The 71,175-nt window shown below is 38.4% G+C and overlaps 7 protein-coding genes and 1 long non-coding RNA gene across 9 annotated transcripts in view; 1 reads left to right on the top strand and 7 right to left on the bottom strand.

Annotated features, from left to right (window-relative positions):
- The window catches only part of LOC132784598 (phosphatidylinositide phosphatase SAC2), a 7,778-nt gene extending 6,630 nt beyond the window's left edge, over window positions 1–1,148 (top strand). The window contains exons 11-12 of one of the 2 annotated variants that reach the window (XM_060790301.1): window positions 1–151; window positions 219–1,148. In XM_060790301.1, the coding sequence (XP_060646284.1) occupies window positions 1–151; window positions 219–347 (280 nt within the window). In that variant the 3' untranslated portion in view covers window positions 348–1,148. The remainder of the gene's footprint in view (window positions 152–218) is intronic. The other variant, XM_060790302.1, reaches the window with a different exon arrangement.
- A 4,284-nt stretch (window positions 1,149–5,432) lies between these two features.
- LOC132786449 (C-type lectin 37Db-like) lies at window positions 5,433–6,116 on the bottom strand. Its single transcript, XM_060792981.1, has 2 exons — window positions 5,985–6,116; window positions 5,433–5,922 (listed from the first exon to the last, which is right to left on the bottom strand). Exons 1-2 carry the CDS (start codon window positions 6,070–6,072, stop codon window positions 5,489–5,491), a joined length of 522 nt encoding a protein of 173 aa, XP_060648964.1. The 5' UTR covers window positions 6,073–6,116; the 3' UTR covers window positions 5,433–5,488.
- Window positions 6,117–7,821: 1,705 nt separating this feature from the next.
- Window positions 7,822–8,523, bottom strand: LOC132785700 (C-type lectin 37Db-like). Its single transcript, XM_060791914.1, has 2 exons — window positions 8,408–8,523; window positions 7,822–8,352 (listed from the first exon to the last, which is right to left on the bottom strand). The coding sequence occupies exons 1-2, from the start codon at window positions 8,496–8,498 to the stop codon at window positions 8,132–8,134; spliced, it is 312 nt and encodes a 103-aa protein (XP_060647897.1). The 5' UTR covers window positions 8,499–8,523; the 3' UTR covers window positions 7,822–8,131.
- Window positions 8,524–10,259: 1,736 nt separating this feature from the next.
- Window positions 10,260–10,941, bottom strand: LOC132786651 (C-type lectin 37Db-like). Its single transcript, XM_060793236.1, has 2 exons — window positions 10,838–10,941; window positions 10,260–10,763 (listed from the first exon to the last, which is right to left on the bottom strand). Exons 1-2 carry the CDS (start codon window positions 10,926–10,928, stop codon window positions 10,327–10,329), a joined length of 528 nt encoding a protein of 175 aa, XP_060649219.1. The 5' UTR covers window positions 10,929–10,941; the 3' UTR covers window positions 10,260–10,326.
- A 660-nt stretch (window positions 10,942–11,601) lies between these two features.
- Window positions 11,602–12,318, bottom strand: LOC132785925 (C-type lectin 37Db-like). Its single transcript, XM_060792253.1, has 2 exons — window positions 12,197–12,318; window positions 11,602–12,118 (listed from the first exon to the last, which is right to left on the bottom strand). Exons 1-2 carry the CDS (start codon window positions 12,288–12,290, stop codon window positions 11,685–11,687), a joined length of 528 nt encoding a protein of 175 aa, XP_060648236.1. The 5' UTR covers window positions 12,291–12,318; the 3' UTR covers window positions 11,602–11,684.
- An 18,751-nt stretch (window positions 12,319–31,069) lies between these two features.
- LOC132786922 (homeobox protein slou) lies at window positions 31,070–42,145 on the bottom strand. Its single transcript, XM_060793655.1, has 4 exons — window positions 39,557–42,145; window positions 39,193–39,457; window positions 31,631–31,908; window positions 31,070–31,568 (listed from the first exon to the last, which is right to left on the bottom strand). The coding sequence occupies exons 1-4, from the start codon at window positions 40,859–40,861 to the stop codon at window positions 31,353–31,355; spliced, it is 2,064 nt and encodes a 687-aa protein (XP_060649638.1). The 5' UTR covers window positions 40,862–42,145; the 3' UTR covers window positions 31,070–31,352.
- An 11,041-nt stretch (window positions 42,146–53,186) lies between these two features.
- On the bottom strand, window positions 53,187–56,558 carry LOC132784159 (fatty acyl-CoA reductase wat-like). Its single transcript, XM_060789578.1, has 5 exons — window positions 56,483–56,558; window positions 56,128–56,240; window positions 55,557–56,067; window positions 54,961–55,500; window positions 53,187–53,299 (listed from the first exon to the last, which is right to left on the bottom strand). The coding sequence occupies exons 1-5, from the start codon at window positions 56,556–56,558 to the stop codon at window positions 53,187–53,189; spliced, it is 1,353 nt and encodes a 450-aa protein (XP_060645561.1).
- A 13,306-nt stretch (window positions 56,559–69,864) lies between these two features.
- Window positions 69,865–70,341, bottom strand: LOC132785944 (uncharacterized). Its single transcript, XR_009632376.1, has 2 exons — window positions 70,007–70,341; window positions 69,865–69,943 (listed from the first exon to the last, which is right to left on the bottom strand). It is a non-coding gene; the product is annotated as an uncharacterized LOC132785944 (long non-coding RNA).
- Between the last annotated feature and the right edge of the window lie 834 nt (window positions 70,342–71,175).

The raw sequence follows: 71,175 nt of genomic DNA, 5'->3' as shown, positions 1-71,175 counted from the left end.
CGTTGCTGCCAAGGAATTGAGTTTGCCATTGGGTCAGCCGGCTAACTTTGAGGCTAACAAGCTAAAGCATCTGACCAGTCCGCTCTCCAAGCTGGCCAAAGGCATGCAAAATATAGGTCTTAATCTGGATCCACGCAAAATTGCCACCAAGGTGAGTAAGCCAAACTGTACTATATTAAATCAATTTAATAATTAATTCCTTTTTTGTTTGTTTAAAGACTGGCGTGCTTTCTCCCACAAATACTTCGGCGGATAATTCTCCTACAGAGCGTGGTCCCGGCAATCGTGATCTGCTGCAAGAGATGTGGACAACGGAGCAGTGCAAGTCCAAGCTGATTGCGCTCTAATACAGTGATAATCATATTTATTCTTTATTTATTATACAAGCTTAAGCGCAGCAAAGTTAATTCTAGGTGTTTTACGTAGCACTTCCATCTTTAGGGAAACTTATATATTTATTATATTTATGATACTCGAACGTATTTGCACGCGATATTTTGCAATGTTTGTGATTGTTACTAGGATTTTACTGTAGTCCGTTGAGAGATTGATTTGTGCGTGAAGAGAATATTCGCTATACTTCCGGCAAGTTTGAAATGCTTTACACAATTAATCACCAAAGAGCAATTGCTTAAATTATGTAGATTCAACGAATATTAATTATTATTCAATTAAAGCGAATTAATACAATGCTTATGAAGTTATATATACAAAAAAAAAACATACGTACATCGGATTTGTAACATTATAACACTGAACAAACCAAAAGACAAGCAAGACAAACAAAAGACTTGGCCTTAGCTACATTTTTTCTACACGAAACACAATTTTTTGGCTAGCTATATACACACACTGCGGACAGAGAAACGAATACGATTTAGAGCCGAGTTCCCAGTCTTAGATTAAGGACAACACCAAACAATAATATTTGTGAAAAGACATAAACGTTAAACACACACCTTTTATTGTAGCGCGATGTGATGATGAGTAGTAGATGAGCAATTGATTAGTAATTCTTATGCAAAGAAGTATTTTACTAACCGTAGTCATGTTTTCTGTAGATGTAATATGATGTAGTAATACTATATGTACATATATGTGCCACCGATTACTTAGAAATATACTCATGTATGTGTTAAACAGCTTAAAATATGCAATAGAGTTTTTCTTACTTTATGAGTTCTTTCTGACTTCCGTTGCGAAACGTGTCAGTCGCAAGTGTTGCCCCGCTGCTTGATGGCCCTTGTTTACATAAGTGATAAAAGAGGAAACAAAAAATAGGAATTGCAGCTAACCGGGAGAAAGTCACCCTCAAAGTTGGCCAGCAAATCAAAAATCCATTAAAACACCACGAATCCGGACCGGACGAAATAACGCTGCCAATCATCAGCTTATGTATGTGTACATAAGTGTGTGCCACTGCTGCTGCTTGACTCTGTCTCTCTGTCTGTATTGATATTGGAGTTTTATTTATGCGAACTTTGGCCCGGGCATTGCGAGGACCAGCGATAACGAAGCGAACCCATATTGAACTTTTCGTCCGACAGCTGATAACAGCCCACAACTGTTGTGTCTCCTTGATTTCTTTCTTTTTGTTCTGTGTTGTTGTGTGTTGGCCAATATCATGCTAATGTTGCCACACAGTTGCATCAATTGTTTTTCAATCAAAGTGCCATCAATCTTTTCGGAATGTTTGTTTAATTAACGCACACGCTGCATTGTCTACCTTGGCCAGCAGCAGCAACCCAACAACCAACTGGGCATAAATAAGTATAGATTTTTCATGCCAACCCATTTGACCCCCAGTCACGCTTGATTGCCACGCATCCTGGCCCGCCTCGAATGCAGTTGCCTGCCCCCGCCCCAACCCTTGTCTTTACCCTCAGCATCGCCATCGACGTCGTCTGCTTTACTTTGCCATTTTTCTTTCGCATTTCACTTCTTAACTTTGTCCATGTCTTTTGCGTCCATTAAGTGTGTCTGTGCTAAGACTTGGAAATTGTCTTTTGAATGTTTCAATTACACGCCTTCTTAAGCACAGCTTCTCTTTCAAATTGAACCCAATGCCGAAGCACAGTGTCACAGTTCCCAGTTCCAGTTTTGCAGTGTTTCTCTCTGTGCTCAGCTCTCAGCTCTTGGGTTGACAGGGCTGACTGGCTTGTCGTGCCTTCAGTATTTTTTGGCTTTTATGCGCCAATAAAGTGAAATACACAGATAGTCGAAGAATTTACTGCCTTCCATCTATCCTCTGTACTATGTGTTCTGCTCTCCTCCTCCTTCGTCTCCTCCTCCTCTGGGTTGTTCTCGTCATCGTCCTCGCCTTGGCACCCGCCTGCCACTTTCGTTAAACACTTTTGCCTTAAACCATTAATTTCCTATACGTTCGACTTGTACGTGTTGGTTTCCCCATTTTGCCCCGAAAAACTGAATCGGGGTCTATAGAAAAGTTAATTTTATTGCTAAAAGCGGGTTAAGTGCTTGACGCACAGCTGAGTGCCTCTATTATGTAGCACACTGGATTGCATCTCTCTCTCTGTTTGATAGGAATCGAATTTGCTTTATGGCATGTATGCTAATTTTATGTCTACTAAACATTTGCCCATCGAGTGAAAGCCTCTTCTCCCGCTGTCCCCGTTTGTCGTTGGCCATTGAGTACATTTACTCTGATTGACTTTTAATTTACATTTGAGCCTGATGAACGATAAAATTGCAGTAGTTGCTACTGGGGATATTACATTAATAGCATAATTTATCAATGTTTATCAAAAGGAATCGTTTTTCTACAAATGTTTGAACTACATTTTTAAAATATATCATAAATTTCTTTTTATAAATTAATGATTTTAATTTGAATATTTAGAATTCAATAAGCAGATTTATTTATTTACTATCATAAAATAAGTATTTATGAATAGCATATTTTCAAATTTTTTCAATTTTTTAGTTGCTCAACATAACAAATATGCATTCTAAATTCTTTGGGAATATACTAAATTCAAGAAAATCCTTTTCATCCTTTGTATACAATTGTCTTTATGACTAAATGAATATTTTCGAAAACCATATTTTATTTTTTTGTTAATTTATTCAGTTTTATTGAGTTGCATAAAAGGTGTATGTTTACTGAATATCTTTGAGTCGAAACTTGAGATACAATAACTATTCATATTTTATTATGTATAATAATAATTATAATAAAATTCATAATTTAAAAGAAACATTTTTCCTCCAATATTTATAATTGGTGAATATATTGAGTAAAATAAATATATGTACATATTTATTTATATAAAGTGGGTAGATAAAATACTAAATTTTATCAATTCAATTGATCAAAAGCAAAGTCAATTTATGAAAAAAGATTTTATAAATCTGCTTAGCAGATTCTGCTATCTACAATAAAGATATTCTCCCTCACACCTCCTTCCATTTCCTTTCCTCATTCAATCTGCTTTAATGTGCTAGTGATAATATCTCTCCCCTTTTATTTGTAGTTTTCCATATGAATTGACTTTGTCGCTTAGCTCGATAAATGATTAAATGCATTTGCGTGAAACTATAAAATGCGAGCAATCGCACAATGTGAATGAAATCAATCGCAAAAAACCTTAAACTCAAATGATGCATAAATGGAATGAAAGCTATAGAGCGTTAGGCCAAACAATATTTGCTATGCCAGCTAACCTTAAAGGTCAAAGTGCAGAATATAGACATGTGTGTGTGTGTGTGTGTGTTTGTGCGTGATATACGAGCAGAGGATTTTATGGCCACAGGCAACCAGATTGACACTTGAAAGCAAATTAAATAGAAAATTGCGTTTTTGGGCAAAAGTGAGCCAAAAATGTTGTGAAATTTTATACATAATTGAATTTATGGTCAAGAGACAGACAATATGTGCATACCATTAGCCAAACACATAGACAGCTGAGGTCAGATCAGCGCTGGATGTGGATGCCTCAGTTGCCCATTGGCCTGTGGCTATTGCACCACACGCCAAACAATCGGAAACCGAATGTCATCTTCAATTTCAAATTCAATTATAAAACAAATTGGTTTGAGCGCAAATAAATATGTACAAGGATACAGTTGGGAAGGGAGGGAGGGGAGGATGGATTGATTCACACACACACACACACTTGAGACAACATCAAACGACAACGTCGATGGCAAATCCATTCATCCACTTTGCAATTGTGTCCAGTCGGAGCGAGGAGTGAAATAAATGTAATGAAATGTTAACAAATGACAACAGGCTGGCAAACAAGCAGCAGCAAAGCAGTGGCAAAAACCGCAAGGGTGACTCGCAGTCTCCTGCAGTCCAGTAAACCACACACACACACACTCACACACTCATACACACATGGCCCACACGTATCGAATTAGTTTGATGAGATTTATTGGCTCAAGTCCCACTTGACCAACAGCCAAGCAGCGCGTGGGCAGACAATTATGGATTAGTGCCATTTGTTTTTGGTTCGCTAAGTGACTGCTTTTGGACTTTGATAGAATCACATTCGCATTCACAGTCACAGTCACTCTTACAATCCCACTCTCAATCCCTTACCCAATCACATGGTCATGGTCACATCATGCTAATGATGATTCTATGGCATTATATGGCACAGATTTTGCCATTCCTTTCGCCACGGTCTCGTGTCTATTACCTAAACGTATCGGATTACCATGCGGACAAGTCAAACCCGAATCTGAATCTGAATCCGAACATGAACCCCAGAGCTCCTCCTCTGGCCAGTTGAGGCCACGCACGACGCATGTCACCAGCTCCCTTTGCAGCTGAGGTCCTTTGGGGAAATTTGTCAGAGCATCAGCAGCGTTAAGGTGCCAATTAAGGGCTTTTTAGTATCAATTACAAAATCGCACGTTTCCACACCTTTATCAACGATGTGTTGTTGCTCGGAGGAAGTGTCTCTCATCCACTTTCTCCCACTCCTCCTCCTCCTTCTCTTTTATCGTCCTGGGAATGTGTATGTGAGGTGTTTTGGGGTTCGATTATATTACGTGGTCGCTGTGACATGCTGGTCAGTCAGTGGCTTGGGGTTGCTGCTGCTCTTGCCAAATTGTTTTGTGTCATTGTTTTTATTTTGGCTGTTTCTTCGTTTTTTTTTGGTTGGCATTGTTTTGGTTTATTCCTTTCTGTCACTCTGCATTTGACAGCTTCATTTTGCCAGTGATTTATTGTCTCGAAGTGGGCAAATTGGGTTAGTCATTAGAGCAGTTAGATGCTTGAAAACATAATCGATAGATTACGAACACTTTATGCTACTCTTCAACTATTATAATGCGATTTGGATGCCACAGATACAATTATTAGTTTTAATATTTGATTTATAAATCAAATGTTCAATCTAACTTACATTTATTTTTAATAATGAAGCGATTAATTGAAAATGTCTAGTTAAAAATTATTCTTTATTAGTGTTAATATTTTGATAAATTCTATATTTTATACATTTTATTATTAATATTCTTAGTATCCATCCCAGCAGCGAGTATAATCCTCTCTCTGGCAAATGTAATGAGCCAGGTTAGTACAGACCCAGTTGTTCATGGTAAAGCCTCCTTCTTTATTCCACAAATGGATACAGTGCTCGATTCCAGGATTGTTTGGTTCTCCAGAGGACCAAGCAGTAAAATTCAATGACAAACCGTTTGTTAATGAGACATAATCAAAAACATTAACAAAATCGTCACCAGAGATCCAAAAGAAATCATTTGAACGATTTAGTGTTAAGTAATCCGAAATATTTTGCCATTCCTCGGCTGTTTCGATAAGTGCCAAATTTCCACCAAGTCGTCGACATATGTGAGCTGCTTCATACCAATTGACACTTGTTTCACCTAGGAAGTAGTATTTCTCTCCAATCCGAATGTATTCTTGGGACTGTCCATTGCCACAAGTAACTGTTGCGAAAGAAAACACATAAATTATTTTAAATCTTAGCTTTTCACTTGTTAGTATTTACCTTGAGTTGTTGCTCCACTAGGAGAGTTCAAATTGTAAGCCACTGTAAGGCAGAAGGAAAGTGAAAATATTACAATGCGAGAAAACATGATTTTGAAACTGTTCTTGGAACACGACTATGCATCTCTCTGGTCTGTCTGGCATTATATACTTGTGGCTACTGACAATTAGTACTCATAGATAATCATACACGTGATGATTGTTCTATTGACCCCTTCTACTTCAGACACTCATTCAATGCGAAATTAATCAACTCAAGAGAATAGTGCTACACTTGTTTTAATGAAGTGGTTCTCAAGAATAATTAAATTACTAATTGAAGCACATATTATATATAACAAAGCAGATAGCACAATATAAAAGCTTTGCTATCTAAAATAAATATATAAATCAACTTTGTCACATTAATTATTTTGTAAACTACGCATGATTTTTTAATTACCTCTTTATTATTGGTTTAGAAGGGCACTCAAAATGTTAGAAAATTTTTATATGAAATATACTAAAGATTTCTTGGAAAGTTTTAGACATTAAGAATTCATTTAAATTAAAAAAAAAAACAATACTAATGTTATTATCTATCTTTTGTAAAATCTAAATACAATAATAAAAGTTAATCGCACATTTTTTGAGTTTCGGTTCATTTTCAATATTCTTCATAAAATATTAAAGAATGCAAAGTTGAAGAGGGCGCTTATCGAAAAGATTAGATTAGATTATTGAAGATATTATTTATATAATTATACCCGCTACCCATAGGGTAGAAGGGTATTATAACTATGTGCCGGCAGGAAATGTATGTAACAGGCAGAAGGAGGCATCTCCGACCCTATAAAGTATATATATTCTTGATCAGCGTCAACAGCCGAGACGATCTAGCCATGTCCGTCTGTCCGTCTGTGTGTCTGTCCGTCTGTGTGTCTGTCCGTCTGTGTGTCCGTCCGTCTGTCCGTATGAACACCTAGATCTCAGAGACTATAAGAGATAGAGCTATAATTTTTTTTCGACAGCATTTGTTATGTTTGCACGCAGATCAAGTTTGTTTCAAATTTTTGCTACGCCCACTTCTGCCCCCGCAAATCAAAATCGAATAACAAGCGTAAGTTTAAAGCTAGAGCTGTGAATTTTGGTATATACTATAATTACTTTAGTAGTTATGATTCCTGAAAATTTGGTTGCGATCAGATAAAAATTGTGGAAGTTATTAAATAAATACTTTTGTATGGGCAAAAACGCCTACTTACTAGGGGTCTGAGTTGCTTTGGCCGACAATCTGGCACATTGTGCCGTTTATGGTATATTTTGAATGCGGTACTATACTGATATACCAAACATACCATTTGGTATATTTTTTGTATTTTTTAGTATTTTCGGTATATTTTGAAAATAATACAGCAATATTTTGCCCTTATTAAAAATGGGTAGCGGGTATGTCACAGTCGAGCACACTCGACTGTAACTTTCTTACTTGTTTTTATTGTAATATTACAACAATTTAATTGGAATTTTTAAGTCTTATCTTAAGTCCTTTTTAAGAATTTTAATCTGGATTTTAGAAAGTCAATTTTTTCTCTGTATGTAAAATATATGTGTTTACTTATTTCAACTAAAGATGTCTTTTTTACAAATTCGCAAACACATATATGTATAGTAGATATTTCAACAAATAAGCTTAAGATGAACTTGAATGTTTATAAAGGCAAGGTTATTCATTTATTCTGCTATAACTTGAGTACACATTTATATCGAATAGCTTTTTATGAGTATTTTAATTTATAAAGGAAGAAGACTTGCAAATAAGTTTAAAATGACAAACCAAGTCTTACTGGTAATTTTAATTATTAAAAGGTATTTGTAGAAATGCGTTTTTATTTTTAACGAACGAGTCTCGTTTTCGTTGTAAGTATTGAGTATTAAGAGTATTGAAACACTTAACAGCCATCCCAGCAGCGAGTATAGTTCTGTCTCTGACAAAGATAATAAGCCTTTTGAGTGCAGACCCAGTTGTTCATACGGAAGGCGCCATCCCTGAGCCACAAGTGCATGCATTGCTCTGTGCCTGGAAAATCTGGTTGTCCAACTGACCAAGAGGTGAAAGTTAGAGGCAATCCAGTTGCTAATGAGGCAAACTTGTGGACAGTGACAAGATCATTTCCCCGCTATCCAAAACCAATCATTCTCATTGTGTTCTTTTTTGAGATAAGTAGAAATTGCATCCATTTCTTCGGCTGATTCGATATCGGCCAAGTCGCCGCCATATTGTCGACATATATGAGCTGCTTCGAACCAAGTAATTTTAGTCTTTCCCAAGAAGTAATATTTCTCTCCGATTCGGCTATACAATTGGGATTCGCCCTTATCGCAAGTGACTGTAAATTTGGATGTCAGGATTATTTATTAAACTCTGTCAGTTCCAAATATTACCTTGAGTTGTTGGTCCATTGGGATAATTAAAGTTATATGCCAAGGCAAGACTCAAGCAGAGTAAGAATACTGCAAACTGAGAACAACTCATTCTGAAGCGCAGATTGATCAACTACTAAAAAACAGCAAAACACAGCTGTCTTTATATACCTGGGATTTGGCATGCTTGGCATGTTGACCCAAGAATAAACTAATATTTATTTGCCTCCGCTAATTAACATACAGTATGCATTATCAGTCTCTCTTTCGAAGAAGCAGTATAAGTTATTATTTGCACGTTTTAGCAACGAGTCAAAATTATTTGTGAACTACCAGATAGAAAACCTAGCTTATATTCAAGGGGATTTTTTAAATGCATAACTTTACTTTAATTGTCATAGGTCGTAATCTAATGAATATACTGTAAATGTGTTAAGCTTATAATTGATTTAAATAATAATGTAATCATACAAATACATATTTAATATGTTTTGCTTGATTTTACGCGCTTTCTCGGATATCTCCGATTTATTTATTTAAAATTGTTTAAAGTTAATAAATGTAAATCATTTTAAATTCACAATTTCGCTTAATAAAATTTAAGTTTAAAGTTAAAATTTGAACTGAAAAGTTAAATTTAAAATTTGAGTTTAAAGTAACATTTTTAAACTAATAAAGATCTACATAATAATTAATTATATAGGGTATTCGATCTTCAGAATATTCGTATTTACGTTCAAAGATTTGCTTATTTTGACTTGTGAATAAGCCGGCTTATCAGCAAATATGCAAATGCATGTATAACAAATAAGTACGCAAAGAAAGTCTTGGTTGATTAGTAATTTAAATGGAGTATTTGTTTAAGAGTCTTAAATTGCTCTCTAGAAGACAGATAATGATAATCAAGAATAAAGTAGATAAAACAGGTTATGATAAAGAAACAAGGCGATAAATATATTAAAAGTTTTTAAATTAATATTTGTCTATGACAGCTGATCAATCAAAAACCATTTTGAGGAATTGATATTTGACAAAAATAAAATCGTATCAAAAGTGTGATAAACAAACAGGTAAGAGAGATAAATAAGGTGAGCTCAAATATTTTGAGCAATTATTAACAAATATTCTTAAAATGAAAGTCCATTAAAGATATTTAATTTTTTTAAAACACTACTTGACTGCGCGGACTTTCCTCTATTTGGCAAACGCTTTCAAAGTTGTTCATGCGGCAAGTTTCATCTCTCAGCCAGATTTGCTGATATTGATACGATACTATGTACTATGTTCATGCATTTTCCATCTAAATTATTTGTCAAGGCGCAGCAGATGAACAAATTATAAATATAACATTGTAGAACGTTATTTAATTGACAAACAACAGCTAGCAAATGTCCCTGAGTGATGAGGTAAGTTTATTCATAAAATCCACAAATTGACATTTGCATTTAAGCTTTTAAGTACCTACTACACATTGTAATCCATTCAAAATATGCAATAGAGTTCAAAATATTCCCGATTGTCAGCCAAAGCAACTAATACTAGAATGCAGTAGGCGTTTTTTTTTTACCATACAAAAGATATTTTTTTTTTTTAATTTCTATGATTTTTATTCGATAGCTACCAAGTGTTTAGATGTAATAAGTAATGTAGTCATTTGCGATTCAAGCTTAAAAATTACGCTTAGAAATTACGGTTTCTTTTCGAATTTTTTCGATGTTCAGGTTGGAAGTGTTTGTGATAGACAGACTAAATAGTTTAACTAAAAAGCTCAAGATAAGCTTGTTTGTTTAATTTATTTATTAATTTTATTATTTATTATTCGTTGCAAAGTTTAATTATCAAAATAAATTTTAAAAAAATGCACATTCATAATGTTAGAATTACTCTGTATTAAAAATTAAACATCGTGGGAGTAATAAGTATGAAGAGTTTTGAGACACTTAACAACCATCCCAGCAGCGAGTATAGTTCTGTCTCTGACAAAGATAAAAAGCCCTTTGAGTGCAGAACCAGTTGTTCATACTGAAGACTCCACCGATGAGCCACAGGTGCATGCATTGCTCCAAGCCAGGATAGTCTGGCTGTCCAGGTGACCAAGATGTGAAAGTCAAAGGCAGTCCAGTTGTTAATGAGGCAAACTTATGAACAGTAACAAGATCATTTCCCGCTATCCAAAACCAATCATTCTGATCGTGTTCTTTTTTGAGATAAGTAGAAATAGCATCCATTTCTTCGGCTGATTCGATATCGGCCAAGTCGCCGCCATATTGTCGACATAAATGAGCTGCTTCGAACCAAGTGACTTTGGTTTTTCCTAAAAAGTAATATTTCTCTCCGATTCGGCTATATAAATGAGTTTCGCCCTTGTCACAAGTGACTGCAAATTATTATTATATTATTATTATTATTAATTATGATTATTGATAAATCTCTATGAGTTTCTCAAATTACCTTGAGTTGTTAATCCGTTGGGATAGTTAAAGTTGTATGCCAAGGCAAGGCTCACGCAGAGTAAGAACTCTATTAGCTGGGAATAAACCATTCTGATGTGAAGATCGTTCGACGACTAACATCAACCTGGCGCAACTGACTTTATATACCCAGGATTTGACATAATGTGAATGTTGAACCAAGAAAAGTAAATGTTTATTTTCTTCACCTAATGACTTGCATTAGGCATTATCAGTCTCTATTTCTCAAATATATAATTAAGAAAGTTTTCGCACGTTTAGAAATAAGTGTCTGCACGTGACCACGAGAAAGCTTAGCTAGCTTATAATTAAGCTTGCTCATTTAAATAAAATAAAATTGAAATATATTTTATATGATCAGTATCCATTAAATTAATAATTTCGTCTTTACATACACTTTCTCACGGAATTCCAAATGTACACTTATTACATTTTTAAAGCTATTAAATGGAAAAAAAACTGATCGCATTTAAAAATATTTCGTCATATTTAAATTTTAAAATAATGTAGATCTACAAAAGAATATAATCTTCAGAAAGAAGAAAACCTTTGCTTATTTGCACTTTCTAGTAACCATGATAATGTGATTACTTATGAATACTAGATGTTTAAAGAATGTTCTTGTATATTTAATGGGGTAGCTACACCTTTGCTCGAAACTCTTAAATTGTTTTCCAAATAAATAGTAAAGGTAAAGAGAAAACAAATGATTATAAAGAAATAAAAGGATAGATGAAACTGGAATTTCTTAAATCAACCTTCTTTATAACAACGATCAAATCAAAGTACATTAATCAAGATTAGACAACCGCCTATTTAATTTTTATTTAATATACAACTCGACAGCGTGGACTTTCCTGTATTTGGCAAATATAAAACGCTTTCTGGGTGCAGACCCAGTTGTTCATGCGGAAGGTTCCATCTCTCAGCCAGATGTGCACACAGTGCTCCTGGCCAGGAAAATCTGGTTGTCCAGCTGACCATAAGGTGAATGGCAATGGTAATCCACTTGTCAGCGAGATGAACTGATGATTGGCGACGAGATCGTTTCCTGATATCCAAAACCAAGCGTTGCCATCGTATCCTTTGCCCTTCAGATATCTTGAAATCGTGCTCATTTCTTCGGCAGATTCAAATAATGCCAAATCTCCGCCAAAGCGACGACACAAGTGTGCGGCTTCAAACCAAGTGACTTTGGTGTCTCCAAGAAAGTAATACTTGCCACCAACTTTTGAGTATTGTTTAGTGTCGACACAGGAGACTAGATTATTGAAAAAGGGTTTCAATAATTTAATTAATTATAATATAACACATTAATAATATGATATAATACATTTACCATCTAGAGTTGGCTTTAGCGTTGCGTAAACATCAGTATTTGCGAAAACGCAGCAGATGGAGATGGCGAAGAGAAAACACAAAATGTATTTCATTGTAGAACCTTCTTTAATTGACGATCGACAGATAGCAAATGTCCCCGAGGGTATTTCACATATTGACGAGGTAAGTTTATTCATAAAATTCACTAATTGACATTAATACATTTGCATTTAAACCTCGAATTGAGCAAGGGTCAAAAACACTTTGTTTGGTTTTTTGAATTCTAAAGAATAAAGTAAGTCTTAAATTTTTTTGATTTGCTATTTTTATAGCTTTAAATAGAAATAAAAAAAGATTTGTGGAGCTAGTTTTAAAATTTTAGGATTATAAGTACTTAGAACATACATATATGTATTAAATATGTTTTCGTGTTTGTGTGCTTTCAAATATCAATTTATAGGGTATTTCACAGCTGTGTATGTTCGATTTTCGTAGTTGTTAATTAGCTATTTGAATTATTCCATCAACCGCAACCTTTTTAATTCATTCGCGTGAATTTATTAAGATTCTGATTTACGATGGCAACAGTTTAGTATCGATTGCTGCTTTGTAAGTACTAGATCAGGGTAACCTTTTTAGTTGTCTCTAGATTCACTTACTTGGAACTTGCAAAGGTTTTGCACCCTCTGCTTTAGTCACACTTTAACACATGTGTGTCTGCGGTTTTGTGCCTTTATTTTTGGGAACTGTCGCAGTTTCAACATGCAACATTCAACATCTAGCATCTAACACCTAACACCCAATCCGAAGCCGAAAACTCCAACATCACATCATCCCGCTGGCAGTTAGTTTTGTGTAATCCACACCTAAAATCCATGACAGCGTGTCTAAAGTTACACCCAATTTCGACTCGTATTACAAATTAAAATGTGCCGCAACCCAACGCACAAAACAGACAAACACATGGACCTCCATTCCGGTGGCAAAGACAGCATTTTAAACTGATTAGCTGACACCTAACAGTAGCTCCCTCTCCATTCGTGTCTTTGCCTTTCACTTTTGTGCTGCTGTGAATGCCACGGGTCAATGAGATGCTAAGCATATGACAACCCATTGAAAGGATGCCGTGCAACCTTCAAAATAGATTCTTCAATTTTTAAACAAGTCGAGCAACACAAATGGAAAAGGATTTACACAACTTTGTTAGCTGTTTCGCTTTGTGGCTTTGACATTTCCAAGGGATTGATAGATTTGATTTTTAAAAAAAGGGAGCAGACTCACACAGTTCACTGCACAACAGCATCGCAGGATATGCCCATTCCCTGCTGTCGATGCTGATGCCCATTGATTTATTTCCACTCATTTGTAATTTACGCATAGTTTTTTTTTTTTTGGTTTGCTGTAAGTTTCTTAAAAAACGCCCAAAACTGTCAACAGTTTGTGTCTCAATATATCATACGCCGCATATGATTAATCGCTGGTAATTATCTTGATTAATTGCCTTATTAGAGGCGTTAGTTGCTGCCCGCGTTGCGCGTGAGAAGTGCAACTTAAGTCTGTTGAGCTGTGGCGGCTGCAGTAGATCATGTTTTCATTTTTGGGAAGCGTGCTCTGATTTGTACCTTCTTAAAATAGCTCGATTCCTGTGCAGCATCTCAGAGAGTCGCTCTTTAATTACCAGAAAGCCATTTGGCACAAATGTTTTCCTTTGTTCGCTTGTCCGCACGGCAAACAGCAAGTGAGAGAGTGAGAGAGAGAGAGAGAGAAACGAGTCCTGGTCAAAAACCATAATATTTCATTACAAGCTGCGCTTTGCTTTCGTTTTTTTTTTTGTGCTGTGCCATTTGGACGGGCACTTAAAATTAAGCGTGCCCAAATCCCCAAAGACCGCAAGCCCAACATAAACAAACTAACCGAATGAATGCAGCTCTGAATGCTCAGCTTTATCCTTCGGGAATTCGCCGTCTCACTGCGAGGGTGCGACTCTCTCTCTCTCTCTCTCTCTCTCTCTTTCTTTCTCGCTTTGGGTGTGTGTTGAGCAACCGCAATCAAAAAAATAATAACCACATTATTGTGTTTAATAATGAAAAATATCATTTTCGGCATAACTTTTGGCTTTTGTTTGTGCAGCGTCCAACTCTCCAAACTCCCCCCAAGAAGAAATACTGCAAACGCCCGCATTTTGGTTGGCTGCCCTGGAGGGCGAAGCAACCCTTAAATACGCTTAAATATTAACCGTTGGAACATATTTTCTAAATTATGTTCATTTACTTGCTGGTTGCTGTTCCCGCAATCTTCAGATTGAGTGCCTTTTGCTTAATTTGCGGGCGCCGTCGCCCCCGCCCCCGCCGCCGCCGGCAGCCATCAAAAAAAGGGGTGTGTTTTTAGCCGGCATCTTGAGTACCTGCCAAGCCACCCCCTCAATAACTGGCTGAGTGAATGAATGAATGACTGACTGCCATGGCAGTCTGAGAGAAGACTTTGTTGTTTTTATTGGCATGTTGACTTTTGAAATTAGTTTTTAATATGCGCAAATACTTTGCATATTTGGCTCAACTTCACCCCCTCCCTCACTTCTGTTCCTTCCTCGACAACAAACTTGAGCTGACTCCTCGACAACTTCAACACAATTGCGCCATGTGTCCTTATCGCTCAGAGATAAAAACGCAAATATTTGTAAACAACCAAAATGAGATCTACCAAAATTCCCTCCCTCCACCTCTCAGCTTGTACATAAAAATCTCTGCATATTGACATCAATTAAAGTGCATCAAGTCGACACTCAAACAAACAACGTAATTCACAATAAATGTGTTTTGAGTGTTCCCGTTTTACTTCCGTATGCCGACTACAACTATTCATTAGCTACCACCGCGGGCTGCAAAACCAAACCCGACAAAAAAACAGAAAAATAGAAAAGGTTCGAAATGCGACAAAACAGCAGCCGCAGCATCCTCTCAGCCCGCACCCCTCAGCCGGGGGTCCATGTTGTTACCCTTGTTAGTTGCTGGAGGCGACAGGCGAGTTTTGAGTGCGTTTGATTTTGCTTTGGGCTGTTTTTTGGGCGGACCATGGAGGTCAACTGGAATAGTTCTATAATGAACAAAAACACATTGTAAATTGTCCTGCTTGCATTCTAAATGGGCACAAGTGTGCCGACGAAGACCTTTTCAAGTGAGTATACACTGAGCGAAAATCCAACTGGAGAAAACTCTCCATATAAATTGTAGTAAATTATATATGCTATCGCCTCCCCATTTGCCGCAGTGTATGCAAACAAAATGTAGCCGAAAGTTGTTCGGTATGCAGCTAAGTGTATCCTTTGCCTAATGTAAGGGGCAAATTAGCAACAACCAGCCCGGCAATTTAAAACAAAATGAGCCTGGCAAATGTCCTTAACGGCGTCTGCCTTTTACTCTATTACAAAACTTGTCCCCAGACAATTCAATTTTGACTAACCCGACAGAAAGCGACTGAAAAGGACTCTTCGCAATTGCAGGCAAATGCAGAACAAAAGCCAGCACAAATCAGAGCTCGTCTCTCCCCCTTTTTCTCCTTTCGTCCTGGCCACCACCCGAATTGAATTGAAGAACATGCAAAACTGCCGCCACAGCTAATTTAATAATTTATCATTCTCGCTGCAGGGCAACAACAAAAGATTATTTAAATTCGCAGCTCAGATCGCATCGCATCGCATCGCATCGGATCGTGTCAGGGTTGAGTTTAGGTATTGGGATTGTTCGGGCAATAAATGACGTGTTTGCCCGCTGGCAATGCAGGGCAATAATTTAAAAATTTCCACACCCCAGAAGTGGCATGAGTTCAATTATTTCAAAATTAAATGATCTGGCAGAATTCAAATTTTTCACAAAATCTTCACATTTCTAATTGCCGCAACAAATTGCAAAATGCAACGAATTGTAAAGTTCGTCGAGAGAGTTGAGAGAGAGAAAGAGAGAGAGAGAGAGAGAGAGAGAATAACCCTTTTTGGAGAAACAAACACTCGAAACAAATTTGTTTACGCACAGTTGTGAAATATTTTGATTTATATATAAAGGCACTCGAAGAAGGAGCTCTCACTCCTTTGCTCTCATTCTCTCTCTCTCACACACTTGCATATGTATGTTTGTAATCCCTTCGTGCCCAATTCAATTGTTCGATTTGACAAATTGATTTTCACTTTAACCGATTCGCACTGATTGCTTTGGATTCGGCTTGTTTGCTTTGGAAATTGACAATTTTTTTTCTTCTTTCTTTCATTCTTGTCAATCGTTGTTCGTGTTGTTCTCATTGTTGTTGTTGTTGCTGACTGATTGCTGCCGTTGTTGTTTCTGTTGTTGTTGGTGTCTCTATTTTGCATTCTGAGCCACATGCGCGTAAATATTTATTTAGTTCTGGACACTGAAATCTAGTTACGCTCTTGGGTCGCCTCTCTCCCCTCGCCCCTCGTCTCGCCCACCATTTAAATGCACGTGAAATTGCTGCTTGCTTTTCGACTTGGCCAATTGCGGCAGCTCTAAAGCCAGACCCAGACTCGATTACCCGATTCAGATTCAGATTCAGATGCGGTGACACCACAACTTCTTGTTGAAATTTATGTGCCATTGGGCGGACTCTAACCGAAAAAAATTAATTGCTTTTGCAAATAGAGTCAGTGCGCCGCAGTTTGTGGCGACACCGAAATGGCTGTCCCATATAGCTGCTAACTTGGCCTTTTGTAACGGGCAAAAGAGATGCTTTTTTTCTATCTTTGTACTACATATAAATACACTGTGATATGGAGAAAGGAAAATCCTTATTAAAAATTTCTGTATCACTAATGAATAATTTTAAATAGTTCAGATGGATTGAAGACATTAATATGAATTTATGACTTAATTAGATCGCTTAATCTTTTAAAATTTATTATTGGTATATTTTTAATCAAATTTTTATATTCGGTCAGTGAATAAGATTTGAAGAATATATTTTAAATAGTTGAGCGCAGTTGACTAATATTATAGCATAAATATGAATTAACTTGTATTCCATTCTTTAGTAAACTATTTATAATGCTATTCATTAACGAGTAAGGGATAATACTTTTGAATCAATATCGCACTTAACTATATCACATTTTTATATTATACAAAAATAATTTTTCCAATTCTTTCAATTATTGTGCACTGAGATTTAAAAGAAAATCTTTAAAATAGTTTTAAATTTATTTATCAACTATAGTTAAGCACAGTTACCTATAATAATTTCATTAATATAAATTCTTTTTACCCAATTTTGGAATTTTTAAGTCAAAAATATAATTGAATATAGGAGTAAGAATAATTATTTTTAATATATGTATGTCTCTATGAGAAGACAAAGTATTATAAATTTCAATAATTAATTTAATTCTTCCTATTCTTTTAGTTCAGATACACTGCGATTCAAAGAGCAGACGATCCCTTGGTTTATTTTAAATATCCAAATAAAGCTGACTTTAACTTAGTCATGTATATGTATCTAGTTTTCCAACTGAATAGGTAAACTATTTATATAGAAAATATATATTAATGAGAATATTCTTTTAATATTATTTTTGCATTAAAGAAAATCAGATTAAAGTTTAAATAATTTTAAAACTGTTTTATAAGTAATTATTTAATTTTTTTTATTTAATGTATATTTAAGTTTGAGTTTTCTCGCAGTGTCGTTATTTTACACTCCATATTGTCATATTTTTTACATCATGGCACTCTAAGCCCGCCATTGTTTTGCAACTAAACGAGGCAATTGCAGGTTGTGTGTCTATGGCCCACATCTCCTCAGTTCCTGCCACAGTTTGCCTGCTTCTTTTAGCTCTTGTTACCACTTCTGGCTCTCCCGCTTCCACCTTTTGCAGGGGGCAGCGAATATAAATTGCGGCTTTATCAAAGCGCACGTCAAATCTCGTTTAAATTAATGAGTTTAAGCGTTGTTTTTTAGCGCTTTGCAGTCGCAGTCGCTGTCGCTGTTGCTGCTGTTGTCGTTGTCGTTGTCTTTGTCGCTACATAGTTTCAAATTCAGTTTATTTATGCTTCATAAATTGCCAGAAAAAATGATGGCAGTGCAACAGCCAGTTGTTGGGAACTGGCTGCAGGGCAGGAAGCTGAAGGAAGCAGGAAGCAATTCCGCCAGCTAGCGGCACTAAAATTATGAAACATTGTTTGCCACTTTGTGCTGAAGGCTGAAATCGATTAGAGGCGGGGTGAGAGAGACACTCGAAGGAGTGTCGAGTACTGAGTGTGAAATGAGCAGGCGTTAAGTAGTCATAAGCTGGCGAACGATGCCACCAGAGCCAAGGCCTACAGCACTTAACAAGCAGCGCCCCAAACTCGTCTGCATCGAGTTAATTAAAATGTTTATCGTGACGAAGTGTTGATGCCGGGCAACAACAATAGCAACAACAACAACAACAAAAACAACAACATCGCATCGCGACGCGACGCTTGCAAAGTTATTAAACTTATTGTGGCGTGTAATTAGCTGACGAGCTGTCAACAATATAAGCGCCAGCCAAGATTCTATAGCTTCAGCCTCAGCCTCAGCTTCGAGCTTTGGCTCCAATGTGCCGCGAGCATGGATCATTTTATAGGCATTTGCTTTGTTTGCTCGCCCAAATTGTCGGCTGATAAATCAATCGTGGTTGCGCCTCCGTCAAGGGTTGGTGTTGGGTGTTGTTGCTGGTTTTGCTGGTGATGATGATGATGGGCTCCCTCTAGCGAAATCCTTTTAACTGAATGGCTGTTTATTTAATTGACTTGTGAGCATCGCATCACAATTTCCTCACCCTCTACCTCGACGTTCCACACAACAAATTCCATAATTTGCCGTGCCGTGTGTAAATTGCGGTTCCGATTACAGCGGCGCTTTGGCGGCGCTCCCCGGGTTTGGTTTTGGTGTTTTGGGACGCGGCGTAACAAATGGCGAACACAATTATGTCACGCCAATCCAATCCTCCTCCTGGGCGGCTTCCGTTAACGTGCATTCCACGCTTTTGTTTTCGTTTCGTGTTACATTCACTCTGCTATATATACCGATTATCTGTAGCTGAAATTTAATAGTCGGAACAGCGAGCCCAAACTTATGCTAGACATACGACATTATGATGTTCTAATGGTCGACCTGTTTTCTTTTTTGATTGGGTAGGCAGTAGTTTATATATAGCACATCGGTAATTACATGATATGCGCATTATGTATGACATAAGAGTGCAGCTGTTTCTAAAACAAATACAATATATACTATTGAAACATATTGACACTAAAGAGTGATCTTGTTTCCATAAATGTAAAATGAAAAGCCATTTTAATATTTTAAAAATCCAAAATCCGACCTCATAATTTTAAAATATTAATACTTTTCACAAATAATCACGTGAGTATAAACTTTTTGCAATAAAAAAGTTTACAAAAGTTCGACATATTTTTCAGTATGCCGGTTTCTTAGTATTATTAAAATAAAAAATATAAAAACATTATTAAAAATTCTATTTTTAGTTTAGCTTAGAGTAAATACATTTACTATTTCAATTTGAATTCATAATTTAATTTGAAATTATTTTGTATGTATGTATTTTTATACTCGCTTTAGTAGAAGTCATTTAAGAAATAACTTTGTATATCAAACAAGGTCTGATAAAGTTACTTTGGCTGACAATCTTCTACAATGTAGTACTATATCGATATACTAAATATAGCATTCAGTTTTTGTTTCGATTTTTTTCAGTGTTTTGGCTACGTATATTGTAAGAATAATACCTCACAGTTTTGTTATTTTGTCTACACAAATCCAATCCAAGATTCTAGCTTCTAGTCATTGGCTGACAATCTCGTATGTTTGTACTCTATGAAATATTTCGTAGCAATAATTATAATATGTTTTTATTTGTTTCTTTTTTATCTAATATGTTTTTCTTTCCCTTCATCTTTCTTATAATCGAGACAACATAATCTTGCTATCTTTGCCTGAGTCAACTTAATGGAAACATTCCTCATCCAACATTCGTTTATAATAATCTTAAATACCTACTTCTAAAAGCCAAAGATTAATTTGAAGATTTCTTGATATGAGTTCACTTCACTTTCGACTGTCAATTGGTTTGCCATTAATTAAATTAGTTTGCATTTCGGCTTGAAAGTTTGCAGACTTAATTGAAAAATGAGCTTAAGCTGCTAATTAGCATATTACTTGTAAAGACGTGGGAAGGCAGCAGGGAAGAGAAGAGTGGTGTTGGGGGATTGTCGCATTTGCAATTAGCAGCATAAATGAATCAATTACTCATACTTGAGGCGTGAAATGAAAAGTTTTATATATATTTTTTTTTGGACATTCCCAAAAAGTTTTGCCTCAGCTGGCGCTTCTGTTTCTGCACTTGCCCCATGGACGCTGCCCTTGAAGTGACCGCTGCTGCAACTCTAATTGGGCACGAACACACACACACACGAGAGGGCTGAGAGCAGGACATGCAGGACATTCAGGACATCTGGCCAGTTGCAAAGCCTTTTTGGTGGCCGCAACCATGCGTCAAATGGCAAATTGTTTTATTACAGTTTTGCAACAACTTTTGTTGTTATTGTTGTTAATGTTTTTTCCGTATTTTATATTCTTCTTTTTTACCTCCCACTCGACAGCACAGCACACACTCAATTAAAACTCAAGACCCTTCATAATGCATGCGCCTTTTAGTCTTGATGTTTTAACCTTTATCTCTTCTAATCCTTTCTTCTTTTTTTTTGTTTTTTTTTTTTTGCGTGTCCTGTCGCTTGGCAGCAGCAGAGAAAAAAAAGGATTATTTTGGTGTCTTTTTTCGACACATTTTGCCATGTTTTTCGGTGCTGGGGGGGAAGGAATGACAGCGTCTAAAAGTGTGTAAAGTTTAAAGAGCCTTAAGGGATTATGCGCGGCAAATGTGTTGAAATTCGGGTTCTAATGAAAGAGCAAGTGGCCAAGGCGCAAAAAGGGACGAGAACGAGGGTTTTCTGCAGTGGTTTATGGCTATTTATAGATAAGAAGGTAGCTTCCCGAATTGTTCAAGCCCCAAAACTCAGCACTTTCCACCATTGACTGGGCCACTTATTACTGTCTAGTGTCCAGTGTCCAGTATCCTGTACCCGATGCCCAGTCTGCCGTGTCCTTTACGCCAGCTGCGATTGGGATAAGTGGACATAAGCCACAAAGGATGCCTTTTGCTTGAGCCGTTGAGTAACATTTATAAGAGGCCAGGCTAGGCGGACTTTAGTCGCCGACTGCCAACTAATTCTCTTTTAAGAATTTTGTAATTTCAGTGTAATTACATTTATTTGTTTGCTCAGCATTGACTCGCTGACATTTGGACTCTTTGAACTCAGTTTTTGTTTGTCCAATGCGAAAATCTGTCAACCTTCCTCCCATTTCAAGTGGCAGCTCAAGTGGCCTCTCTCCCTTAAGCACGAGTGCTCGCATTTCTTTGTATTATGACAATGACGCGTGCTCTCAAATATTATTGTTTATGCAGCTTGTCGAGGACATGGCCAGTTGGCAGTGCCAGCAAACTAAATTACGCCTGGCAGTTGATCTTGTTGAAGGATTATTGAGGATCTCATTTATACTGCTTGATGTAAATACGATAAGTCAAAATTGAATTATAAATTTGTTTTATTTCAATTAAGTTATTAAGCCCATATCTTTTTATCGATAAATTGATTCCTAAAAAAAGCTTTTTAATGCAAACTCTTTCCGATTTTATTTGTGTTTTTTATCAGTCTTTAATTTTTTATATGTTTTATTTATTGAAAGAATTATATTAAACTGTTTAATTTAAATAGGATTAGTAAAATTTGGAATCTAGATTTCATGAGATTAATCTCTGTTCTTTTTTCTTTCTCTAGAGAAATAAAGACTTTTATTTTGCTGTAGCACTAGGAAGATCACATTATTCTTGGACAGTCTGTAATTGATATGAAATAATTTTGAAAGTGTTAACTATATTAGTCAACTTTTTGAATATTTAATTTCTCGATACATACTTAAGTATAAACAAAATAAATCCATAATATATAATTTCAACTCTACTTCTACACATATGTATAGTAATAAGTCGAACTTTTTTCAATATTGAGTACCCAATATATATTGACAGGTTTATTGCAATTAGTATAATTAAGGGTTGGACTAATTTTGTTTCAATTTTAGTTTGGTTTATGCTTAGAAAATATTTCATTAAAAATTTAATCATTTTGTTGACGATTCTATTTTCTCTATTTAATAGCCTAATTTAAACTTCATTAGCTTTAGATTTTACCAATAAATGTATTCTTAAAAAATTATTTTATTATTTTGAAGTAAAATTGTTTTAATAATTTCTGTTATTTATTCATTCAACTATATTATGACCTAATTCAAACTCTTCTTAATTCATCAAAATGATTTTCTATATCTAGTCTGTAAGCATTAAAACGATCGTTTACAATTGTTACTCTTTTAACTTGGTTACTTTTTAATGCAATCGCGCTTTCTCTTGAGAAATCTAATCCACAGAATATGCTACAATCTGCTCGGATACACGTGCTCGTCATTCCTCAGAGCTTTGAGCTTCACTCAGATATCTCATCGCCCATTACAGACAACAACATTAGGAATGCCCCACAGTCAAGCAAGAGCCCCAAGAAGAAAAAAAAAAACAAAAGGCAATCAAAAAAGGCCACATTGGGCGCAAAGAACGAAGGAAAACGAAAAAAAAAGTGAAAGAAAAGAAAAGAAGGAAATAAAAAATAAAAACTCATAGAAAAAAGTTGCAGCTAAGTTTGTACTTTTTATTGTGCTCGTACTTGGTTGCGCCGTGTTGAGGGTAAATTATACTACGTGAGAGTGCACATGCTGAATTTCCCAAACTCTACTTAGTCCTCATCAACAGCAGCAGCAAGTGGAGGAGGAAGAGGAGGCGAGCCGAGGCGAGGCGATGGTTTGGTGGTGCGTTACCAGAATCAGATATAAAATACATTTAAAAAAGTAAACTCGTAGGTATTAAAAAGCAGAAAGACAAAGCCAAGTGTAACTAAGTAGCAGCGCAAGAGTGAGGAAAGGAAAAGGCAAAAGGGAGGGGGGGACACTAAGTAGTCAGAAATCGACAAAATGCAACTGACTCTGTGGCAAGTGGCTTACAGCTGATGCTCTGCTGATGTTCTGTTGCCAACCCCGACTATGTTAATTTGGTTGCTACACAAACGAGATTGATTTCGGCATCCGCACACTTGACTTGAGTCGATTTAAAATTTTGCACCACAACAGTATGAAATATTCAAATGGCATTCAGTCACCAACACACACACACACACACATACACCACACAGAGAGTTCGATTTGTTTTGGAGTGGCTCAAACAAACTGTGAGAGCGCAGAGCAAACGAAGTATCCCAAAGCATTCATCGATAGCAGCAAGGAGCCGCATCATCTGTTGGTCTTAAGTGCGGTTGCAAATGTCAATTGGCCGTTTGGCCAAGAGAGACCGAAGAACGTCGACTCGAACGTAGGACTGTAGGTAGCAGGCTGCATTTTAATTTTCTTTTTCCGTCCCGTTGCGGCAGAGATTCTTCATGGAGTTGGGCAAACGGCAGCATCGATCTCGTTTTCTTATTTACATTAAAAGCTGTTTGCATTCACTTAAAAGGATAAGCAATGTCCTTTTAATGGGTTTCAAATTGAATAAAGGATTAAGTTGTTAGTTTAAAATTGAATTGCGTGCGCTCAAGTGAAAGGCTAAGACTACGTTACGAGTTCTACAACAGTTCGAGCTCGAGTTGAAAGTTAGGGTTACATTTTCTGATATCGTGACAATTTCACGCCGCACATTGTATGCGTTTCGCATTCGTTTAACGACCGCCCCGAAAAACCAATAGAATTGATAACCGAAAATCGTCATGTTGTACTAATTAGCAACGGCTTGCACATTACCAACACCAGGACACAACATAATAGTCCTGACAACTACTGCGCGAATCTCGGTCTGGGGGTTGCCAACGGCAATTATTTGGCAATTTTGGGCAAATCAAATGGCAGCGCGTATTGCGTATAGCGGATGGATGTATTGTCATAACGACCACATGCGAGGATTTCATACTTCAATGATGCTGCAGGTGTGTGTCCTTTTGCTCTTTTCCTGTCAGCGTAAACTTTAACGAGCACATTAGCAGCAGCTACAATAAGTCACAATCATTTGAGTGGAAAACTAAGTCGACTACAAGTACTTCACAGTAATCTCTACCTCATGCTGGCAAATGAGTCCAGTCGTAATTAAGTTTGGTCTGAAAAGAGAGCTTTGCTCATTTTAAAACTGCCAAGTGTTGGGCAGCCAGCGCTTAGTTGTTGTCTCCCTTATATGATAACAAATTTGCTCATTATCCGAACTGGATTCCAGACATTTGCAAATGTCCTGACTGTGGAACTGCCTATTTGTTTTCGGTGTCTCTAGCTGCTTAGTTTTGGCTCGGCTAGGTAAACAACCACAAAGGCGAACAAATAGGTGGAAAGAGGAAATCGTTTCTTCCGTCTGCTCACAATTTGTATGCGGATTGAACTAGTTTGCTCCCCAGGGTATTAACATTGTGTGTATGTGTGTGTGTGTGTGCGTGTTATTGAGAAAAATCTAGCGCAACAAATGAAAACGAGACATGAAAGGTGCAAGAAGAAAGGAAAATCAAGCTGGCAAATAGATGACATCGATGCTAGTCCGTAATTGTGTGACCTGGCGAAGCTGTAATGAGTTGGTTTTTTCGACTTGAATCCTTGATGAACTCTTTAGCAAATGTAGCATGAACTACACTGTAAGAAAAACAAAGGGAACTCTCTCGCACATTTGTAAACGTCTTCAAAGAAACTCTCAACTCGAGGTTTTCGTATAATTACTGTAGTTTGTTTGCTGTCTGCGGCCAAAGTTTGTGGCACGCAACTGACTTGAGTGTCTGTCCGATTTTAATTATGGCCTTGTCTTTGTTTTGATTTGCTTGTAATGTCGGCTTAAATATGAGACACACATAAGCGGATTTCACAGCAAAAGGGTGCAACTCAACGAAACTCAACTCAACTCGATTGCTGATAGTTTTATGTTTGCAGCAGGTGGCGGGGGTCACAGGACAACACTTTCCCAAATTTGCGAACAATGCCTGGTCGCGTGGCACTTTGTGGGTCTAAACAGAAGCAACAACAACAATGGGAACAACTGCGACTGTAACTGATTTGCCAACGACGCGCATCTAAGCATGCTTCAACAGCAACAACAACAGCAACTCGCTCCCAGTTGACCGCTAACGCCGCCCAGGCAGGCGTCAGGCGTCAAGCGAAGGATCCCTCGACATTCGCATACGCCCACAGTATAAACAACTCAATTTGAATGCATTTAACCGCGTAATTGTGCCACGTGTTGTACGCTACGCGTGCGCTATTTGTGGCTGCATCAACCCGCGGGGCTAACAACACGCATCCCCCGTAGACTTCAACCCTCCCCTTCCCCCCACCGCCGTCGTCATCTAAGCACAGCAAATTGCAAACCAATTGGCATGCAACTGGTCGAGTAATGCGATGGCAACTGAAATGCCTTTTAGAGCACGCTGCGCGGAGAAATTAGTGCGTAAATGTTTTCTCACCAAATAAAAAGGTTCGACGGACTGTTCAACGGCATTTCGTGTGTGCCCCATTTCGTTGCGCTTGCCGGCGAATTAACTGCGAATTAGATGGGCACGCGTTTAATTTTGTTGAATTCGCAATGCTTTTCACTTGACAGGTAACTGTGCCTGCTAAATGGTGAATGATGAATTACTAGATGAATGCTTCTCATGCTTCCATTCTCCAAGAGGTTAATAAGGCTAAATGTTGAATGTATTAAGCTTAACAAATTTTTAAGACTTTATACTATTCCAAGGAGTATAATCATTTTAAAGGTGTCATTTAATGGACGCCTCAATTATTAACATTAGCTCTATAAGGAGCAGCAGCATCATTATTCTCTGGAGAAAATGTAGTGGGACACTATTTAATGTAAAAAAAAAACATATACCAAAACATTTTTTTATTTTTAATAAAGTTAAATCTTAATGTTCTTGATTAGCACTTTAATTAGAGCTACTTATGATTTGGGAATTATTTTTCTGTTTCATCATAATTGCAAAAATTAATATGTTTGTAGTAAAAATCAAATATGGACGAAGTTATTATATTTTATGGTAAAACGGAAAGAGTTCTCAAAATCAATCTTAGCTCCAAATATAGTGTTACTCAAAAGATATAACAATAACCATTAATATTTTTTTTTTTAATTGTTTCACTTTTTGTTTGATTCTCTGTAAATTGTGTCACACGGGAGAATTTCGCAATTACCCTAGTAAGACTAAATGTCGCTTGAACCACGCTTAGCTAATATTTTTAGATGCCTTACTATTTGGCCAAGGAAAACATGTTTGAAAAGGAGTCATCCACTGTCTTCTAATATAGGTTGCCTCGAATGACTGTGATGAATACAAAAATATTTTTTGTATGAAAAACTACGACTATTTTATACATTGTATCCTAAGGGTAAAACTATATTTAAGTATTACAGTTGCCTAACAACTTTATCTGGGGAAAGTAATTTTGAATAAGAGTAATCCACTGAATATTTGAAAGAGTTTTGCCAACTTACATATACATAATTAATTTTATTATAAAACTAAAACTATATTAACTCACCATATTGCTAACAGAAATTTCGTTAAATAAAGTGATGTTTACAAATAGTGCCCTCAAGAGTATGCTACAAAAATGTGAACAGCGATCGTTGCCCTCACTTCTGTCTCTGTTCACGCATATCGGTTAATTGACCATAAAAATATCTAATGTAATTTACAATGCGTTAGCAGTTTACAATTTTATTGCTCCACAAAGCACTAATAGCAGCTGGGCAGCGACACCAACAATGAAAAAGTGTTACATTTATGACTTGAAGTGCTCTAACTTTGTATCTCTCTCTCTTCTCTCTTGTGTAGAGTAGCTTCAATATTACATGAGCACAAATTGCAATTTAATCCACAGATGTCAGCATTGCGATCAGTGTGTCTCTGCAAGTCAGCCAGCCCTTTCGCCTTATCGCCCAGCCCTTCACACAGTGCACGTGCCAGGACCTTACATCCCCCTTCGTCCCACGAGCGTGTCAAGTTGAAAAATGGTATTAAAGTCACATTGACAATCATCAAAATGTGATTCGCTTGCAAAACAACAAAGGGCAACCCCGGCGTGCCTTGACTCAAGACACATGTGGCAGGCGGCGGATTCATTGCCCAGCTCCCTGGTGACACTTTAGCGTTTCCTGCGCGTCCTTTGCTCTTGCGCTTCATCAAATGCGCTGCGCAAATCTGTCATATATAACTTTGGCAAAAAGGGACTCCAGGGAGCTTGTTTATGTCAAGCTCTGGTCATAATTTATATGGACGCGCACATATGCAAGCATTCTGACATCGATTCGTTGGGGGCGTGGCAAACGTATTAAACTTTAATTGCCACGCGATGTTCGACTGCGAGCCACAAATAGCGAAATAAATGAACTAAACTAAGTCGCAAGTTGATCTACCACTCCCAATTAAATGTTTCTAGGAGCGAGAAGAAGTTGCCACTTCTCCTCTCTTCTCCTGCTTTCCAGCTCCAGTTATCTGTGCTGTGGCAGCAGCTTCTCTTGGCGTTCACTCAGTCGCGAAATTGTCGCCAGCGTCGACGACGACGACGACGTCTTTGCAGTCGCAACGCGGCAATCCAAATTCAATTAAACAAACACAATAAGTTCTCGATAAAGCCGAGCTGATAAGCGCAGTAAACTAAATATTCGCATAAAATTTACTAGCAGAGACAGAGACAGAGACAGAGAGAGAGAAAATGAGTCGAGTGACAAAACTCGCATGAGGGTCGCAATGTAGAAAAGTCAATGGTGCAGATTAAATGTTGCCAGCGTGCCACACACACACACACTGTCACACTCACACTCACACACACACACACTCTAGTCGAAATGAAGTATGCGTAATCTGCAGCAATTCAGGCGCAAAAAAAGGTTCTCGTAAAATACGTAAACACAAAACAGGGCAGAAAAAAAAAACGAAACAAAATAAAGAAGGCATCCAAAATAAGTCGCATAAAATAAAATTCAAAGTAGTTTACGCAAAATACCCAAAACAGTGAAACAGAGAGAGAGAGAGAGAGAGAAAGACAGAGAGACAAGCTCGGGAAACAACTTAATTGCGTGAGTGTCGCGTTTTGATTCAGCAATGAGTTTCCCCTCATCCCCTCCCGTTGACAAAACTGAAGTACGACAAGCAATTCGGTCTGGAACAGAACTGTCATTGCTGTCTGTTGTTGGTGGTGCGAAATGCTTCAAATGGGATTTGCTTAGAATTGGAAAGCAATTGTCTTGGATTTGCGTTTAGGCGTTTGCCAACCAACTCAGAGAACACAGAGTAGAGGAAGGATAAGGCAAAGTATTAGGGTAAGTATTATTTTAAGTGGGCAGGCGTCTCGTTAATTTATCGTTTCACTGATTTGGTTGCGTTTTGAGGCACAGCAAGTGTCGCGACACATTGCAGTAAATTGTATTTAGTGGAGTAGTCATTAGAGTCCTTAAAATGATTATAGTAATAGTATTTAATTGCTGAGCTATAGAGAAACAGAGACAATATGTTCTACAGAGGAAGTAACGTGTGATAATTGTTAGGATACGAGATTGTCTGTGGAAATTGCGAATACATTTTTAGGCTATTTTAACTTGAAGTTGCTTAAAAAATTATGTGGGTTGAAAGTAAAATAAACTATGTAATATAGAAAAAACATTCATTAAAAATTATTTTAATTTCCGTAATAATGCACACATTAATAATTACATCTAATTCTGTTATTTTTCTTTTTGAAATACAAAAAAAGACATAGCAAGCACATATTAACAGTTATTTTTATCAATTACCGTCGTCTTCTATAAATTTTAATTTTCTTTCTTCGTAAAATAAATAAATTCTGTGAAGTACATACTAATAAGTGTTCTAATTTCTGTAATAATTATTATTTTGTACCTTAAAAAAGTAAAACATATCATGGAGATCATACATTATATTTTGTTAAATTGGTAAAATAATATCAAAATATAATGTGCATCACAATTTTGTGTATATTTGTAAGAAAAATGTTCTTTTAATTTAAATAAATCAAATTAATTATTATTTCGATTCCTATAAAAAAGAAAAGTAAATCACATATATCAATAATAGCTTTTATTAGCACTGAAATGTCGTCCCCAAATATATTTTAAAATATAATGTATTATCGATTTTTGCTGCACTTAATAAATATATTTATAAATTTTATTTTTATGAACGAAATTTCAGTGCAATTTCGTTTATAAATTCGTTTATAAAAATAAAATTGATAAATAAATTGATCAAGTGCAGCAAAAATCAGTAATATATGCTTTCTTTCTTTGAAATGTAAGTTATTTTATTTCCTCGAATATTTAATATTTTATTCTTAAAAATAAAAATAAATCATGGAAGGCACCACTAATAATTACTTCAAATTTAAATTTCTAATTTTACAGTAATGCTTTTTTTATCAGATCTTGTCCCATTTGTAATATGATAAATCAAACATTATTAGTTTCTGTACAAGAAACTTTTGCCATTTAGAAGCTGCTCTTACTGTGAGAATAGAACAGGTTAAACTCCCGCATTGCAACTGAAATTAGCATTTAATTGTATGCAAATTAAACTCCACCTACTCTCCCCCCTCTTGTCACTCTCCTCTCTCGCCTAGGACTTCACGCTCTTGCTGTGCACATCAGCTCGCAGTTTGTTGAATCGTGTGCGAAATGCGCTGGCATGTCTGCAGTTGAATAATTTAGTGACTTACATTTACAGAAATTAACGTACACCTACACACACTCACACATGCATAATATGCATGTGTGTGTGTGTGGGTGTGCTTCAAATAGGATTTGTGCGACTAATTGCAAAGTACTTAAGCAAAAGCTTAAAACAAATGTAAAAGCAAATTTTTAATAAATTATTTATGCAAATGGCCGCTGCAGCGAGCAGAAAAAGCATCGCATATCCTTGTCGACACTGGGCGGAGTGGGCGTGGCAGGCATTGCCCGCAAATGCAATCAAATTTGTGGAAAATTTTCATACGCTTCTCGCGTGTCGCGTGGCTTTTCACACAGAGCTCAAGCTCAGGATCAGACTCAGTTTTGGGGAGTATGTTTGGGCGTGGTGGCGTAATAGATATAAAAGGATTTTCAGGCTGAGAATCCTTGTTTGTTTGTTTACCTCGCGCGTCAATGCTGTCAACGGCACTCGTCAATCCACAGTTCCTGTTGCTGGCCATGCGTAGATTTCTGTTTCAATTATCCGTGCTGGCCAGAAAGGAGTCCAAGCTTGAAGCACGAAGCCGAAGCCGGAGTAGTTATTATAATATCAATGGGCACGAGGTGTGTGCCCGTGAATTTATTCATTTGCGCTGTCTCTCTGTTTTGACAACAACCTACCCGACTTTTTGGGCTCGCACTCGTATATGTGTGCTCCGCATTGTATCATACAAATCGGATTAAGAAATTTCGTATTCGTTTGCCACATAATTGAATAGCCTCTGTGACTCCGAGTGTGAGCTGAGCTGCACGCGGCAAATGAGAAGCAAATTTAAAATTTTACACTTGACTTGACATTGTTGTCCTGTCATTTCACACGCTCAGCCAGAGGGTCCTTCTTCCCGTCTGTCTGTGCGTCATGGCGATAAATTGTTTTTTGCCCACTCCACAACATATGCAAAATCTCCATTTTTGTTTGTGTTTCTCATTTTTATAATATTTATTTTAATATATTTTATACTTAATTTATGTCTGGCATATTTGGTTTCGATTTGGTTTTCTTTTGATTCTGCATGTCACTTAGGTGCTAAAAATAATTAATATTATCAAGTTAATGTGACTTAGCAACATCTTTGGTTAAGCACTACAATATTTAGTTTAATTATTTAATATGAATTTATACAAGAACTATTTACAGGTGCGACGACAACATTTAAAGCAATTGGACATTTACAATGCGTGCTCAAGGCGCCTCTGCTGTTGCCCCCTTGGCACGCTTCTCGAAGAGTTGCAACAAACGCTGTTGCATCTTGCAATTTTATGAGTGCGAGTGGCTCAAGTGATGCGCCCCCAGCGGATGGAAATAGGGTCCATAGGGCGGATAGGGTACAGCATGGGGATAGAGGAGACTGCTTGCATAGGCGCCGGGTCCAAAGGAGCCACCGGCGGGCGGCGGCAACGTCGGACTATTCACATCCATGCCGGGATTCTGCTTTTTCCACTTGGTGCGTCGATTCTGGAACCAGATCTTGACCTGCCAAACACAATTGAACAACTAAGCATACAGTTGGTAATTAGTTTCTCTTCGTTTCTCACCTGTGTCTCGGTCAAACTCAGACTCAAAGCCAAGTTTAAGCGTTCGCAGACACTTAGATAGCGCGTCGTCTTGAACTTGTTCTCCAGCGACACCAGCTGCTCATAGGTAAAAGCTGTGCGAGCACGTCGTGGCTTTGAACCGCCGCTGCCTCCGCCTCCGGACTTGCCATCGCCATTGCGACTACCGCCTTTTTTTGAGTCCGTTTCGCTACTGGGATCGTCAATGTCGCTGCCATCGTCGCACATATCATCCTGATCCATGTCATTGAGATCCTGAGCTGTAAGAACAGAAAGGAAAAGCGAGGTCAAAATACGCAGCATGGTTTTGTTTTTTTGCATAAACCAAACACAGAAGAGAACCGAATCGAACAGGAGCATCATCAATCAAGTGATTGTGGCCCAAGGGACAGTGCCAGATTTGTAAGCGGAAATCAATCACATTGTGAATTAATTGGAATTTTTGGGCACATGTTGGCGCACATGTGAATGGTGGTCATCGTGCAATCCTGGAATTGATTGCAATGATGCGGCAATCAAAATTCAATTAAGCCCACCACTGACCAGCGAATTGTCCACTGTCCATTCAACCACCCACAACTCTGTCTCACACTCTCTTTCCCTATCGGTTGGCATATCGATTACACAGATAGAGTAAGAGAGTAAGAGAAAAAGAGAGAGATTTCTTTTTCCCACAGCGCATATTTTTGGCTTGATTACCTGATAAGTATTATGCACGTTTCTCTTGATGTAATCGAATGGCCATAACAAATGATGCAACTCAGCGATTGTGTTCACTTATGCAGTCAGCACTTATGCTTGTCTGCCAAATTATCTAACAAGTTACGTGCTCTGTTTGTGTTAAACCCTTTTCCATAGACATAGGAAAAGTAACTTCATAAACTGTCAACTTCCATCTCAAAATAAATCACAATCTGTCTCTATCTCTCTCTCTCTCTGTTTTGTATGCGACTGGTAATTGGTCAACATGATTGGCCGTGTTTGCATGTAATTAGCCTGGCCAGAGCGATGCCTAAAAGCGCGGCGGCAATTAAACAGAAAATTAACATGAACGCTTCATTTAATATTTAACGAATTTGCTGGCCAGGCAATGCCAACGTGCATCCCTTTGCAAATGCAAATGCAAATGCGACTCGCACTGGTAATGGGCTGTGGAGTGTTTGCAGCCACTTTGATATGCATTAATGGCACATTAGATGCTCGAATCTCCTCTTCGATACTGGATATTCCAACTCCATCGATGACTGACCACAATTGGTTTGAGTCAATTGAATTAACTGCGCCGTGCTCCGCGTGGGGCATGCCACCAGACGTTTAATGTGTTGGCAAACAAACGCGAAAAAGTCGAAAGGCCAGCAATCCAGACAGGCAGACAGCGTAGAGCGAGTCAACGGGGGAGGCTAAGGGATTGAAGTTCTCGTATTGTTGCTGCCCGCCTAAAAAAAAAGGGGTTGTGTTTGAGGCCAATAAACAGCAGTGGCAACCGCAACCGCAGCTGGTTAATAAGCGCTGCAACCACAAAACTGAAAACGGATGGAGAACGAGGAACGGAGAATGTACCGCCCAAATATGCCAGCAATCTGTCTATACAACATGGCGTATGAGTAACAAGTTGTCTGTCAATCAAAATTGAGCTAAGTTTGATATGGGTAAGTTATTATTATTTCATTTTTTTTAAACTTTAGTCGAGTCTTATACTATAAAAAAGTACCATTTGTTTAAAAATTATTTAAAGATTTATCATTAATGTGATTATTTCAAATCATATTTCAGAATCTTGTCTTTTAAATGTTAATCATTCCATTGAAATACAAATTATCGAAGATTCAAGAAATTAAAGCTTATGTAGTTTTATGAATATATAAATATTACGAATATTGATTAATTAATTGAAAACTCTTAGAAAAGACTTCAATATACTTTCCTTAAAAAACAAAATTTCTCAAAAGTTCTAATATGTTTCTTCCGTTAATATTATTATACTTATATATATAAAAGCCTTTTCAGTATACAGTAAAGAATTATTGTACAGTACAGTAAAAAATTTAATGAATTTGTTCTATTACTGATAAAACTTTTCTTAATATTTACCCCAATTTTCCAATAAAAAATGTGTACGAAATATTCTTCACTAATTTGTACAATTTGATGTACATAAAAGTTAATAGGAAAAACAATATTTGTCAGTCCTTTGATAATGCCTTGGTAGGAACATTTATATATTATTTCATATGTAGTAAAGTCTCATTTCGACTTATCGCTATCATAACAAGCCACAGCTCTGTCCCTTACTTATCACTCGATGTGTGGGTGAGTGTGTGTGGGACAGATGTAAAATAACTGCAGTTAATTATAATTACGCCGAAAGCACTTCATAAGCAATTTTGATGATATGGCGCGTCGAAGATAAAGCGACGTTTATGAAAGCACAAAAGCGCAGACAAGGCTCATTTACCAACCCACAGAAGTGTGCACACACACACACACATACACATATATGAAGACCCTCTCGAGCGACTCGCTGGTGCAATTTAAAAGCCAAACTCAACTCCCCCTCGGGTCCAACAACAACGATTTAAATTAAAGCGCAAGCGAGACAGAAAGCGCGTATTACAAAGGAAACAAATGAGAAATGTATGCCAACAACGAAGCGGAAATGCTCTGCATTGTAATTGGAGCCGATAAAAATGTTTATGAAATATGTAAAATGAAATGAAACATAATATTGAAACAAAATAGTTTATAAATCTACTCTGAAAATAAGTTTGCATTTGACACAGCGAATGTACACAGAAAATACGAGCTGAAATCATGAAAATAATATTCGAATCTTAATAATACGATGTAAAAATTGAACACGGAAAAATTCTAAATTCTAAAAAATACTCCATTGACAATTCTTGAAATTCAGAAATATGTTCTTATTTAAAAAATTAGTTTTTTTAATTAAGAAATCCTCAAACTCAAAACATTGATTCATTATCCTATAACTTTCTTTTTATTCATAGGGCAGAAGGGTATTATAATTTTGCGTCTGTAGGAAATGTATGTAAAAGTCGGAGCGAATCATATCCAACCCCACAAAGTATATATATTCTTGATCAGCGTCAACATCCGATACGATATGGTATGTTTAGTACTCTATGGTTTATTTTAAGTGTTTAGCATTCAATACACCAAGTATAGCCTTCGGTATCTTGTAGTAGTTTTGTAGTATAATAATTTAGTATATTTGAAAAATAATACCGATATCTCACAGTCGAGCACAGTCAGTATCCTATCTTTTTTCATTCTTTTCATAGATTCAGTGTATTTTAAGCGGCAAATAAACATGGCCGACAACAAGCTACAGTTTTAAGCCATAAACTTAATTATGAAATCCGAGTGTTAATTACCACCACCACCGCACAATTTACCAGCACACACACCCTTAAATATACGCATACATACAGAGATAGTACACTTATGGTAGATGGTGGGGAGAAGCCTTACAAAATAGCTTTTAAATTTGGGTTCTGTGTGGCATATTCATGGAGCGCCATTGTCGCAATCATTATAATCGCATACGCCTGGCCAATGCGACCCCGGGGAGCATTTGTCGTCTCATTTTGCCATTTTCATAAAATAATAAATGAGTTGCTGATGACGGCGTACTATAAAAACCCGACTCTGCTTCTCTTTTTTGGCTCCTCAACGAAAATTGTCGCCTAACTTTACAAAATTTACAGACACGCACACACGAATGCCAACGTCCATGTCTCCATGTCTCCCCAGAGCCGCACGATGAGAGTCTGAGCGCAGTCCATACATACAAAGTGCTGCTATATACACATGAGTGAAAGAGAGAAGGAGCGACAAAGAGAGAAGAAGAGAGAGAGAGCGCCAAATTGAGTGCTGAAAAGAATAAAAGTTTTCGCAGCCATTTTACTTTTTCGGGGGTTGTTTCCGGCCATGTCCACCCACATTTAAATGTTGCCACATAACCATTTTATTCCAACTCAACCCCAAGGATCAGCAAGCGGCAGCAATAGCAACAGCCCCCTGTCTCCGCTTCCTCCCTCTACCGCTTGGTTCGCTTAGTTATCGCATGTTTTTTCATATGACTTTTGGGGCGCATTTTTGCCTCGGCTTTGGCTAGGCTGTGCAGGGCATGTAACAGTTTTTCATGGCATTTCCACATAGCTTCAACTACGAGTAGTATCCATGTTGTTTTTATTTTCCACTTCCCCCCCTCCTTCTCCACCTCTCCTGTGCCCTGCATCTGTTATTGTGTATATACATAAGTAAATGTGTTTTGTTTTGTGGCTTTCGTCGCTGCTTTTAGTGCATTTGCTAGTTGTATGCTTTTGACTTTCAGTTCGAGTTGCTCTCAATGTCGTTGCTGTTACTGTTGCTGTTGTTTTGCAATTTAAATGAAATGCAAATTGCTATGCGCCTGGCGACCAGTGCAAATGAATGGCGCCTTAGAGACTTGCGACAACGTATGCGTAATATTTATTAAATATGCACACAATGCACATCCTCGATATGATGTCATATATATTGTGCAATAGATAGAGAAAGAGAGAGAGAGCGGAAGGTAAAGTGTCATCAAATCTAATTAGTCACAAAGACAAAAGGCCGCATAATTACGCTAATATAAACTGAAGCGACCAACAGCAACATTAGCACCTCCCAGACCATAAAATTAAGTGTTGTCCATTCCTCTCTCTCTTTCTATCTCACTCTTGCTCGCTCTCTCTTTCTCTCTCACTCTCTGTGGGTGACAGCGTTATTGAAGCGGCTAATGAATGTGCGGTAATTAAGTACCTTGCTAATTAATGACTACAGCATCACCAAGCAACGAACAATCGTTGAATCACGGTGCCGCAAACAACACACTCTGCGTATACGTGATGGTTGCTCCTGGCTTTGCGTTTGCTGTAAACTTGAACTGACTGAATAAACTGGCAGTAACAATAACACAAACAACAACAACATCGGTAGCGGCAACAACAATGCCAACGACAGCATCATTATCCTCGCTGCCTCTAACTGTCCGTCCGTCCGTCCGTCTGTCTGTCTGTCTGTCTGTCCGCATGTTGTTGCCGCAGCTTGGGGTCGTTGGCGCGGCCATTGAGTCTGTTTTATTAGCAGTTATGTTCGAGTACTGCGACACCACAACCAGCAGCAGTAGCAGCAGCAGGCAGCTGTAGACTCCGCCGCCATCTCCATTTGCTGCGCCATTGATGAAGTTAATTGTGTTTTATTAACACAAACACAAATGCACAAACAGCAAAGAGCAACAACAGCAATGGCCGATAATTTGCTACTGATAATGATGTTGCTGTTGCTGTTCCTGCTGCCTGTTGTGATTGTTCTTGTTCTTGTTCTTGTTGTTGTTGCTGTTGCTGTTACTGTTGTGGTGTGCGCCATTTCCAGTGTTTATAATTTCGTACATAAGCGCTTACCGAAGTGGCCAATAAAGTGAGTGGATTGTTTGTCTGTGTGTGGTGTGGTTGCAAATGTCTGTGTGTGCTTACGAATATGTGGGTGTTGGCCCCAACTGTGCGTGTGTGTGTGTCTGTGTGCAACTGGCACTTTTGAGCCAAGTGAATTGCTGACAAGTTGTGTGTGCTTATTGTCTGTTGTGGCCCACGATATTGAGAGCTCTAATATATTGATTAAAGACAAACAATCGAATAACGCTTCGAATTGAGATGAATCGTCGAGTATATAGAGACACTATGTGGCAAAGCATTCAGTCGATTAATCAGTTTCTCACAACAAAATAGAAAAGCGAAAAGAAAGTTCTACTAAGGCGAGACAATTGCTTATAATTCTGCTTATAATACTGCTGTAAGCTATTGGTGTGCTTACTATATGGAAGATTTTTCCGAAAGTTATGTCAAATTTGAATTATTATTATTTCAGTAATTTTAACAAACACATTTTCGCTAAAGCAGGTAAGGTAAAAAGATTTCTAGTCAACTTCAACTTCAAATATTATACATATAAGAATATAAATAAAATACAAAAATCAACTAATTCATATCAATTATTTGGTTAGTGATAAATATCGGATATTATAAAATGATCTAACGAAACAATTAAATTATTATCAATCACATTGGTATTAAGATGATTGTAAACGATTTTTGTTGAAAATCATATAATGCCTATGAAAATATAAATTTAATAAATCAAATAAGATAGAAAGTATTAATCAATAATGTAATAAGAATCATTCATTATTTAAATGTATCTAACGAAAAGAATTATGTTAATTATTAATCATTTAAACTGCTGTTATTGAACACATTTTCAATTTACTCCTTCATTACTAATTCTGTCGTTTTCATCTCTTGTGCTCGTCTCGTTAGTTCTTTGCCAGTTTCAAAAGATTTTCGCTCATTTAAAGTGCTTAATTCAAAAACTTGGTTGCTCATCAAACAAACCGCAACAACGAATCGCAGCGAATAGCTTGACTTTTTGTGTATTATTTTGCGCAACGAGTATAATAAAGCATTTTCCCCCACAAACCTTTGCTCGCTAACTTTTCTGCTATCGTTTATTTTGGCGCTTTGCAGCAGCAGCTTAGCAATGCTTTTCACAGCGCCTTCCCTTTCCCCCATCTCTATCGCCATCGCCATCGAGATCGCCCCCATTGCCAAGTGCACCACAACAACTTCAATCAAATTTGCAAATTTTTATTTGAGCAATTTCTTTGCAACGAGCCAAGCATGAAAATCAATTAATTTTCAGCAAAAATGTTAGCCAACAGTTCCGCAGCTTTACCTCCCCCGCCTCGCCCCGCCATGCCTCTACGGCAACAGGAAAAAATAAGCAACTAGATCCAAATGCCAAAAAAAAAAGAAGAGAGGAGAGCCAAAAAAAAAATGGAAAATGAAATGTAGCCAAAGGAAATATCGGAAAATTCCACACAGCAATTGCTTTTCCCAATTAAAACATCAATCAATCAATTAAAACAAATTCCATGGAAAATCCCTGTTGAATATGAGTGCAGTTTTCTTTCTAAACAAGTTGCGTCATCCTCTTGTGTGCCGCACGTTCCTCTCGCTCTCACACTCGCTCGCATTTCGTTTTCGTATTGTTGCTACATTTGTTTGCCCGGTGAATATACGCAAAATATAAATGCTTGCATAGCCCCAATTCCTTCCCCCACTCCAGCAGCTGTCTGCATGTGTGGGCGTGTATATGTGTGTACGTGACTTGCGCCTGAAAGCAGGCAACATCAAATTTTTGCTTGTTCAATATGGCAACTTGGCTGCAGAACGAGTTAGGAAATCATAGAGAAGGGGTTGGGAGTGAAGAGTTTGGAGTTTTGGCACCAGAAAAAAAACGAAGCAATATCAAAATCAAAACATACAAAAAGCTACAGGCAGTACACAGCCCACAAACATTCTCCCCCCATACATAAAAATGGCTGTTCACATAAAGTTGAACGTTGGAAATAACAAGAAGAAGAGTAACAACGATTTGCAGGTCTGGCAATCGTAGAGTAAAGTAGAGTGAGTAGTGAGTACATTCAGTCAGACACTCACCAGACATATCCTCGCTGTGCTCATCATCTAGATGCTCGTGCATTTCATCATCGCGCTCATAGCTCCATTGCCGCGGATGGCCAAAGGGTGGCGATGTTGCAGCTGGTAGCTTGTTGCCCGTAAACTTATTTGGATCCAATATGTTCTCCACGGAGAAGGCCAGACGCTTCGTTGCCGCCTCCCTGTCGCTGCCCGTCGAGGTCGAGGCGGAGTTCGCATTGCTCGCACTGCTGGGCACAGAACGCGTCAGATCCACGGGACAGACCTAAAGCGAAAGAAAGAAAACCAAACCAAAGCAAAGGCAAAGGCAAATAAAATTGAAGAGTGCGTCTTGTGGCAAGTGGCAAATTAAAGAAAAACTTACCGACGGCGTGCTGTGCGAACCAGAGCCATCGTTGCTATCCTCATCATTGCCATCGACATTGAGCTCCTCGCTGGTGTCGCTACGCGCATAATTAGCGGCCGCAATTTGCCGCGATGTGGCTGCCGCTGCTGCAGCCGCCGCTGCCAGGCCGCCCAGTTGTATTCTGAAGCCATAATCGCTTAAGTCGCGGCCAGTGGGCGAGGCAGACGCGGAGGCGGAGCTGGTCGAGGCCGCTGTGGCCGCTGTTGAGTTGGAGGCAGAGGTGGAAGCAGCGACTGTTGATGTGCTGGGCACTTGATGTTGCTGATTGGAGCGCGCAGCAACCGCAGCGACCAGCTTAATGCGTTCCAGATCCATGTCGTTGCTGCCAGGTTGTGGCGGTGGTGGCAGCGTTGACTGTGCTGCTGGAAGCGCGGAATGAGCAGCCAAAGTGGTTGCTGTTGCTGTAGTCTGCGGCTCGGAATGTGTCGTCTGTTGGACGCCAGTGTGCGGCGATGTTGGTGGCGACAGTGGCGAGGTGGCGGGCGATGGTGGAGCTGTTGCATTGGGAGCGCGCAGATGATAGACTGAAGCAGCTGGATGATGTGGCAGCGGATGCGCAGGATGATGGTGATGATGATGATGCATGTGTTGCTGCTGCTGCTGTTGTTGCTGCTGCTGCTGTTGATGATGATGCTGCGCGGCAGCAGCCAAGAACTGCGGATTCTGCAGCAAGTGTGGATGCTGCTGCAGCAGTGCCGCATGTGGATGCTGCAATGGCTCGGGACGCGCCAAATGACGCACGGCATTCAGCTCAAGCAACTTGCGCTGTTGCGCGGGCAACGTGAAGCTGCCGACGCCAGTTGGCGGCGATTGCGAACGGCGAGCATTATTATTGTTGGTCAAGTTATTGTTGTTATTATTGTTGTTGATGAGTTTCTCCTTATCGCTGTCTTCTTGGGTGGGACTCAAGCGACTCAGCAGCCCCGATTCGCTGGTCATTTGCTTCAGCCGCTCGATGGAGTAGCGCAGCTCCTGCTCCTGCTTGGCAGCTGAACCGCTGGCACTGATAATGAACTTGGGTATCTTGGCTGCTGCGGTGCTAATGCTAATGCTGGTGGCCACCGCGGAGGAGGCGCTGCTCGAGACGCTGACATCGACAGCAGCTGAACCGAGCTGATTGCCAGCAGCATTCGCCAACTCGGGCGATGTGTTGGACTTGGGCGAATCGGGATTGGAGTTGGGACTCATGAGGCCGCCGACGGCCGTGGGCTGTGCCCCAATTGTGTCGCTGGGCTTTTGCACTGGCGATTGCAACATCACCATGTCGCAAGTTCGAAGCACTTTTCACTTTTATCACGCACTGTAGTTCTTTATTTCGCTTAGTTCACTTCACTTGTAATCAGTTCTGTAATCTGCTCTGTTTTTTATTTCTCTATAATTGACTTGACTTCGTTATAAAATTTTCCGCGACGTGTTGTTGTCACCTTGATTGCAGCCAATCGACTGTCACTGATGCCGGCGCGCTATCTCTGAATATCTCTAAGGCTGCTGCTGTCGCTGCTGCTGCTGTTGCTGCTGCTGCTGTTCGCTTATCCCGCTGCTGGCTGAGCGTAATCCGCGCGCGTGCAACACTCTGCTCAGAGACGGGGCTGTAACGGAAATGGAAATGCTCGACAAATTTGTTGAGCTCTCTGAGTTTGAGTTTGAGGGTGGCTGCTACTGCTGCTGCTGATGCTCAGCGTTCGCTCGCGTTCGAGTCCAGATGCTGTGACTGTGGCCCGTGGCAAGTCAACTAAATGGAAAGTGAACAAATCTGTTCTGGCGTCTGTTGCTGGTGGTTGCTTTGAGTGAAACTGCGAGAGCGCTCTCTCTTTCTCTCTCTCTCTGTTTTGGTTGCACACGCCCCTTGCTGGGTTTGAGTGCATTTCTGTTTTTTTGAGTGTAGTGACTCCTCCTTTTTCACATTGTTGGAACTGTGAGGCTAATCTCGACTAGCATCTAATGATTTAATTTGCCTTGTACTCGTTAGCAAGCGTAATGGTCTGTTCTTGGGTCTTAGCCACATTGAGCCAGAGTGGCCAAGCTCTCGCTCTCTTCCTCTCTTTCACCACTCTCCATCTCACTCTTGTGTTCCCTCTCTGTCTCACTTGCTTATCCACTGCTTGCAACTCTCTCTTTCGCACATTTATTCCAAGTATTACATAGTTTTTCACTCGCTTGAATTGCCACCCAAAAATGCGCTCGAGGATGTGAGTAATTGTCAAATTATTTAGCGCAAAATTTGTTTGCTTATGCGCTTCGTTGGCTACGAAATGGATCTCAGCTTTTTTATATTTTAAATGTGTGCGATGCGAGTGTGTGCCCCTCGTTTTTGTTGTTCTTGTTGTTGTTGTTGCTTTTGCTTATGCCTGGTTTGTTCTTAGTCATATATGCATGAATGCTTTGTGCTCTTGTGGCTGGCAACGGCAACGACAACGACAACAGTCAAGGCAACGTCTAATGGCCAAAAGGCAACGGCGACAACAACAACAACTCTAACATTTGTATTTGCCAATTTTTGTCAAGCTTAATTGAATTTTAGACAAATTTTAATTTGTAATCAGTTTATTTATTAGTTGTTAATTCTTGTCAAAGAAACAATTGACAAACATTCAGCTCCAGCCTTGGCTTTTTCCTTCTTCCCCCCTCAAACTTACTTTTTATACTTTTTCTCTATGTAAAACTCGGCGCATAAAACTTAAACCGCCCACAACACGCGCCTGACTCTCTCGCTTGCTTTCTCTCTCTATCTCTCTCTCTTTGTATTGCTCTCTCTTTCAGCTACTCTCTTTTAGCTTCGAAGTGTGCAGAATATTTTAAATTGAACAAAAATTTATATGCGCTTTGCACAGACAATTTAATATCGCATCCAATTTGCGGTTTATACGCATCGCAGCAGCGGCCCTCATGGACGATGACGATGATGACGTCGATGCTGATGATGATGATGTTGATGACGACAAAGGGAATGTGGGCGAGCAGAGAGAGAGAGAGAGTACTAAGTGGATGGCCTGGCCATCAGCAGAGGCTGGCTGACAGCCTGGTTGGTTGGTTGGTTGGCTGCTCGTGCTCTTCGGGTCGGGTTTGAGCGCACAATGGGGCGTATAAGTGACATCGTTAAGTGGACGCAGGACGGCACGAGGACGTTGCTTAATGAACTTCAACGGCATCCTCTCGTCTTGCGTCTCTCGTCCTGCACCCCAGCAAAAGTCTCGATCGTCTTTATGTGCTGACGTTGTCGTTGGCAGTCGGCATTTTTAAGCGTATTTTTCCTCAGCTCCTTTTGCGTTGACTTTAGTTATGGGAGGGAGGAGGGAGGCTGGATGAAGTGGAGCTGGGCGCTCGTTAGCGCTGCTCGGCTTCGCTCCTCTATAATTAACCACAAAATGAGGGGAGACGACGGCATTCTTAATGAGCAGCTTGTTATGCCATTTTCGTTTTAATTACTTTTAAGATGCTTGTTACCAACACCAGCGTCAGAGTCGACGCTTTAATTGGTCCATTGATGAAGCTGAGTGTATAGTACACACACACACATACATATATACATCCTTTTATCTATGTGTGTGTGGGTAGGGCACACTGTGCAAATTGGCTGTGCGTTTTGCTCAGTTTACTTTACGGGGCAGGCGAGCTAAGCAGCTTTGGATGCTTCACTGGCGAAGCGTGGCCAGAATGTAGGCTACACTATACACATACATACATATGGAAGTTAGTACTTGAATTTAAGGTTTACTGCACCTATTTTTGTGGCAGTGTATTAAGCGCTTTACTCTTTTGCATGTAAAATTAAATGATGCGCATACGCACGGTAAAACCGCAAATTATTTTAATTGCCTGTCTCGTCATTATTCATTATTTAAGTGCGCCCAAACAGTCGATGTGCGAGTGTGCGAGTGTGCGACTGTTTGACTGTATGTGTGTTTGTATGTGGTGTACTCACACACACACACGCACACACTCGTTGCACACAAAGAGAGTTGGGCAACCCGCCAGACACACACAAGCTGCTGTTTACATAGACATGAAACTTGCGCAACGGAAAAGCGGAAAATTGCTGTCGCTTGCCGCATCTGCATACGCAAAAGTCCTCTCTCTCTCTCTTGCTCAGTCTGCCTCTCTCTTTCGCTCTCTTTGCGCTCTTTTAATTAGTGAAAATAAGTATTAAATGAGCAGCTCTTGTTAAAATAAATAGTGCATGCAATAGCGACAGTTTTCCTCGCTCCTCCCACACTCCTTCGCTGTCTGCTGTTGGCTTTCAACAGGCTGCAAAAGATTTACAGCTAATTAAAAGGCGAATGTGCATAAGGAAAATAATCGATAATCGTTGTCGAAAAGCCGCTGACCTCGCGACAAGCCCAATTAAAATTACAACTGCGGTCAGCTGCGTAATTATGCGCTAATTAAATTATTTTCCAATTATTCGCATTGCGTTAATGCGCAATTTTCTACTCAAATCGCATTGTCTCCTCTCTCTTACTCGCATTCACATGCATATTGTTGAATATTTGAATATTTGTATATTTAATGAGCTGCACACACTGACCACCAAAAATGCGAGTGCAAGCGAGATGGCCAATTCCCTATGCGAATTATTCCATCAAGTATTCTCTCTCCTTCTCTGTCTTGCTCCCACTTGGCTCTGTGTTTATTCGGCCATTTTGTTGTTTGCACTCCACTTGCCGAGCGCCCCACGTTAATTTGTTTGACTAATTAAACTAATGAGCGTTCAAAGTTAATACATAAATTAGTCAACCAGTCGACGAGGTGAGCGAGCACACCAACAAGCATTGAGGGGGCGAGGAAAGAGGATAAGGTAGGGGGTTTAATCGAACGGCGGCAGCTTTGCTTTGCTAAGCGCATTGCAATTTTGATTGCGGTTTACCAATTTATTGGCCATGTCTTTATAATTGATCGAATTATGGATGGCGGCAGCAAATTTGACAGTGCAGTATGAGGCGTGAATTAAATTTAAGCCTTTTTATTTATAATTTACTATTTATTGTAATATAAAAATAAGTTCTGTACAGTATTACAACTATAATTCGTAATCAGACAGCATGAAAATACGTTAAATCGTAAACTATTCGTTCATATGGTTAGATAAATAGTTTTATTCTATTATTTTCTATTTGTAGTAATCAAAAGAAGAGTTATATATACAATTAGGTATTCAAAACACAAATAGCACAAAGCTAGAGTCGAGTGTACTCGTCTACCAGATACCCGATATTTCGTATATCGATATTGTACTGAATTAAAAATATACCATAGAGTACAAAATATACTAAATTGCAAAACAAAGCAACTAACACCCAATTGCACTACGCATTGTTTGCAATACAAAAGTATTTCTTAAATAACTCTTGCAATTTTTATCTGATTGCAACTCAATATATATTCTCTACTTATTATTATCTGTACTCTAGTTTTAAAATTTCGCTTGCTATTCGAATAGTGAGGGTCACTATTCGATATCTTTATTATGTTATGGTATATTCGAATTTTGTTCAAACTGCAAATTTCATAAAGTTGATTTTTATTTGTAGTAATCAAAAGAGGAGTATTTCATACAATCAAGTATTAAAAGTAATATGTGCGCATAATATATTTATTGGGTCACTGAAAGAAAGCTTAAAAGTAAACGTTTAAATGTTGTTAAATATAATTTGTAAAGGCCTTAAATATCTATACCTGTAAATTATGTAGATTTTGAAAACCCAGCAATATAGAAAAAAAAGGTATTATACATTCTCTATTAAGCTATTAGTGTGTAAAAAAAATAGTACAAATTACAATGAAAATATAAAATATATATTCCAGCAATACATATTAGTATCAAAACATAATAGAATTAAAAAAATTAATGCATATTCCGCTAACAAAATATATTGAAAATGGATATTCCTTTCTGATGTATTTTAATGTTGAATTGCTTTCTTTCTGATTATCCTTCAATATAACACTCGTTAATTCGTGACATATCCTTTGTAATTTTCATACATAATTGCACTCTTTTATTATCGATGGTGTGCGAATATCTCTGCGCTATGCTGCCCCCGAGGATCAGAGCTTTTGCCTGCGGCCTCGGCCATGGCTTTTATTGGCGAATTAAATATGCTGCGCTAATTCCTCCATCAATTTGCAGCTCATTTCGTATGCCAACGCATTTGGACCTGGTCGTGGTCCAGGACCTGAGGACCTGAAGCTAAAGCTGGCCGCGTACGTGCGAAAAATCCAAACGGTCTTCGAATTGCCGCCGGCCGACGTGTCGGTCGACCAAAACGACCAGCGACCATCATCGTCATCATTCGGTCATCATGATGTATGTCCAAAATCATCATCATCAGCCGCAGGTTAGAGAGAGAGGGAGTGGAAAAGAGCCTAAACTAGTTTGCATTCAGCTTGTAATTAGAAAATTTGCATGCCAAGCGAGGTGCGCGAAGCTGGTGAAATGAAAACAAAAACAGAAACGTGCTAATTGCAAATTAATTATGCACGATATTGAATTTGCACTAAACGCAAACGGTAAAAAGCGGAAGTGGAAGCGAAAACGGAAACGGAAATGGAAGTGCCAACTGGTCATGGCCTGGTAAAATGGTCGAGCAGCTGAAAAAGAGCCGCTAAGTGGCCCAGACGACGTGATTTGCATGAAATGCAATTAGATTTTAGGCAAATGAATGCCAGCTTTGCACACGCTGCTGCTGCTGTAGAGAGTGTTGTTGCTTGTGGGTGGTGCGCTAATGGCTGACACACTTAAGCAACAACAATAACAACAACAACAACAACAGCAAGCAGCAACTACATTCCATGCTTTTTTTGCGCTGTCGCAGCAACAGCAACAGAAGCAGCAGCAGCTGAGAGCAGAGGAAGCAGCATATAAACAGCTAAAGTGTTAATTGCCATAAATGCTTGTCATTGTAGCGGTAAACGACAGTAGATATTTGCCACGTTGCCACTGCGCCAGCGCCCACACACACACACACACCCAAACACTCACACACACACACACACACACCTAGACGTAGCATCGTCTGAGACCGAGCACAGCGCACGTTGCCTGAGCATTGCACTCAAATGAATGAAATGAACTGCTAAATTATGCACGCGATTTAACCCTCATTTCGTTGGCCACACTTTACCTCCCCCCTCCCCACACTCCATGCTGCGCTCACAGCGCCGTCGCTCTGAAGTCTGCTCTCTGCACTACAAAACTCACTCATAAGCTATTCTTCATGACCACGCCCACATTGACGTACGCCTGGACAGCCAATAAACGTTGCTTAGTTCACTCTGCAAAATATGCTCAGAATTGAGCGTGAGAGCGAGAGCGAGTTTTGTTTCCAATATGGCCGCCTGCAGCACGCATTCACTCAGTCTCAGAGTACGGGAGTGAGTGAGTGAGAGAGAACGAGAAGGCAAGTGTTAAGCAGCAGAGAGTGAGTGAGTGAATGTTCGCTCTCTCTGCTGTGTGGCCATGGCATGCAACTATTTCAGAGTTTTGCACCTTTTATTTGGCCATTTGTGTGTAATTTCGGAAAATGTTGGCGACATTATTCCCGCCTGTCTTGCCAGGTTGGGTAGCCAGCTGTACAGAACTCTGCTTGTATCTGTGTGGGGGTCTCTGTGTATGTGTGTGTTTGTGTGTGTGTTGTTGGGGTCTGTGGGGTCGCACGCTTAAGTGTCCTCCAGGGTACTTACTTCGTTAGCAGAAGTTTCTCGCCTCGTTCCTTTTGTTGTTGCTGGTGGTTGCTGCTGTGCTTGTCGTTTTGCGGATATGTCTCTTATTTTCATAACTGTAAATTGCTTTAGATATTAAGTCTGCTCTGCTCTGTGCACTGTATAAGATGACAGAGAGAGGGAGGGAAAGGGAATGGGGAAGGGAAAAGTGGAAGTGGGCGCCGACAGCTGTGCAGTGCACAGTGCGTTTTCCTAATAAAGCTCTTGTTGTCAGGACATTACGAGTATGACAAGTTCTTGTGGCATTCCTATTCACACTTATATAAATGAGAGTGTGTATGTATGTGTGTGTGTATGTTTGTGGCACATCTTTAGTAATGCAATCTTTGCAGCAAGCAATTTAAATTGTCGTTTGCCAGCTTATTAACAACAACTCAACTTGCAATATGGTGTGTCCAAACCTTCTCACTTTTCACCTCAAAAACACATTTAAAAGAGAGAAAAGAACAAAGAAAAAAACAAGCGAAAAATAAAGATTTTAATATGCGCAAAATTGAGACATAAATTAAAGGCACATAATGCTCATTAAAAAGCCGTAAACGCTGTGCAGACACACACACTCACTCACACAAAGACATCGTGGATCCCAAAAAGAACAAAAGCCAGAATAACGAATAAGAGCTGAAAGAGCAACAACAACGCGACAGACAGTCATCATAATAACATATAGTACTACACTGTCATTTGGCAGCAGATCAAAGAGCAAACGGCAAAAAACATTTTGCTCATAATTTAATCGTTTCGAAATCTGAAATTAATTCATTTTGAAGCCGTCTGCTTAGGCAAATCAAAATAAACTATGCGCAACGGGCAACGTACACAAAAACAACTGCTAATTGGCAAGCGAGTGGGAATGAGAAGGACAGCAAAGGCAGCGAGAGAGTGAGCGAGCCACCCACTGTGCAGGCGCTAAGTAGGCGGCGCAACCTGCGAGAGAGAACGAGACAGTTGGATTGCATTTGTGTTATTTCTTTTGCGTTGGTTGTGGAACATTTTTTACTGCGCGCGCAATTTAAGTTGAAATTTATGTGGGGCGCAGCAAACAAGCGCATTAAAAATTGAATGAAATCAACAACGCAACGCGAAGCAACGCAATGTGTTAAACGGCACATGTTATTTAAAAGCATATTTAATAATTTTCTCAATGTTGGATTGGGCTTTGGATTTTGGCAAGCACTCGAAAGAAGAATGCCTGCAGTTCAGATCATTTGTCTTCGCTCAAGCATGCAATGTTTTTGGCATAAAGAAATTTGTTAATTCGTATTTGACTGTGAAATTAATGATTAAACGCACTTGTATCTCACACACAAAACAAAGCCATAAACTACCAATATAAATAAATATGGCTTTGCTCTGCTTGTGTGTGAGAGTTTGTGTGTATCTGTGTGCTGCACACAATACATGCGCATAAAATATTTAGCAATGCTCACACGAGCTTAGATTGCATAATGCATCTTTTATGAATGTTTTCCAGTTCTGTTCCCTTCTGCTGCCACGAGAAGCGGCGCCACAAAAAGTGTTGAAAATAAAAATAAAGTGCGGCGCTGCGCTAAAAAAGACCATTTTAAAGCCAATGCGGCAACAAAAGGAGCTCAGCAACAACAATAATAGAAACAGCTACAACAAAGAGAGCCACCCAAACAAAAAAACCAAAAAAAAGAAGCAGATTGTGTACTCGCAACAAAGTACAACAAAGTGCAAAAGTCGCCTTGTTGTAGTTCCCTGCCAGGATTTAGGATTTGACCCGCAGTCGGCGATGTTTGGCTTCCCGGCTGACTGCCTGAGCAACTCCTCACTTCCACTACCAACTCCCTCTCAGCTGACTAGCTGCAATCGGCAACTAGGAGCAAAGGGAAAAAGAGAAGGGGAGATGAGTGTGTGTGTATGTGCCAATCCATCATTTGTTGGGCTGATTTGTTTATTTGTGTGTGCTGACAAGCTCATATTATTTGGCGAGATAAAACTGAATTGCCTTTCACACACACTCACACACACACTCGATGACCGACCATTTGGCCATAAATAAATAATTTTCAAATCAGACACAGCTCCGGGATGAGTTCACACGTTTTTGCAAGTGTTTCGGCATTAATGATTAGCCATCAAGTTGGGCATAGTTGAGTTTTGCCAATTGCCACGATAAATGAATCATAAATATCTGATTTCTAAAAATACCAAAAGGCTTTCAACTTGAATGGCGAATGAAGTTAGTGAATGGATTTTCATTGTGAATAAAGATATGTACTGGAATGATGAATTAAATGTTAGTCAGCTTTAAGTTTTAGTTATTAATTTCTTAAATGTAATAATTTCTAAAGAAAAATTCACAACATTTAATGTAATTTATAAAAATATATTAAACGTAAAAGTCAATTCTTCATATACTACAAGAAACTTGCATAAATGTATTACTTTAAACCTTTAGATTATAAAATAAAACATTAAAAAGTATCAAATTTTCTATTTAATATTAATACAATTTTTTGTTAACTTTGATTTCAAGTGTACAGAATATTCTATATTACAACTTTTGATACTACATTTTTATACCCGCTACCCATAGGGTAGAAGAGTATTATAACTTTGTGCCTTTATTGAAATGTATTGTTGATATTGGGAAAACCGCCTACTCACTAAGAGTTTTAGTTTCTTTGGCTGATAATCTGGTATATTTTGTACTGTATTTTGTATTGTATATTTTAAATGTAACACTATGTCAATATACCGATTATAGCCCTTGGTATGTTTTAAAAAATTTATCAGTATACTAATTTGGTATATTTTGAGAATAACCGCACTGTTTTGCTTTCATATGTAAATGATACCGAGTATCTCACAGTAGAGCACACTCTGTTGTAGCTTTCTTACTTGTTTAATCTTCTATTATGTAATATAGTGACAGAACTCTGAAAATTGAGTACTAAAAGAGGATTTTATTAATTTATAGCTCACTCTGCTGCGACAGTCTATTAAATTTGACTTATTGAGATCATTATTTAATTTCAATATTACTCTATTTATTTTTATTCCAAAAAAGTGGTATAAATTTACTTAACTATTCATAATATTTTATTTTTAACATTAAATTATAATATAATTTGTTTTTGTTACTTTCTTCAATGTTGACATAAATATCAATTTTTCGAATTTAATTACAAACTATTTTTGATTGTACTTAAATTTTTAGCTATAGTCAATCAATCTCCTCAATCTAAATTTCAGCTAAGTGCACTTGCTTGTCCATCACCTGAGACTTTAGGCAATTGCCTCTGAAATTTATGGTTCAATGTGTTTTTATGACAATAAAGGGAAACAACTTCCTTTAATAAGTTCATAAACTTGTTGTCTGGCAATAGGCCGTGAATGAGAGTGAGAATGGGAATAGAAATGGAAATGAGTTGTTGCCGCCAATGCGGCATAAATGTCAGTGTCACATGACACAACACTTCGCCCCCCTTTACAACTTCCCTTTGCAAGGAAAGGAGAAGAAAACTTGATGTTGGCTTTTTATAGAAATTAAATGACTTCAGACAAAATATGAAACATAAAGTCAACACTTCAATAACGTTTGGCAAAGGCGGAGACAGAAGCGAACGGGAACAATGTGTCACAGAGCACAGAGCAACCAACAACAACAAAATGAACAACAACAATAGCTCATCAAAAATCCCAGGCCACATTTGAGGCTGCTCCCGAAAGATGCAAAGACTTTTTTAACACTTTCGTTGCGACAATGCGGCGACGGCGACGGCGACAGCGACGAAGCAGCCAAGTTGTTAACATATTTTTAGTGTCATTTTAAAAATTTAAATTGTCGTAATCGTAAATTAATTTCATGGCACATAAAAACGCAACGCAACTCAGCAAACCGCAGCAAAAGACAAAAGGGGAAACGGAAACGTAATCAATGTCTCGACGTTGAGGTTTTGTTATGACAACCTACAGAATTTGTGTTTTATAACGCAACTGATCCAGATACAGATATAAATTCAGTGGCAGACACAAACACAGATTCCGATTCCGATTCCGTTTTCGATTTTGATTTCGATTTGCATCTCGTATTTTATGGCCAAGCTCAGTTGGCGCTTCACCATGGCAAAAATTTGCATGTTTATGATGTGAAATGAAATAAAATGTAGCTATCAAAATAAAGCAACTTTGTGGCTGGCCGAAAAATGAATGTGACAAAATTCATGTAAAATTTAGAAAAATGCATTAAAAAGTCATAAAAAACATTATATTCAACTGTAGCCTAATTAGCTTGGCAAATTATTTGTGTTTCGCTTTCCGCATTTGGCCTGCAAGCGATATTTGTGTCAACACCTCGGCATAATTACGCGAAAAATATCTTATCGTAGTCGCATGTTGGCAATGCAATGACGACACAATTAGAAGAGATGGCTTGTGGCAGGAAATGCCAACAACACAAGAACATGCAACATGCACAGCTGGTAATTGCAACGAGGTGACAATAAATGTTATAATATAGAATGTTGCACTTCGATTTCCGGTTGATCGAAAACTAGATGTATTATTGAGGCACAAATTGGACAGCGCTTAAATATGTATTTATGATAAATGAATGCAGTAAATGCAACTTGTAAATCTGTCACGCGTCACACTAAATCATCGTGGCATAAGTAATATGCAGTTTAGCCACACAGATACACAGCTCAAGATACAGATACTCTGAAGAAGTGAAGGGCGTTCTCCCTCTCTGCTCTTGAGCAAAAGATGCTGCCACTAAATCAACAGATGCTCAGCAGGGAGTGTGAAAATTATGTGCGCTACCGCAAGTGAAACACGCCTCGAAAGAGTAGACTGAAGAAGCGAACTCTACTCAGAAGTGGAACGGGGTGTGGATGTGGATGCGAGTGTGGGTTGTGCCGCGGCTAATCTATGACAGAAAACATGTAATCGGAGCTGCTGACTGGCTGAGGACCCGAAAATAGCGTGATATGCCACTTTGACTGCCATCAAATCGAATGGGGAAACCTTTGCCACCATTCGCAGCTCATTGCAGTGCAAAAGATACATTTGTATCTGTGCGTTTGCCTGGGCAATTCCCCAAAGGCTGCGCTGCTCATCGTAAAGTGCTTTGGGTGGCCGCTTAATACGCGACCCTGTGCCTAATTAAAACAAGTAAGAAAGCTACAGTCGAGTGCACTCGACTGTGAGATACCCGCTACCCATTTTGAATAAAAGAAATATATTTTGCGATAATTTTCTCAAAATATACCGAATATACTGCAAAAATACTAAAAATATACCAAATAGTATATTTGGTATATTGATATAGTACCGCATTCAAAATATACCATAGACGGCACAATATACCAGATTGTCATCTAAAGCAACAACCCTAGTAAGTAGACGTGTTTGCCCATACAAAAGTATTTCTTTAATAACTTCGACAATTTTCATCTGATCGCAACCAAATTTTCAGGAATCATAACTACTATAGTTATTATTATATATACCAAAATTCGCAACTCTAACTTTAAAATTACGCTTGTTACTCGATTTTTTTGATTTTCGGGGGCGGAAGTGGGCGTGGCAAAAATTTGAAACAAACTTGATCTGCGTGCAAACATAACAAATGCTGTCGAAAAAAAATTATAGCTCTATCTCTTATAGTCTCTGAGATCTAGGTGTTCATACGGACGGACGGACAGACACACAGACACACAGACACACAGACGGACAGACGGACATGGCTAGATCGTCTCGGCTGTTAACGCTGATCAAGAATATATATACTTTATAGGGTCGGAGATGCCTCCTTCTACCTGTTACATACATTTCCTGCCGGCACAAAGTTATAATACCCTTCTACCCTATGGGTAGCGGGTATAATCACAATCAACATTTACAGCAAAATGTTGTACAAATTAATTATGTCGCCGCTGCCGCGAGACTTCGAAGTGAACTCCCAACTGAGGCATCGCTCATGCTCCGGCTCATTGGCAAAAGGAGCAGCAGCTAGAGACATGGGAATCGGATGGGAACATCGGATTGGGCATCTGGCAGGGCAGGGCGAGACGGGGCAAGGCGGGGCGGCACTTTCTTTTTATGAGTGCGCCGCGGCATCGCCTAATAAGTGAAGCGTGAACTAATTGAAATTTGTTGCGCTGACATCTTGTACAAGTTTCTTCTTACAATTGCTGGCTGCTGGCTGCTGGCTGTTGTCGATCGTCTCCAGCTAATTAGTATGCTTCCCGTTGCAGTTATTGTCTCATTTTAATTAATTTATCACAAAACATAAAATGGCGCAACTTTCTCTCTCTATCTCTCTCTCTTTCTTTCTCTGTCTAACAAATCACTCACACGCCTCGTTGACTGCCGCATTCTAAAGATATCAATAGCTGCGATCCACGATCCACTCTCCTTACGATCTTCCCTTCGCCCCCCGTCGCATAAATTTCCACTTGAGATTCTTGACATTGCACGACAATCAAATGAAATTTATGATGAGTTCTGGCCAGAGTTCTCAATTCTGAGCGAAGGGCCGCGCTGTCAGTCACTCCAACAACTCAACTGAGTCCATGTTTTTGGCATTGTCAACAGACAGGCATACAAACAAGCAAACAGATACTCAAGGGCCTCCAAATGACATTTCTAATGTCACTTTGATTGTGTAATTTAGATTTTATTGCTGTCATTCAGCGCAAGATGCAACCGAGGCATGCAACAGTCTCTCCAACACACACACACGCACACACACAGACACAGCAGCAGCGTCTACAACAGGTACAAACAGAATGAGCGCAGGGTGGCTGCTGGCTGCTGGCTTCTGGTTGCTGTTGGCATAGTTGGAGATCTCGCTGGCTGCTCTTGTGTGTTGCTTGTTCACATATCGTTCCATAGCCGGAAGTTGTTTCATTTTATGCAAGTGATGATGGCGCAAGTACGACAAACACATTTTCTAACAACTTTAGTTATTAATGAATACTTACGCAAGGCAAGAAAGAATTTGATAAAATTGTCAAATTAATTAGAGTAATGAAGTCGATATGTCTATATTAAGCGTTGAAGTTTTATTTATAGTAGTTAGAGCAATTTAGTTACTTGTAACTGAATTTAGGGACGATGTTTTAATGTCTACTGACTAAATTAAATTATAAATCCTAAAATGAACTCAGTGGTCATCATGTATGAAACCTATTATTTATATATTTGCAAAGTTAGTATAAAGTATATATATTCTTGATCAGCGTCAACAGCCGAGACGATCTTGCCGTCTGTCCGTCTGTCTGTCTGTCCGTCTGTCCGTATGAAACACTGGATCTCAGAAACTATAAGAGATAAAGCTAAATTTTTTTTTGACAGCATTTGTTATGTTTGCACGCAGATCAAGTTTGTTTCAAATTTTTGCCACGCCCACTTCCGCCCCCATAAATCAAAAAAATCGAATAACAAGTGTAATTTTAAAGCTAGAGTTGCGAATTTGGGTATATACAATAATTACTATAGTGGTTATGAAGGGTAGAAGGGTAGTGTAACTTTGTGCCTCCAGGAAATTTATGTAACAGCTTACAGAGCTTACATTCTTCATCATGGTCAACAGCCGAGACGATATAGCCATGTCTGTCTGTTATAATACCCTTCTCCCCTACGGGTAGCGGGTATAAAACTATTTAAACTATTTATCGTTTCATATGTCCAGAATCTTGTACCGAAATAGGAGAGTGCGTTCATACTTTTGTGTACCTTTTGATATAACTTAATCATTCGGGGTTTTTGGCCTTGCAACCGTAGCACCAAATCAATGGCATAACCGGGTAACGTATGGTAGAAGATAGCTATTAATTTGAACAGCCAAAGAAAAGGTGTAGTATGTAAGAATGGATACCACAGCGCCTGTTCTAATGGAACAACATGTCGATACTTCGCCAAAATATTAATGAAAGCCCTATTTGATATCGAATTACTCTTATGGGGCACATAATTATAAATAGTCGGAGGCAATGAGCGATGTCTCTTCTCAGCTGATTCGTTCGCTGTTTGCATTGCACAAGCAAGAATGCAGTTGGCGCAGTAGTCGACGGGCAATATGGGATTTAGAGCTCTCACATTCATAGGCGCAATTCGTAAAACACCAATTCCAGTACCATAAACCATAGCAAGGGGTCCGTAGATGTTGTCTATCCATCCCGACATCGGCTCTTTGTTAGTTGCAACAACTAAAAATTATTTTACAATTAGAATGGAATCGAGTCAACTCAGTGAAGACACTTACTTGAACCTGGTCGGAAGATGCACACCGGTAATTCTCCCGACTCGGTCTGAATCACATTTTCTGCTAGAGCCTTTGTATAAGTGTAGGTGTTAGGAAACTTGCCCATGAGAGTCGATGCCATTGTGTCTAATAGAACATCGCCGCAAACTTTTCTAATCGGTAAAACCTTGTCCGCCCCAGCAATCAGATTGTCCGGATAGTATTGTTCCGAAATGTGTGAAATTACACAATTGCTAAAAGCTGTGGAGACGTGGACAAATCCCACAAGTCGACTCATTTCCTTGGCCAGATTCAACATAAGCTGTGTTGCACGAGTATTAATATCCAATGCCTTGTGCAAAGGTTCAGCAAAGTTCACTGTGGCTGCACAGTGAATAACCACTTGCACCTCATTCTTGAGCAACTCACGAACCTCTTCACTGATTTCCAGATCTGGTTCTTCACAATCACCAGATATGAGCACAATTCTCTCCAGAGTATTTGGTTGAGTTTTGAGTAGTACTCCAAATAACTGGATTAAAATAAAATTGAGTTGAATTGAAAGTTTTTGAAAATATTGATCAGCACTCACTGGATCTGTTTTCCATTCGGCTATGCGGTCTTGTGGACTTTTTCCACGCTTTGATCGAATTAACACATAAATACGAGACGCCTCTGTTGCCCGTAGCACTTTCTCAATGACAACTGAAAAACCGATCAGAGTTCAAAAATTTGTAACGCTTAGAGGAACTACGATCCCAATTTGCTTTTTAAAACAAAAAATAATTTTTAATTTTTTAAAAAGGCACATACTTGTTATTAAAACTCATATGGAGAGAACAAAATTATTGATCATATCATTCGTATTGATTCAATGTATTTGTTACATTTATTTGTGATTTAATTTACACTGGCAGTTTGCATTATCATTTTTATAGTTATTCTACCTCTTCCCAAAAATCCACTTCCACCTGTCAGGAATAGAGTCTTATCTTTGTAAAAATCTATTATTGTCGAATTCATGTTTTCTAAAACTTATTGCCTTTTTCACTTTCGTTTAAAGAAAAACACTACTCATCTGGTCAGTTCAACAGGTATAACGTGTACGCGACGCTGCGAGTCAATACCGGTTCGCCTAATGCTGTTCGACTTTTTATACCCGCTACCCATAGGGTAGAAGGTTATTATAACTTTGTGCCGGCAGGAAATGTATGTAACAGGTAGAAGAAGGCATCTCCGACCCTATAAAGTATATTCTTGATCAGTGTCAACAGCCGAGACGATCTAGTTAAAACAATAAGAGTCAAATTAATAAGAGAGAATCATTCAATTATCTGAATACCCATATTTTCCAAGGCGAATAAATTTTTATATATTTTATATGATAAGTTATATAGTGATAATGATAATTGACCAACGCGAATAAAGTTGGAAAATTAACTGGAAAGAAGACAATTGATCTCCTAACTTTATACATAAGTGTCATTTATAATTACCAATGCCAAAAGATGAAGTTGTATGAATAGTATTATATTTTACTTTTTTTTTAGTACATATTTAAAATACTTTCATTTAATTCATTCCCCATATCAAATGACTACCTCTTGGATATTATTTCCACAATGATTCACAACTATTAAATGAAGCAAACACCAAGATGTTGTTGGACTGGATTAAGGCGCCACACACAGAATCTGGCGCTACAGAGACCTACCAAGAGCTATCACGGCGCTGTGCTTCAATAAACGGGGCATGAAATTTGCATGCCGTGTTCGAGTGTCGGCTTTGGCTTTGATCCTGTCAAAGATGCGAATATAAATTGCTCAATTATGAAATATTAACTGCACACGATGTCGCTGACAAGAAGAGCGAGAATAGCTGCGACTTCCAGGCGCAAGTTAATTACTCATTTGTTGATTGTCGGCTGCGGTTAATGAAGTATCCAACTAATTAGATTTTGAGACAAGCCTGAAGTGTGCATGTCGTCGAGAGTTCTCCAAGGAATTTGTATTGAAAAATGCCGCCGCGGAAATTGAAAGTGAGCGAACGTTTTATTCTTAGGAGTCGACTCAGCCAGCTGCTGAGAGCGCCGAGCATTCAGCGCTGACTTCGGGCCCCAACAGGCTTGGCAATTAATGGCCTTTCACTTTGACATTTTGACATAATATCGCCTATATCGTTCCCTTTCTGTATATGTTATTGTCTCACTCGCACTTTGAGTAGTTTCTTGCGAACATCGAAATTAGTCGCATGCGTCTTTGACAGTTGAAACTCATCACTCTGGTGGTTAATTAGATTATTTGTCAGTTTGTTTGTTCAGCGTAGAATCGTTTTACCCGTAACGTTTATAGCTTGCTACTTATCAAACTCAAAAACATTTCATTCGTCACTTGTAGAGGAAGTAACAGAAGAAAGAAAAGTTATATTACCTGTTTATCTATTAAATAAAATAAATTTAAATGATATGATAATTTTAATATTTTTTATATACATAGTAAATTTTTGGATATTTTTTCTACATTTTCATTTTTATCCAAAAAAAGATACTATACGTTGAAACCAAAATTTTCTTTGGTTTGTGGTTGTATTTTGGTTGCTTAAAAAACTGAGTTGAGTTCCACACCCTTAACAAAGCGCCATCTCTCGAATGTTCTTTAAACTATTGAAATGAACCGTCCAACAAGATAACTAGGAAACTGCAGCATACTTTTGGGCGCAAGCTAAGCCACAGGGTGTCATTTTTGCCAGGATAACAAATAAAGCGTGTTCTAAAACAGACATTGTGTATAACACTCAGCTATTGACAGTAAACATGAATTGCTGTGTTCCCTGCATTCGTATTTGCTTAATGCTGTTTAAATATAATATTATTTATTTTATTTACAATCAATAAAGGTAAAAATACACGCCTTAAGACAACTATTTTACATACAAATGGTTGGTAATTCAAAATAATGGAAATTTTAATCACAGTGAATGGTGTAAAATATACTTGTTGATCTAAAAACAGGGAAAAGAACCAAAAGTCAGATTGGGGATGAAGCTAACTGCTCTGTTTAAAAACGGTGCTTGGACAAACTCAGTCACAATTCTTATGTTTCTGTGTTTTGGTATTAATATGTTTATTTTATAAATGTGGCTTAAGGTCACACTGCGAATTGTTAAATAAAACAGCTTTTTAAAAAAGCTGTTAGTGTTTCCAGAAAATAAGTCTGGTTGTTAACATCAAATGACTCATAATTAATCATTTTGGATGCAAATAAACATCGACAACTGCCATACAACTGACGTTAAAAAAAAAGAATTCCATTCCATACACACAAATGTACAATGACTGAACAGTGTTTTTATGAGTGCACTGCACTTTGACCAAAAATACAGAAGCATATTTTTCTTGTTGAGTTTAAAATTGACAAACAATCTTGTGAAGGCTCTTTTAAAATATTGAACCCTTCGGAGTTTAAGCAAACACTTGAAGTTCTTCGAGTGCGTTCATTGCCACTGGACGACGTCCACAGTCAAACGAAAGGAAATTCCGCTTCAAGTTTTCGACCAGGCGCACAGCAGCGATTAGAGGCAACCAAATCGCATTCCAATGCGCGTCATCGCAACCATCTGAATCCATAGTACAACCGAACAACAAATATGTACAAAAGCGAAAGTCTAACTGTAGTGTACACTAAATGTATATGTGTGTGTATGTGTGTCTATGAGGGGTGTGTTCAGTTCAAAATTGATACTCGACTCGACGCATTTTAGGGGTGGGTTTTGAGAGCAGTGACAGCGCCTGCTGACAGGGGCACAATCAGATATTATATGTGGCCGGCGATAACGACGCCTCTGCACGCTGACAGCTGACTCGCAGATGAAGGACCGCGAGTCGCGACTCTGCCCGCCCAGTGGGTGGGTCACACGCAATCGTTTCTGGGTCCAGATCCAATAATGAGCACTTTGAGGCGAGTGCGGGAAATTGGGTGTGGCACTACCATGGGCGGCTACCGCTCAACGGCAGCTCGAATGGTCGTCATGGACTGGTACTGGTTCTTTGCGATTTATCACAAGAACCCGGGCCAAGCACCTCTGCAGGCAGCAGCAGCAGCAACTGTGGGCACAACACTGGCACGCAGTGGGTGCGGCGCTTCCAAATAGACACGTGTCCATCAACGATTTAACCCTTCTTAAGGTAACGCCCGCCCAAGGATTACCAGGCGAACAGGAAACGCAGCGAGCGCTGCTGCCGCAAAATTGCCACTGCGCATGTCACATTCAACTGCCTGGGCGCTGGGCGTGCTCAACGGGGCGGAGTAAAGGCCAAACGCAAGTGTCAGCGGCAGCAACAATAGAGCAGGGAAGCGCACGAAACGAGAGAGAGAGACGACAGTCCGCCCGGTTTCCAGCTGGGCCGGGTTTTTGACGTTAACACCGTCTCGGCATGAGCTGATGTCCGTCTCTCGTCTGTCGTCTGCCGTTACATAACGATAACACACGCTGCCATCGCGAGCTATCAAGCGAGAGCAGTGCAGCTGCCGGAGTTAAGGCCCAAAAACCGGTTAACAGTTACGTCGTAACTAGGAGCAACCTTAGAGTAACAGGCGAACATAACCAACAACGCCAGCCCACATTACTACGTTGTTACATTGCCGGATTAAGGGTTGCTCTTGCTGTCGTCTATTGTTCGGCATTCGCATTATATTTGCTTGTACCTTGACTCAAGGTCATCTCTCATTGCTTTGCTTGCTTGCACGCCCCTTGTCCTTGTTGTGCCTTGTTGTGTGTTGCCTGATATGCTCGCGAGTCGCGACTCGCAGTTGTCTTCTCTGCGTGTGTGTGTTTTGAACAGTCGCACACTGACGCACCTTGGCCAGACACACACTGGCACACATTCTTTCGTGGTAGATTTTCGAACAGGCGCACAGCATTTGCAGCCAGTTCATACGCATAACATTCTCAATCTCTCACACACACACACGCTCACACGCGTAGCATAATGTGTGTTCACGCATGCACCCCGATCGAATCAGTGTGACTATATGCAAACAAGCATGCCTACATATGCATGTGTGTTCGTGTTGTGATTGTTTCTTTATTTGCTCAAAGGGTGACTTTTGGGGTGGTTAAGTATACGTACAAAAGCTAAGCGGCGAAAAGCTCCGCATGGTTCGTGTCACAGCTAACACGCAAAGGAGATTAAAGCTTGAAAGATGCTCAAATGCCAAGTTTACGCATTAATCTGTAATTCTTAAATAATAATTCTTAATTCTTAAATTTAAAAATTGTTATTGCTATTTATAGTAAATTTTACAATTCATTTTTTTGTTGAATCGATTATAATAATTACAACTTTAATTCTTTGCTAGCGATTACAATATTTATTCTAAGCCTCGCACCCAATTCAATCCCAATTCAACATTTATTACAGATACTAAGATTAAAATTCAATTACGATTTGGTTACATTTATAATTGCAAACAATATTTATAGGCCATTTATTTCTCCATAAATGTCAACATCATCTGAGTCCCTCAAACTAAGATAATCTTTATATTTTTTCATTTTTAATAAAATTTACGAATGCCTGGAAAATTAATTATTACATGAATCATGTTTTAAGGATTATTGAACCAAATATAACTTTGTTATTATAACCAATGAGCAATGCAGTCTTATCTGCTGACCATTGCTATTTATATATAATATTAACAAAAGTTTTCGTTTTATTTCACTCTTTATAGCCCTTTGTTGCCTACTTATCAACAATTCGCTAGTTTGTAGCTTTGCGAATGACGATTTCGATTATCCCAAATGTGTGCTTGTTGTGGAGCATGTTTTGTGCTATTATCGGACTCAATAATATTAGCCATTTGTTAAATTGCTTGCCACGATAAGCAGCGCAACATAAACGCTTTTGTAGTAAACAACAATAACAATTGTGTGCCGGCCAACACTTTAAACAATGAAAAGTGCCAACTAAAAAAAAAAAAAAGAGACGACACAGTCGAAGGACACACCCTGAGCTCTTGACTGTGGACAGTTGATGTCTCCGATGATGGCACTCACTTGTCATTGTTGCCTGCTCAAAATTGCTTTTATATTCGAGACTCGAGACGAGTCGAGTCGAGTCGAGTATCGCATATGCGAGCGAATGGCACTCAAAATCGCACAGCACGAAGACAACTTCATATACTCGTAGAGCAGAGAAGGAGAACTAAGTTGTCATTGCGTGTTTTCAACAAACTGGCAACTGAGCTTATCTCAGATGGACAAACACAAAAGCCGTTTGCGACAGAGCAGAGTTCTTTGTAGTCTTTGGCAAGTCAGTCAGTCAATCAGTCAGCTATCGAGCTGCACAAAGGGTTTTGAGGGCGGCGCATCGAGAGATCAAGATCATATCAGGCTGCTGCAGACACTCGTCCAGCTGTCTGGTTATGTTTTTATTCCAATCTTTCGTTTTTTTAACAAATACTTGTACAAAGTAATTAAAGCTAGCAAGTGGCTTTTAAGTGCCAGGATGCGAGTTGGCAACCGGTTGAGTGGGTGGGTTGTTGGCAGGTTGTCTTCAACTGAAAGTCATAAAATTTATTGTCCTTCCGCTTAGCGCGTCGCGTCTATCACGGCACATACATTGTGTCCGAGACGCGGACTTAGCCCAGCCCCAGTTTGACTCTTCGTCGTTGTCGCTTATCTAAAGTCAAAACAATTTTCATATATTTTCCAGGCACTGGCAACAACAACAACTTGAAAAAGAAGCGACAACAAACAGATACAGATACATGGCGTGCTTTTCATAGCTGCCTGGCACGCCATTCCGCAATTAGCATGGCGTACAAACTAATTTGCGCTGCGGGATGCGTCCTGCACCCACATGTTAATTAACAGCTATCCAGTCAGACGGCAGTCAGAGAGCAGAAGAGTCGGAGAGTCGGACATTCCGACTTGCTGGCCATCATTTGTACTTAAGTTGAATTTTATTTTGTGAACAATTATGCTAATTTGTTAAATAAATAGGCACGCACTGTGCAACGCTTGCAAAATGGCCGTCATTCAAGTTAAGTTTTATTAGGACTTTTTTTTTATTTTATTGCCAGCTCATTCGCACACACACAAACACAGACACAGACGGACAACGAAGAAGACGAGTGACATGGCCGCTCCAATTAAGTTTGCGTTTGCCATTTAATTACTCTAATACGCCATGGACGATTCAACCACCCGACACCCTAATGATTCCTCCATCTGTCTATGTATTTGTATTTGTATTTGTATTTGTGCGCGTGCCGAGCATGGAAATTAGTTTGTACTTTTGCCGTGGAGCATTCAGTCAGTCACCCACAGCATAGACTGGCATCAGGCCACACCTCAAAATTGGCTACGCCATTTATTTCCGAGTCGAGCTGAGCCGCCGCCATTGCTGGCAAGTTATCAGAGCTGTTTGACATCCACATTCATTTGTCAAGCTGTCGAGCCAGTGGAGGACGACGGCGACGACGAATCTGTGCCAGGTCCAAATGAAAAATCAAGCTGACAGACTGATAGAATTAATTAGTTTTAACCTTGCACATTTTTATGTATGTCGAGCATCAACTCGAACATTTTTGATTAAAAACTTACAAAAGTCGTCGTATATAAATTCTGAGCATGAAGCTTCTTTTGGCTGTCACTCGAAGTCGAAGAAGTCTAAATAAAATCATAAATATGCAAATGAAGCAAGGTAACCAATCAGACTTTTTATCAAGTGGAATATGACGAAATTGAGTGAGAGTCGAGCACAAGAAGAAGGAGATGAGTTCTGTCCTCGACCCACACACACACACACACACACACACACAAATGGATATACTGAAACTGAAATCAAAGTGGAATAAACCCGGCAACTTGAACAACAACAAAACAAGCCAAAAGGAACGCAAAATTCTGTCCTGTTCTGTCCTGTCCTGGTTGCTGCTCAAAACAAAATGTATAAAAAGTCTGTTGCGGCGAAACAGCATCAAAAGTTTTTCCTCTAAGCGATGATCTACTATTGCCCCTCTTTCCTCTCCATCTCCATCTCCATCTGCTGCTACTGCTGCTGCTGATGATGATGACTTTGGAGCAGCCTTTTATCTTTTAGCACGGAGAATGAGGAGAGTGTTCGCTCTCTCGTCAGCCAATTTTTGATTGCAACATTTCGCACCAAAGGCAAGCAGAATGTGGCATGTGGCATGCGGCATGCAGCAGCAACAAACGAAAAATGTTAATGCTAATTTTAATATTTTTTTCCGTGACATGGCTCACTTTGAGTTCGCCATTGCTGTCGTCACAGCTTTTGTTGTCTAATTTGTATATACACAAAACTCAAACACACAGAAAGAGGCACTCACAGGACTCGTGTGTGTGTGTGAGGTTCCATGCGTCAGTTCTAATTCTTCGCCAGGAGCGACAAGTAATTTTACTTGGCAAAATAAATTGCACAAAGTTTTTCTGCTTTCATTTGCCTTTGCTGTCTCCCCAAGTCTCCGTCTGACATATTGCTTTGTGTCGTTTGTACGTTATCCTCATGTTGTCCTTATACACACACACAATATGTGTGTGCTTTTCTTTGAGCTTATTGGCCACAATTTACGTTTTATTTGCTCTGATTTGGCTAAGTGCTTGTGACCATTTCTGGCCAGCAGCAAAACATTTACAATCAAATGCACAACGATATTGAAATATTCCACAATTTTGTTACAAATAAATATACTATTTCTTAAATATTTATTAAGTTACTTTACAGATTTTGTTACAATTAAAATATAAAGTAAAGGAATTGTCTCTCTGGATTAATGACATTTTTCGATAACTGACAAAACAAATAAACTTCTAGCATAGATGTGGGTCTCAATCTTGATGGAGGATGAGCATAAAGATGGTCTGGAGCATGCATGTCTCATCAGCATCTTGCCACATATTTGGTATGCATAAGCAGCAACTGTGGCACACACCTTTGCCGCATAATAACTGGCAATGGCAACGCCGACATTTTTCCATATTTTACGCAACACAAAAAGAGCAAAGCTCACGAAAGAATACCAGGCACAACTTTTGCCACAACTTGTCGTGACATTTCTTTCCTTTTCGGTTTGCCCTTGCACGCTTCCCCCGTCTCTTTCGCTCTCGTTTGCACGCCGTCGTTGTGCATCTCTTTCTAGCAATTTCAAATTTAATTCGCCATTTTGAGGCAGGCAAACCACCCAAGTGAGCAAATCCACCGGCCCAAACAGTTCTCACCACCCACCACCCATCGCCCACTCACCCACTCACCGCCATCTTGTGGTTTCTTTGTTGTTGTTGTTGTTGGGATTTTGCATTGCCTTCGTTTTGCTTGCTTTTTATTACATTTGCTACTTCTCTGCTTGTGCTTCCTGCATAAAAATGTGGAAATTCCTGAAGACATTTTACTTTGCAATTTCCTTACGAGTCGTTAAACATTTCCAGGCTATGACAACAACAGCAACAACAAACAGCAGACAACAACAACAGAAAGAGCAACCGCAGCAAGAGCAGCAGCAAAAGTTAACAAAAACTAATTTAAAAATTCAAATTTGCTTTCCGTTTTTATATGCGCCACAAACTGTACATTTATATGGCTGTGTGTGTGTGTGTATGTGTGTGTGTGCATGCATTTGTACATGTTCGAGTGTATGTGTGTGCGGCGTATCTTGTGTCCTGGTAATTTGTATTCTTGTGGGTTTATTGTTGATCTTCTTGTCGTGCTGATTTCCCTCTCTTTGATATTTGACTTTTTTTGTATGCATAAAACGTCGACAAATTCGTTATAATTTCAAATTATAAAAATGCGAATAAGAAAACTGAAATTGAGGGCAGCACATCTGAAGATGGGATGATTAAAATTAGTTTAGTAGTGAACTAAAATATGAATAAACACAATAAAATAAACTAATTGAAAACTAAGAGTGGTCTAAAGCAGACATATATTAAAATAAAAGAAAAATAATTCCAATAAATAAAATTAAATAAATCAAGAAATTAATCATAAATAAAGAACTGCAAACACAATAATTTAAATATTGTCAAATTTGTAAGCAATCGATTCTTTTGTTTATTTTACTTTTTTACCAACATCTACTACGTTAAATATGTAGATTAGAATACTATATATCAAAGTGCATCGTATAATTTTGTGCCTGCAGTAAATGTATATATACTATGTAACAATCTGAAGTAGGTATATCTGACCTAAGTAAGAAATGCCTTTTTTATGACAAAAGAGGCCATAGCAATCTGGTCATATCTGGTATCTTTTGAATGTTGTACAGTCTCGATATACCAAATAACGGTATATATTAGTAATTGTTGTGGTATATTTTTGGTATGTTTGTAGAGTATGGTTTTATTAAAAATGGGTATCGGGTATCTCGCATTCGAGCACACTCTACAGTAGCTAGTTATATATTTCTAATCCACTCAAAATATAATATATTATTATTTTGACGTTGTCTTATTGGTTTCATTATTAATCGGTTTAAATAAAAAAGGATGAGGATTTGATAAATCAAAATTCACAGACTAATCCTATTACCAATAAATAAATAATGCATTTCACATTTCACTCAATTCGCAGACTTAATACAAAAAAAAGGTTGTGAAATATACATTTTTTTTAATAAAAATTAATAAATTGTTTCTGCATGTATATTTTTTAGTATGCAACAATTAAACTTTTTCTATATATTTTCTAATATATTTAAATGAAATCTTTTATTATTTAAATTTGACGCATTATACGATGAATTATGATTTATAAATTCTTAGTTGTATGATAAGATGGAAGTAGGAATAGAATTGCAAAATATTTGCATTAATGAAGTCTCATTAAACGTCATTGGCTTATTTATTGGTTTGCCAATTAAAATATGCCAATATTAGAGTGCAATATAATGCAAAATCCGAATCGTGTCGCATGGAGTTAATTACCCCTGAAATATATGCAAACATTTTGCAAATCTCCGCTCACAACAACATTAACAACACAAACTACTAAGCAGCAACGTTCGAATGCTCGAACGTTCGTGTGTTCATCATAAAATAATGCAAATTTCCGCTCATTAATATCAATCAAATGATTGATAACACACACACACACACACACACATAGAAACACACAGAGTGAGAGTGAGTATATTAACCACTAGCAAAATTGAGAATGCTGGTGGAGTGGCAATTTCGAGTTTGCTGCTGTTTCTGAGTGTGTTTGACACCCCTTTTTCTGGAGTGATCGGGCCTTAATAAATCCGGTGACAATTGTTATATTAATGTCAATAAGCCACACCCGAGCAATTTTCAAGCATTTACATGCGGTGGCTGCCTCGCCTGCTTGCCACATTTGTATCTTATTTCGAGCATAGGCCTTTCGCTTCTCAACCCCTTTTTGTCACAATATTTGACTTGTGGCAGCATAAACATTTCCACTCTCTGCCGATGTTGCCGATGCTTGGTTGTTGTTGATGGTGTTGCCGATGTGGATGATAATGTTGTTGGCATTGTTTGGCATTAATGCTGGCTTTATTACTTTGACACTTTGCCTGCTGTTGGATTTTCACCTCCCTCGTTCCTCCCGTTCCCCGTTCCACTTGCAGCAATCTGTCAAAGTGTTAGATACAAGAATTCACTTTATCATTGCCGCTGTCTCATCAATCAATTTCATTTCGCTCATTTCCCCCACACACACACTCAACATATACAAAATTTATTTGTCTTAGCTAAGGGGAATTTACGCCGAAATGATGCTAATTCGTTTGCTGTGATTTATACAATTGAAGGGCTATCAAATAAATACGTATACGTAATATAATAAATTGTGTATTTATCTAATTCATAAACTATTATTAATTGTGTGGAATAAGTGCACTTAAAGAGGCAAAAAAAATACGCTAAGCAATAATTATATTGTTAATTTTGATGCGATGACTGCTAGTTATTAACTTGGCATAAACACAAAACATATTTTGCAATTTGCAGCAAATTAAATGCCAATTAACCCATCAACTAGACAAACAAGGGCTCTGCTATGACCGCATGACTGCATACGGAATTGCAATTATGAAATTAAGCAATTCGAGAAACAAACATAAAAACTGCAGCAACTAATAATATGATGGAGAAGCAGCTACCCTAAGTTAATTATTTCCGTATTCTGTTATGAATATTTATTTCGTCATACCCATTACTAAAACACACTTCCTACTGGGTATTAAGAGTTAAAAATGCAAAGCGTAATTATGCAATTTAATTGAAGCTCGGCGCCTGCAATATAATTAAACTGTTGACCGAAGTTGACCCTTGGCTGTCAGCGGGACGGGGCGGGGCGGACGCCTGCACAACTGACAGGCGCATAGGCTCGTGGGCAGCCTAATTAATATGTTGGCATTGCGCGAGATGCAACAGAAATATGAGTGGAGGACACACCCAGCCACATATCTGCTCAAGTGACATGGGTCCTGACTCCCTAACTCACTGTCTGACTGCACTTCTAACGTGCATGCAACAACGGCAACAATCGTCACAGCTTATTGAACACACAGCGCGAGAGATAGTGAGTGACCAAAAAGGGAAACCCCTCGAAATTTATCTACCTGAATTTTACAGCACACTCCACACACATAGACACACATTTCTAAGCACCTTTTCTGTGGTTTTTAAGTGTGCCTGACAGTTTTATAGTTTGCCTCAAATTGCTCTAATTCGTTAATTTATAAAACTGGCCGCGACTTTGGCACTCTGTTCAACATTTTCTACGAGTATCTTTTATTGCCAAACGACGGTCAATGAACTAGAGGGTTGCCCCGAAAAAAGATGGGATGGAAAACAGAGAAAGGATGACACATGCGTGTTAATCTCTAATTTGCTAGACGATCGTTGCCACTACACTATATCGAGTATAACCCTTGGCATAGTCTTCAACCTAGTTATATATATTTATACAAATACAGGACGCAGGACTCAGGACACACACATCAGGAGAACCTTATGTTCGTATGAGTCGCATTTTAATTGCCAAAACTCGGCGTGTGTCGAATTTTCGGTATCTAAAGTTGTTTTTCTCATTTTAATGGCGCTATTTTCATTAGGCAAATGTGTGTCCGCATTTTTTTCCTGCTTTTTAGATAAAAGTGTGCTTCTCATTTGCATATAAAATGTATGGATGGACGGACGGGCGGCAGGAGGTAAGAGGCAGGGACAGGGGTAGTAGCAGCGAATTGTCCTTTTTTTTAATGTGTATATACACATTTATTGCATATTCATCATTTTAATTGCTTGTTTTTATACTAAATGACTCGATAAGGCTTTTAAGGTTATTATGAGTGGCGGCAGGAGATGTCTCCTGTGTCCTTAGAAACTCAAGTGTACGCTGTGAGATGTAAGAAAAAGGTAAGAAACAAACAGATTACGAAAGCAAAGAAAACAGAATAAGTTCTTAAAGATGTTGGTCATACAATACATATTATACTCTGTATTTAAATAAAAATATGTTGTCATTATTATTATTTATATTAATTTTAATATTTGTGATGTGAACAAATCTAATAATGGGGGAGTCTACTTTAAAATAGTTATCCATTAGTTTAATAGATTAATAATCAATCATTTTCAACGGGTTTTAATAAGCTGTTCTACTGTCCATTGTTAATGTTTTGTTTTGCAATTATTTGTAGAGGTTAATTACTATTAACTTTAATTTCGATAATTCGAACTCATGAAATTGATTATTTTACATCTTGTAGAATTACATAATATTATTCATTAATAAACTAGAAATAAACATTTTAATGAAGTGATGTTTTTTAAGCTGAAACATTAAACTAAAATCCTGCCTTTAAATAAATTCAATACCTCTCTTTGTTTAGCCAGTATAATGCTTTAAAATGTTTGGTTGATGCAGATTGAACTAAGATGTGGTACACTCTATAAAGACAGTTCAATACACCCTACGCTGTATTGATTCCAGGATATTCAAAGGAATTGCGAACGGCAGCAGCGACGCATTGCGCAAGGTGCAGGATATGATTACTTTTGCCTTTGTCTCTGATTGTGGCTGTGAAGTCAAGAAAGCGTATCAGACTCGTAAAGCGTAGAGCAAAGAGATTACTTTGCCAACGAATGAATGAATCCGAATAAAAAAATGATCAATGCAATGAAAATGATTGTCTGTGCATTGTAGCGTCCATTGCTTTACAATTGAGCGCACAAAGTAATGCAAAAGTGCTCCAAGGGTGCGGAATGTGGCTTCGCATGGAACGAGACGAGACGAGACGAAACGAGACGGGAGGAAACACAATGAAAACACGCTTAGTTCAAAGGATAACAACATTTTAATGACAGCAAATGCACAAATGTTAAATAAACAGCTCTGACGGTTCAATTCCCATTTGCTGTAATGTTCAATATTTCAAATTATTATCAAATTATTAATTTGTATTCCAAACTTAAATTACCGTTAACCTCCGTTCTATTTATCTGAGATAAGAATTCATCCACAGCAACCACAGCGGCAACAACCGCAACCGCAACCACAGCAACCGCATCCACAACCGCCTTCCTCAGCAATAGCAGCCTGTGACGCAACTGGGGCAGGATTGGCGGAGACAATGCATTCCTGAGCAGAGCAAAGGATGACGGCCAACAGAATCAAGAACTTCAAGTTAAACATTGCGATCGTTATACTGCAACTGTATAACTTTCCAGCCACATGCTTGGCTTTTTATAGTCGAAGAATCAGCCCGATAAGCTGGGAATTGTTTGAGCAGTTGTCACAGTTGCATACTTTGTAAAAAACTGTTTTATTTATAACTAACAGTAATAACCTTGTCGTTATTCCCCGTGTTTGACTAGATAACAGGCCAATATTTTTTATAAAATATCGCGTAAAATTCCATTACAATGGAAAAACGTTCCACATTTGTTTATCGACTACTTTCACACAATATTGGAAATTTTTCATTAATAGTACACGTTCATACATAGTGAGAAGATAGTTAATTTTTTAAAAATAAATACTTAAATCTGTTGAAAATTTATATTTGTTTGTGTTTACAATCATATAATATACAATTCATTAGTATTGTATTAACATATTGTATTATTCAGTGTTTAGAGTTTAAAGAAATATCTCAAAAGTAATGATTTAAAAATAAACATTCTGGTTCACCTTTGCAAACTTCAATTACTTTATACTCAACCTTATTAACATCAATTAGTAAAATAGGCGTACATTCTAAATTATTAATTGTAACTCAGCTCTTTAGTAGCTCTTTAGGAGAAATGAAAATAAACATTCTAATATGTTAATAAAACTATAAATGTTTTAATACTTAAACATATTTGCCATTTATTTATACTAGCAAGATCCATTTTATTGGCTATACAAATATTAAAAGTTTTGCAAAACTCAACAACTTTAAATTGCTATTAGAAATTATTAAATTGTCAATCAAATGCTTTACGAAAATAAAAAAAAATATATTTAGGTTATTAATAGCTAAAAGAATTATTTTTTGTGAAATTAATATTTCTAAAAATATCTTTAATTTTCACATAAACACATTTTTTGTACATAAATGATTAATAGATTTATTTTAAAATGCATAAGCTATATATTTATTGG

This window comes from Drosophila nasuta, chromosome 2R, assembly GCF_023558535.2.
Source record: "Drosophila nasuta strain 15112-1781.00 chromosome 2R, ASM2355853v1, whole genome shotgun sequence".
Classification (NCBI taxonomy): domain Eukaryota; kingdom Metazoa; phylum Arthropoda; class Insecta; order Diptera; family Drosophilidae; genus Drosophila; species Drosophila nasuta.
This window is presented reverse-complemented; position numbering and strand designations above follow the sequence as displayed.

Coding starts and splice junctions, on each gene's coding strand:
- LOC132786449 (XM_060792981.1), bottom strand. CDS start 6,072: ATGTTTTCTCGCATTGTAATATTTTCACTTTCCTTCTGCCTTACAGTG. Junction 5,923..5,984: donor TAGTGGAGCAACAACTCAAG/GTAAATACTAAC, acceptor CTTTCGCAACAG/TTACTTGTGGCAATGGACAG.
- LOC132785700 (XM_060791914.1), bottom strand. CDS start 8,498: ATGAGTTGTTCTCAGTTTGCAGTATTCTTACTCTGCTTGAGTCTTGCC. Junction 8,353..8,407: donor CAATGGACCAACAACTCAAG/GTAATATTTGGA, acceptor CCAAATTTACAG/TCACTTGCGATAAGGGCGAA.
- LOC132786651 (XM_060793236.1), bottom strand. CDS start 10,928: ATGGTTTATTCCCAGCTAATAGAGTTCTTACTCTGCGTGAGCCTTGCC. Junction 10,764..10,837: donor CAACGGATTAACAACTCAAG/GTAATTTGAGAA, acceptor AATAATTTGCAG/TCACTTGTGACAAGGGCGAA.
- LOC132785925 (XM_060792253.1), bottom strand. CDS start 12,290: ATGAAATACATTTTGTGTTTTCTCTTCGCCATCTCCATCTGCTGCGTT. Junction 12,119..12,196: donor GCTAAAGCCAACTCTAGATG/GTAAATGTATTA, acceptor TCAATAATCTAG/TCTCCTGTGTCGACACTAAA.
- LOC132786922 (XM_060793655.1), bottom strand. CDS start 40,861: ATGGTGATGTTGCAATCGCCAGTGCAAAAGCCCAGCGACACAATTGGG. Junction 39,458..39,556: donor GTTCGCACAGCACGCCGTCG/GTAAGTTTTTCT, acceptor CTTTCGCTTTAG/GTCTGTCCCGTGGATCTGAC. Junction 31,569..31,630: donor TGAGTTTGACCGAGACACAG/GTGAGAAACGAA, acceptor TGTGTTTGGCAG/GTCAAGATCTGGTTCCAGAA.
- LOC132784159 (XM_060789578.1), bottom strand. CDS start 56,558: ATGAATTCGACAATAATAGATTTTTACAAAGATAAGACTCTATTCCTG. Junction 56,241..56,482: donor AAGTGGATTTTTGGGAAGAG/GTAGAATAACTA, acceptor TCGGTTTTTCAG/TTGTCATTGAGAAAGTGCTA. Junction 53,300..54,960: donor GACATATGAAACGATAAATA/GTTTAAATAGTT, acceptor CCATGTCTCTAG/CTGCTGCTCCTTTTGCCAAT.